This window comes from Argentina anserina, chromosome 7 (assembly GCF_933775445.1).
Source record: "Argentina anserina chromosome 7, drPotAnse1.1, whole genome shotgun sequence".
NCBI classification, from domain to species: domain Eukaryota; kingdom Viridiplantae; phylum Streptophyta; class Magnoliopsida; order Rosales; family Rosaceae; genus Argentina; species Argentina anserina.
In genome coordinates, this window is record NC_065878.1 from 22,894,264 (window position 1) to 22,952,736 (window position 58,473).

A 58,473-nucleotide genomic window follows, 5' to 3' on the forward strand; every position below is an offset into this window, starting at 1 on the left:
TCAAGCATTCTTCATGACCCTACTGCATGCTGCTTTAACATCAACCCATATGAATCTCATGTGGGTAATTAATTAGTATCTCTTTTTTCATACAACCACGAAATAACCCCAATCAAGTTACTAAAAAAAGAAAAAAAAAAGAGTTATCCTAAGCTCACCGCCTCACCCCAAATGCATATATAAAGCGACGCCTTCCTGTATTTGCAAGGCATTAGTAAGTCGATCAGTTAGCTGGCTTCTATACCTTGCTTGCTCATCACCTCAACTCCTCAAGCATCTTCACAAAGGTAGCTTCATGAACACAACTACACAAGTGATCGAAGAGTAGTAATAATAAGCGAAAATGATTTAGTCTAGCTACGACCTTCGTCTTTCACTCTTTTACTTTCAGCATATAGCTTATAAGAATCATCATTAAATAGTTGAAGTTAAAGTCATCCATCATGATTCTAAAGAAAGCAAACCCATATATAACAAACGAGGAGCACAAATTAACAAGCAGATCGATCGCGTACGTACATCTCGTATATATAACTATCAACTGGCACTGGATATTGCTGACACTTACAAATACTATGTATGAGGAAGCTGCAGTTCATTTCATAATGCCTGTTCTTCTTGATTAATTACTCCTCGATCAGATCAGAGGGCTGTAAGCTTTGTAGTCACCGACGTCGTCACGGTCGTGTCTTAGTCGGTTAGTTGCATGCCGTAGCCTTAGCTGTTGCCACCGGCACCTTATCATCGCCGAAACCAAACAAACACACAAAACATGGGATAACGGGAGAATTCTAGAAAAGACGTCATCGCAGTACGTAGTTTGACTTTCTTTTGAATGCATGGTTAATGAAGCAATTAAACAAATAAGCTAGCCTTTTAGTTTTTCTCTGATGTCTTTGTGCAATATATTTTGCAAAATAATATTACGGTTGACCTTGTTTGCTTTACATCATTTCAAATATTGTTTCTCTGTCAAATTAATTTGAAGTTTTGAACCCAATTCCTTAGAGCAAATCACGTTCAGAGATAAGAGAGAGATAAGAGTATGCGAAAGAAAAACCGATTTACTTTATTAATTTTATTGATTATTGGCTTTAATTGAATTGGTCAAATACAGCCCAACTTAATCACGTGGGTAGTGCATGATTAGGTTAATTAGGATGATATATATGTATGTAACCTAATGGTACTAGGATATATATATATATATATATATATATATATATATAGTTATGCTGCTGCAAAACAAAAGAGGCAGAGGGTGAGAATATTCGTAATTAACCTACAGCCGAGTCTTCTTTATTTAGAGAGAAGAGCAGCTATTTGGGGTTTTAGGATTAGAGAGTTTTAGTACAAAGCTATATTGTATTCTGTCCAATTGATCATAATAGAATTTCTCGCTGGCTCCGAAAGTGGACGTAGCTCAATCACATTAATTGAGTGAACCACTATAAATTATGTGTCCTTGTGTTTTCTTTTCTTTATTATTTCATATCAATATTACTGTTTATTTACGCTTCCGCACACCAAATTTCACAAGCCACACAAATAAATGAACACAAAGATGTCCCAAAGATCATCAAATGCATATATCCACTTATCTCAAGAATCAATTAACTACACCAAATGATATTCTAGTTGCATTTGATATCGTGGACTTGTTTACTTGACAAATTAACGACCATGGTGCATTTCATCTCAGCTGATTTCTTCTTCTTAATTAATCATGTTCATCAAGTACACCTTCCCATTTATCTTCGAGTGCGTGCTAAGCGCCACAGACCCTAAACTTATATCACTGGCCAAGTTCGAATTAACGGTAGTCACAGTACCGGACACGATCATCTTCCTGGTCGCTCTAGTCCTTGCTGTTTCCTGAGGAACTACAACATCCCCGACTTGGGTTCCCTGATAAATAAAGCTGATGGAGCTCTGATCATACTTGTACCGCCCAAAATTAGGGTTCTTGACAGAAACTTCAGCAACGAACCACATAGTAAGCGAAGGATTGGCGCCGTTTGAGGTGTTGAGGTCCTCGACCGTGATGGCTTGGATACGAAACTTGGGGCTCTTGACGCGCATGACCGTGAGTGCGACGACGGTTATGACTATGATCTGGAACACAGCGAAAACGGCGATGTAGACAAAACATTTGATGCGCTTCTTTCTACGCAGCTCATGATCGACGTGAGCTCTCGAGGATTCTGCATCGCTTCTGGCCATGGCTTGGCCATTAACATAGGGTGCGAAAGGATAAGCCTCTTAATTCCTCTCTGTCATCTTTGTTCTTGTTACGTTTGTTCTTTATTTATTTTTTTGGAATGGTAGAGTGAGATTTGGGATATGTAGATTGAGGCGAGACATAGCCAATAATATACTGCAAAGTTTGCTGCCGGCGGCATATATCAGTATTCAGTATATGATAAGGTGGTCAAAACTTAGACCTTCCATATTTTAAGAGGCATATAAGTATTTTTTTTTTCTCATATTTTAAGAGGCAAATAAGTGTTGAGCAATCATGTGGACTTAAAATTGGTATTAATTAAGCAAATAATATTTATGTAATTGTCATTCACCTAATTCCTACAATAATCTTTTCTTATATAACTCTGAAAATCAACCATCTAATTAATATTCAAAGTATAAGATAGTAAATTGATAAATTGATGTGACTATAAAAAAGGAAAAAAGAAAATATTAGAACATGGCAACGGGATTGAAAGAAACTACTTTATTTTCTTTTTCTTTTTTGATATTTGACTTCAATTTGAGAGGAGTAAAAAGTTGGATACATGTTAGGTTTTATTTTTACTTCAGTGTGTGCTAGCAAGAATTATCTTGTGTTATTTTTTTAGAGCATCTCCAACAGCTCCTATGAAACTCAACTTATCTCTATTCTAGAGGAAAACACTACATTTTTGCTCAAACAGCTCATGTAAAACATCATTTATTAAAGAGAAAGTGAGAAGAGAGAGAGAATAAAAATCTCTACATTTGTAGAATTCTCAAAACTTGTACAATTAAATGAAAAATCTCTAAACTTTATTAATTACCTTTAAATTCACTTTTTCTACCTAAACAAGAAAAACGTCAATTCACTTTCTTTACTTAAAAATAAAAATGTCAATAACGTCAAAATTATAAATTTTTTACTTGAACAATATATAATATTTCCATATATTCAACAAATTATACAAAAATGCATTTAAGTTTGTTGAATAAAATAGAAGAGTTGCTGGAGTTTGTTGTAATAGCCCTATTTTTCATATACAAATTATTAATTTTTTAGAAATCGATAAGTTTGTAAAATTGATTAAAATGCGTTTGTTTCGCTTTGCGACGTTGTAAATCGAAAACGGAAACGTTATCGGAACTTTTAATTAGAAAAACATTATGTTTCCGCGACGCGAGAATCGACTTTTACTCCGTCGCTCCATCATGAAAGTTGTAGAGCTCGTCGATACGAGTTCGTGGACACTTCACGCGTTCTAATCGGACTTCGTATGTGAAAGTTATTAATAACGGAAGTTAGTTTCCGATTTTGGAAGTGGGTATAAAATGAAAACCCCTTTCTCTCTCCTTTCTCCAGCCTCCCTCTTCTCTCTCTCTCTCTCTCTCTCTCCCCGATTTATCTCTCTCTCTGTCTCTCTCTCTCCCTCAGAAATTCACCGCCACCGATCTCGGTCCCTAGGCCGCCGTGGCTCTCACCGCCGGCCTCTAGAGCATCGTATGGACCTCCGCAGCATACTCCGAAGTCGACACGCCATCCCGCGCCGCCGTGAGTCCTCGCGCTCCAACCTGAGACCTGCGATTCCTCTATCACTGTCGAGCTCCACCTCTGGCGATCTTCCGGTGGTTCTCAAGCCTAAGGGTTTGTGTGTGATTTGGATGGATTTGTGGAGGATTGGAGGAGATCGGAGGAGGATGGAAAGAAGGATAATACTGCCGCCTTAGGCGGCGCGTGTGGGTGCATGAGGAGGGTAGAAGGCGGCAAGAGGCCGTGGAGGAGAAGAGGAGGGAAAATGGAGAGGTTTGGAGGCGGCGGTGGCGTGCTACGCGCCGGTGTTAGAGTCGGCGCGTGGGCCCCACGCGATGTCACTGCAGGCGGTACTTGAGCGCCAGGCGCGGTCGCCAGAGGTGGCGCGTGAATAGTTATTTTGAAACAGTAATTTTGTAAAATTTATTTTTACGTACTGTAAATTTTAAAAAGTGATTTACGTATAATAAATGTGAATTTATTTTATGTACGGTAAATGTAAATGTAAATTACGTACAGTAATTGTAAAAATAATTTTGGAAGAGTAAATCGTAATTATTATTTACTGAAACAGTATTTACGATTAAATAGTACATGGATGTACATGAATACGTAAATGGTATGCATATGTACAGAAATACGTAAACAGTATGTACTCGTACATGAATACGTGATTAATATGTATTTGTACAGTAATATTTGAATAGTACTACGTGAACAGTAAAATCGTAAAAACCAGAAATTGCTGATCAATAAAATATTATTACTGTTTCGGCATTTAAGGTTTTACGTAACGATTCTAAATTCACTTCTTATCTTCTCTAGGTGACCGATACATCAAGTAAATGATTCATTTTCGGAATCATGGAAATTACGCTCAGGATTATAAGGTGAGTAAAATCTCACAGTGACGAATCTGCCCTTGCGGAGATTCAGGAATATGCTAAATTTTAAAGAATGAACTATGATATATATATGATATAGTGGATTGTGTATGTGTATAAATAGTAAAATAAGTACATATATATGGTTTACTATATTATATACTGTCGTAATTTCCGTTGCAAATAAGTTCATTTTGGTGTTGAGATTTATTTATTGAGCATGTTGATTTGATTTGTACAATATCATGGGATGATTGTTGGTACGTGGTTTTAATATTGAGTTTTGTTAAAATATTTTATGTCTTCGGATGTGTGATATGTCTTCAGACGTGTTTTATGTCTTCGGACGTGTGTTATGTCTTCAGACGTGTTTTCTGTCTTCGGACGTGTTGGCATGTCGGAACCTAGCCTTGGTCGGGGGAAAATTACGATACAGTTAGAGCTATAATCTGTCTGCCGGTGTACTGCATAAGAGGTAACAGATGGGTTATCGGCTTATGAGTACCCATATTTTGGATATTGGGTAGCAGGTGGTTGCCCGATGTCGGCGGCGTACTAACATGAAGGGTAACAGAGGTGTACCTGGGTCTCATGAGTACCTGTATTATAAATGCATTTGGGTAAACAGATGGGTTGCCTAATTTCTCATGAGCACATATATTTTTCATATTATTAGACAACCAGATGGGCCGTCTAACTGACTCATGAGTGCATTTATGATTAATGCTTTGTGGATTTTCGTATATATATTTTTATGTGAATTATATTGTTGTTTTACTCATACGAGCTGTAAAGATTACTGTGTTTGTGTTTACAATCCCGATGCACTTATTTGATGGTGTAGGGGATAATTCCGCACGTGTGGATTAGCGGAAAACGACGGACAACTCTGAAGATTTGAAGTTGTTTTATTTTATCTTGTGGTGAGGATTTAAGAGGATTTTTACATTTCCATTTGATATAATGTTGAATTATAAATTTGGTTTGTAATAATCAATTTGACTGAGTTATACTATGAACTCAGTAATGATCCGATGTGCCATTAAAATGATTTCGATTTATTGAGATTGTTTTAGAGTTTTCATGACTTCAGAATTTGAGTTTCATACTCAATATTTTAGGGTCGTGACATTTGTGATATTTTTTTATAGAGATTTTATGATTTCCTCTTTTATAATAGATAATTTATACAAGAGATGTTGGAGATGCTCTTTTACCAGAGATGTTAGGATTGTATTATCATGTTAATTGTAGGGGCTAATTACAATATAATCGTGGTTTTTCGTAGGGGCATAGTGCGTGCATAAACGTTAATTTCAATTAAAGCCTATTAAGTACTCCATTTACGACAATTTCGAACGCGGTAGAGGCCGGCCGGGGATTGGTTTGACATAGTAGCTTGGATCTGTAGCTAATTAATAGGATGGTTAATGTCGTACGATAAACGTAGGAGTGTGGGACTTTGGGGGGTGATATCATTTCACTTGGCACACAAGAAAAGTCATGATTTGAAAGTTTAAGTCCAAATAATTAAATATGTCGCCACATTTGTCAATTTCTTTCTTTTTAATCAATTGTTCAATCTCGTCCTCAAAAAAATCAATTGTTCAATCTTCAGTTCTTCACTTAGGAATTAGACTTCTTCCGGCTTCTGATGTCTTCAGGAGGAGAAGACATGTTCGTCATTTGTATATTTTTTTGCTGACCTGGTACGTGAATAGTTTAACATTTTGGAAATATATTTTCAAATATTTTTGAGAAAATTCATCAATCCACTTACATCGATATCACTACACAGATCGACAAAACGTTTTAGTTCGAACAACTACCATTCAATTTAATTAGCAACCAGAGATCATGCAGCTCTACTTGCTAAAAGCAACTACATATATATTGGTGAGATACATCTAATTATTATTATTTTTTGAAAGGACATCTTATTTTTTATCATCGTAATGATTATCAGAAATAAAAATATATCTATATGAAACCATTACTAGCAGTGACGAAATCCAAAAAATATTTGCCAGCCAATGCAAGAATTACTTGTCACTTAAAAATGTAATTTACTTCAATTCAAAATTGGGGTTTCATATAATACTGCATATCTAAACTAAATTTAACAAATTCGATCAAATTTATCAAACTCATTAAGCATTCATAGTGAGACAACAAGATTACATGATAATCAAACATTCAAATAAGTCATTAACCAACAAATGAATGAATTAGAAAAAAAAAACAAAGATACACTTTGATGAATCAATTTGAATGAAATGTATTGAATCAAATACTTGAATGCATTCAGAACTAAAATAGTTTTCTCTTACTTGTCAGGTCTTTGGGGGAGAAATTAAAGTTGAGAAAGACATTTTGTCTTTTGAAATTTAGTTTTGAGAAGGTGGGGACATTGGTAGAAAAGATAAAAGTCCAAAACTCTTGATGTGTAGTTCATAATGCCTCAACTTGCGTGTGTTTTAGCCTAAATTAAAAATATACAACCGACGTTGTTTTGGCAAAGAAACATAATTAATGAAACAACATCATTTTGGGCAGAACGAAGAGAAAAAAAAACAAGAGAAAGACCTGCCACTGTGCCGTTGTCTTCTATCTCCATTTTCGTCGGATTCTGCCATTTTTATATGGCTTATCTCTAAAAAAAACGTCTTATTCTATGCCTAGATCTTGAACCTCGCCTAGACAGCTACCTAGACTCGCCTACACGTGAATTCGCCACTGATTACAAAGGTTTACGTAGAGAGAAATGCTATTACACCATGCAAATATATTAGGCAAAAAAGTAAACAAATAAATAAATAAAATAAAGGATGGATGTTGAAAGAACTAGATAACAACTTTGAAAGAAGCAAAACCAAGATTTTCAATGTTCCCCACACCAACTTAATTTTCACATTGAAGGTATGACCTTTCCGTACAAAAATGGAAAATATGTTCTTCAACGACATCATCTAAATAATGTCATGAGCAACGAACCTAGATAGGTAGCAAGGTGCTTATCTTTTCAAACCTTCCACCTATCAAGTTTCTTCATCTATGTGAAACTTCCGTCAAATTAAGCTGCTTATCTTAGCTAATTGCTGATGCTTCCTTGAATCAAATCAAATTCTCAACTAGAATTTTTCTTCTCGGTACTTTAATACATTTCGACGCTAATTTTTTTACGGAATGTTCTAGTACCAGTAGTACGTGTATCATTTAATGATTATTTCCAAAGATATTTAGTTGCTTAAAAAGCAAACACGTAACCATCTTTCGTCATCAAAGGAAACTTGTCTAAAATTACCGATAGGTGGTAGAGGTCGAATTATTGATGTAAGATGGATCCAGAAAAAGGGGGGTTTCTAGTTATAATCCAGAAACGATTCGTGTATATATTTCACAAAAACGTGAAATCAAAATAGGTGATAAAGTAGAGACCATTCGTACGAGTCAATGTTCAACTCACAGACACCTTCAGCGTTTGGAAAAGACCAAAGAAAAGTACCCAGAAGAGAAAGGACCTCGCTTAGCCTTGTAGTCTTGTACGTACCGTACATTGGTTTATACTTATACAGTCATATAGGTACAGTATACTATTCAAAATAGGGAGCAGTGATCCTTGTCTATATATACTTGCTTGCTGCCTTGATCGATCCATCACCCATTTCCAATATCACTCATCACAGCACTCGAAAGTTGAAATACCAGAACCCCAAACCACGCACTTCATTTGTTAAAGAAGTTAACTTAGCTAAACCACAATGGCAGCGAATAAGGGATCAACATCGCCCTCTCCGTTGATGCCCTCCGCCCCCAGCTACATGCGGAGTGATCAGGAAGCCGCAGCGTCCGCTCCACCGAGCGCGGCAGAGCTTCGTCACAAGAAGCACATGAGATGCCTTCTCTACGTGACTATCATTTCCATTTTCCAAGTAGTAGTCTTAACAGTCTTTGCACTCACCGTGATGAAAATCAATAGCCCTAAATTCCGGGTCCGGTCGGCGACGATCATTGATATTAAAGTCGGCAACGCCACAAGTCCTACGTTTGATTTGGAAATGGACGTTCACTTTGGAGTGAAGAACACCAACTTCGGCTACTTCAAATATAAAGACGGCTACGTTTTGTTTTCATATGGAGGTGTGAGAATTGGACAGACCAATGTGGAGGAGGAACGTGTTAGGGCAAGATCGACTAGGAAGGTAGACGTATCATCCGTGAGCTTGACCTCGAGTGCCGGCAAACCTAACTCACGGCTGGGCAGTGATATTAGTACCGGGGTTATTCCGATCACGGTATCTTCAAAGTTGGATGGAAAGATTCACCTGATGAAGGTGATCAAGAAGAAGAAGTCTGCTCAGATGAACTGCAATATGGAAGTTGTTCTGGCCACAAAGTCTGTCCAAAATATTGTATGCAAGTGAAGCGAATACCTTTGATTTCAAAATATATGTTTGAATTGTTTTTTGAATCTTTGATTTTTGCGTATGTTAAATACCTTTTTGAGCTATATATTTTCATGAGGAATAACGTGTTGATCGTTATAGATTCTCTGTTTGAGTGTAATACTATATGAAAGTTTCATTTTGCTTGTAATTTTGTTTTAATAAAAATAAGAGATTCACCTTCTTTTTGAAAGGGGTCGGGAGAATATCCCCCAGCACTAAATTATTTAATTAAACGGAACATCAAAGAAATGATTCGGAGGGGACAGAAGGCCAAAACCCCGGGATACAATAGAAGCATAATATAAATCCTCGTATGGAACATTCTGAATAATAACAGGACTCTCATCTAAACAAAATTCATCAACATCAGAAAAATTAGCAAGTTGTGATAACCTGTTAGCCACGCTATTTGCTTCAAGGAAGATATGACTCACTTGAACAGAGGAGAGTGTATCTAAGTACATCTTACAATCCTCCACAAGCCGACCCACATCAGATAAATCACATGTTGTACGCGCAATTGTCGCCGCAAGCAAGGCACAATCGCACTCTATTTCAACATCATCCCAACCATCCTGAATAGCAAGAAGAATACCGGCACACAATGCCTCCGTCTCCATATGTACCGCCGACCCAACATGCTGAAACGGTCAAGCCAGTGCAGCTACACATACACCATTAGCATCACGCACCACTACTCTTATGCCTCCTTTCCATGTATCCTGAAGAAATGAGCCATCAACATTGATCTTCAATCTACCATTCGGGGGTACCTTCCACCCCACCTTCATTCTCTTCTCCTTCTTACGAACCACTGTAGTAACACTCTGAAATTCAATAAGCCATTGAGTTGCCCAATTCACCAAAAACCAAAGATCAAGACCTTTTTGTTGCGACACTAACTCATTACGGGCCTTCCAAATTACCCAAAGTAAGATAAACCAAATATCACATTGAGGTTTGGATAACAGTTCCAACATATCAAAAAACCAACAAGAGAAAAGAGTCACTTGATTCTTACACCCCACCGCCGACAGAGAGCTTATATTCCAAATCGGAGCAATCTTCTTGCAATCTCTAAATAAATGGAGCTCATCCTCTACATTCCTACCGCAGCATACACAAGAAACATCCTTAACAGATTCACCTTCTTAATTAAAAAAAGATTCATTTTCCTTGTAGTTCGGCTTTTGGGCCTGGCGTCGATATTTAATGGGCTCAAAAAAAGGAAATTTGATGTATTGCACGTGTTTGATACATTGAGGCCCAAAAATGATCACCATCAGAAATTCAGAATTGAATTTGAGCAATAATTCAAAATTAGCTAGGGTAGTGTTTTCCTGCAATGTCACGGTGACAAATAAAATTGTGATCATTTACATATGATTCTAAATTGAACATCTAATACCGATAGAATTGAAGTTGGCGAGTGTGTGAGCTTTTAGTCACAAAATGGACTGGCATACATGATCACCGCGTATGCAAATTGACAACATGGAGATCGAATTTAACTTGTTCATCGCATAACTTGGACGATGATTGGGACAGATCCAATGAACTGAACCAATTGATTCAAAGTCCAATTGTAATGTTTCCTCAATATGTTGTTTTCCCCAAACAGAAAACTCATTGGAAAATGACCTCACATGTAATGTACCAAAGACATTAGTTGGTTTCTTAGAGTCCTATAATAATCACCAGAAGACACAATATATAACTTTCAATAGGGGAAGGAAACAGAGCAAATCTATGGGTAATGGGTCCTCGGTTTAACTAAAGGTGTCGGCTCTTTGTGTAGTGTTTCTTGGTGGTGCATTCACTACAACAGAAAGGTTATTTAGCGAGGAATTTATTTTCGAGAAATTAATTTTCCTCATAAAATGTCACATTTTACGATGAATATTTTGTTTCCTCACTAAATATCCACATGTTTTCTACGAGAAACAAACTTCTCTCACAATAAACTACTTTCCACGACAAAAATATTAGTTCCTCACAAAAAATAATCAGTATTTGGTCTCACAAGCTAGGATATTATTAGCGAGAAAAGTGAGATTTTGGTGAGGAACTTTGTAGTCGTAAAATACACATTTAACAAGGAAATTATGATTTTGTCGTTATAGTTTTGGCGGAAAAAATTGGAAAACCTGTGAATTCAATAGCGACAAATATAAGGTTTCCTCGCTAGAAATATTTGTTACGCGAGAAATTAATTCCTCGTCAAAACAACTTATACCGAGGAAATTATTGTTTCCTCACGATAAGTTTGGCGGAAAATTTTGCAAAACCCGCCAAATAAAATAGCGACAAAAATAAGGTTTCCTCGCTAGAAATATGTGTTACGCGAGAAATTCATTCCTCGTCAAAAGAACCTATACAGAGGAAATTATTGTTTCCTCACGATAAGTTTGGCAGAAAATTGTGCGAAACCCACCAAATTTAATAGCGACAAATATAAGATTTCCTCACTAGAAATATATGTTACGCGAGAAATTAATTCCTCGTCAAAAGAACCTATACCGAGGAAATTATTGTTTTCTCACGGTAAGTTCGGTAGAAAATTGTGCAAAACCCGCCAAATTTAATGGCGACAAGTTTTAGGTTTCCTCACTAAAGTTCTGTGTTTTACGAGAAACTATTTTCTCATAATAAGGAGCTATTTGTGAGGAAATAAAAAATTTCGTCGTTATTTTTTTGGCGACAATTTGTTTGGAATCCGCCAAATTCAATGCGAGAAGACCATCGTTTCCTAACAAAACATTCATAGTTTACGAGGAACTACTTCCTTGACCAAAGTTTCATTTCGTGGGTAAATAATGATATCGTTGTTGTTTGTTTGGCGAAAACTCTTACAACACCCTTCAAACTCAATGACGACTAAAATATGTTATTATTGTTAAAGATTAAATTTTCACTGATGAATAGTTTCCTCGCCAATTTGGTCACCGTCAAAGCTTGCCTAGGGAAAGTCACTCATGAAATTGGGGATTTATTAGAGACAATTCATAAGCAACAAAGATGATGAAACCCCGCCATGCCACCATGATCAAAAGCTTGACCAATCCTACAAAAGATATAATCGATTACTAAGAACAACATGAACCAATTCTAATCAATCTTACAAAACTAATACTAATTGCCACAAAAAAAGAATTAAGCCTTACAGAACTAATACTAAATAAATAAATAATTACCACAGAAGTTTGTCATTAAGTCACGAATAAAGATATGATTTTTAACAAAAAAAAACAATTTAGTTATTCTTGGAATTGAGCTATATTATAAATTAATCACTTTCTTCATCACTTTCTTCCTCATAACCATCTTCTGGATCATCATCATCGTCATCATCATCATCTTCTTCTTCTTCTTCTTCAATGTCGTCACTTATGAAGTTCTCACCCCTATCATCATTCATCCATTCATCATTCCCAACATCTAAAGCAATAACTTCTGGCTCAATATCGTGCAAATGTAATTCAGGAGTTTGAAGACCCTCTTCTTGAACGACCCACTGGACATCATTAAACTCATCTTGCTGATACGCATCGGTTGTGACTGGATCAACATCATCCTCATCTATCTCTTCATTAGTATCCTCAACCTCCGGGACATCCCATACATGTCTGAGTTGCACCTTCTGTACAACTTTCCAGTGAGAACCCAATTTATAGTCATCAAGATAAAATACTTGTTGGGCTTCTGTAGCAAGTATGAATGGTTCATCATCATACCACGTTGAGCTTGTATTAATGCTAGTGAGATTATAATCAAAGCGTATCATTCTCCTCCTTTCGTCTCTACTTGATAAATCAGTGTTGAACCATTTACACTTGAATAAGAAGACTTGATTCATATGCAAGTATGTCAACTCCACAACACTTAGTACAATACCATAATAATCATGACTTCCACCAGTGAAAACTCCTGGAACATACACCCCACTATTTTGGGTAATGCGATGATCGTCAAGATCTTTTGTATGAAATCGAACTCCATCAACAATACAACCAGTGTACGTATGAACACGTATATCCGGCTTACAAGCTAGACAATATAGCTTATCAGTTGCATCTACCAATCCATTTTCTCTCATGCTAGTCATCTATGAATTCCAATGAAAATATTTAGTTATTGATACAAATATAATATACTAATTATTAATATTGAGTTGAATAACTTACTCGCTTTTGAAACCAATTTGGAAACTCATTTTCTTGTCTTTTATACAAGTTGGCACTACTTCTTTGCATCAACTCATCCTCATGTTCTCTGCATATGTAAATTAGATAATTAAATACATTAGAACATGCATGTACTAATGATCACCGATGCACAAAAAGTTCTACACTTGCTTTTTCAAACATGCTACAGATTAAATTTGATGAATTTTAATTTGAAAAATATTATTGAACTTAATAAACGCAAATGCAGAAATGGCACTTACTTGAGATAAGGTTGCACCTCATCACAATTATATAGCACATACCAATGAGCTTTATCCACCTCCTTCCGGTCCAGTAATTTATACTTTTTCCCACTAAATGGACGAACTTTTTGAGAGAACACTGATAAACCAACACCTACTTCGTTATGTTCTACATCAACATTGCGTTCTGCTCGATTGAAACGGGTTTCAATCTCACGAAAATACATAGAACAGAACGTAACTGCTTCATTGACAATATATGCTTCTGCAATAGAACCTTCAGGTTTAGCTTTATTTGTAACATATTTTTTATATGTCCCCAGATTTCTCTCAATTGGATACATCCACCGATAGGTAACCGGACCACCAAGTATAGCTTCACGAGGTAAATGAATTGCCAAGTGAACCATTACATCAAAAAAGGCTGGTGGAAAAATCATCTCCAACTTACATAGTATTATAACAATCTCTTTCTCCATTCTTTCTAAGTCTGAAACTCTCAAAGTTTTTGCACATAATTGTTGAAAGAAAATTGCCAGCTCAATAATTGCAGTGCACACATCCTTGTCCAAATACGGTCGAATACCAACAGGGATGAGACGTTGAAGTAAAACATGGCAATCATGACTTTTTAATCCATGTATCTTCCCATCGACAATATTCACATTTCTACAAATATTAGCAGCATACCCATCAGGATATTTCACAGATTTGAGAAACTTACAGAATAATCTTCGATATTCCAATTTGAGCACATATCTTGCATGAGGCTTCTTCAATTTATTCCCTTGAAGTTTGAGATGCAATCCTTTTCTTATTTTCTTATCTGCCAAGTCCAAACGAGCATTTCTGGTGTCTTTTGTTTTCCCTTCGATATCCAACAAAGTTCCAATAAGACTTTCAGTAATATTCTTTTCAGCATGCATCACATCAATACTATTTTTCAACTTGCGGTTGGACCAGTACTCTAACTCATAAAAAATACTTTTTTTTGTCCAATTAAGCTCATGAGACACACGTTTTCGCTTTAAATCAGGATTATCAGGATGCTTACCAGGTTTAGTTTTATGAACAAGATCTAGTTGGGCCAAAATATGTTCTGTAGAAAAAATTCTGGGAGGAGGACGATTTTCTGCTAAACCGTTAAAATCTTTACTCCTTCTCCATTCATGATCATGAGGTAAAAATCGCCGATGACCCATATAACATATTTTTCCTCTCAATCCCTCTGATGTTATATCTTCGTTACAAATAGGACAAGCTTTGTACCCTTTGGTGCTCCACCCAGATAAATTGCCATATGCTGGAAAGTCATTTATAGTCCATAATACGCATGCCCGCAGGTTAAAATTCCTTCCAGCAGAAACATCAAAAGTTTCAACTCCAACCTCCCACAGTTCTTTCAACTCATCTATTAATGGACGGAGATACACATCAATGTCTTTTCCAGGTGCTCGAGGACCTGGTATAAGTAATGACATCATAGTAAACATTCCTTTCATGCATTTCCAGGGGGGCAAATTGTACGGAACTACCATAACCGGCCACATACTATAACTAGTGCTCATGTTTCCAAATGGATTAAAACCGTCTGTAGCAAGACCCAATCTAACATTTCGACAATCTGCAGCAAAGTTAGGATTCTCGTCATCAAAGTTCTTCCATTCTTGGGAATCAGCTGGATGTCGAAGAAACCCCTCTTCATTTTGTCTTTTAACTTTATGCCATTTCATATCAGTCGCCGTATGTCTCGACATAAATAACCTCTGAAGTCTTGGCTTCAATGGAAAATAACGCAAGACTTTATGTGGTACTTTCTTACCTTTTCCATCATTAGACATGTATCTCGGCTCTTTACACTCTGGACATTTATCAAGATTCTCATTCTCTTCCCCCCAAAACAATGCACAATCATTTTTGCATGCATGTATTTTTTCATACCCCAAACCCAATTCTCGCAGCATATTCTTGGCTTCATAATTCGAGGCTGGTATCGAGACACCTTCTGGATGCGAGTCTTTTAAAAGATTAAGCAACATGTCAAAACTTTTATTGCTCCAACGTCCAAGTACCTTGATATGCATTAACTTCAAAATAAAAGATAATGCAGAGAACTTTGTGCAGCCTGGGTACAATTCTCGTTGAGCCTCATTAAACAAATAATCAAACTTGTTAAAAGGAGCATTAATGTAATTACTTGATGTCTCATCCTCCATCTCCATAATTGTAGGCCCTTGAACATCATTTAACATGTCATACACCATAGCATTGTCATCATCCTCCTCGATGTCATCTTCTATTTCCTCATCCATTTCGTCATCTACAACATCAATAAAATCTTCCCCGTGCTCAGTCCATGTAGTATAGTATTGTGCAAACCCATTTACTATTAAATGTTTGCGTATCTCCTGCAAGAAACGAGTTGGTAGTGCGTTTTGACATTTGCAGCAGGGGCAACGCGTCTTATTATCATGATCCAAATGTTTTTCCGCTGCATTCATAAATGTTTTCAGACCCTTGATAAATTCTGGGTGGCGAAACCTGTCTCGTACGAACATCCAACTTCTGTCCATCCTAAAAAGAACTAAATTATTGTTTAGCAATTTATATAAAGTAAATATCATCCAATCACCATCCACGCTAACCTAAGCGCATGTCGGGAATGCATTTAGGGTTCCTTTACAATGTAACATGTATATATACATATATAACAATAATAATAATAATAATAATAATAATAATAATAATAATAATAATAATTAGAAAGAACCTCTCACCTGAACAATTCAAAAATAGATAGATTGGTCTTCCTTTCTCGTGCTCCTCCAAAGTGTGTAAAATTATAATCCACTACTCTGTATGGCATAATAGATAATTATATTTACTTTATAGTATTGTAAAATTGCTTTGATAAAACCGTTTAAATTGATGTGTATAAAAGGGGAACTTTTCTGGAATGAGTACATAGGAATGCAAGATCAATAAAAAAAATTAACTACAGTAAAACTGATGCTCTGCACAGAAAGCAAAATCAAACTAACTAAACTAGCAACTTGGAACTAAAACAAGAGAGACTTGTAACAAAGCCATAATAAACCCAACGCAATTTGAGAATGCAATTTTACCTTGTCGATTAGAACCCAACCAATACTTAATTGAAGGCTTCTTCTGTTTTTTTTTTAAAAGAGAAAAATCAACTCAGAGTTTATCAAGGGGACAAATAATCGAAATCCAAAGTAAGAGGGCAATTGAAATTACCTCAAATCATATAAAGGATGGTGATGCCGAGAGAGTGAGCCTCAAGGATGGCTATGAGATTATAAAGGCAATTTGATCGGAGGACTTACCTAATCATTACACATAGAAGAATGGGGTTAACGCCGGAGAAGATACTATGACTGCTAAACCTCTGTTTTTATTTAGTATTAAAGATATCAATATGATGTTAGCTAATAGTAGTTTCTTGTATTTGATTCTATTTGGGCTGTTTGGCTCCTTCTCGGATTGTCCTAATGCAATTTTGATTACCAAAACAAAATAAGGATGGCTATGAGATACGGTGATGCAAAGATACTATGTTATGCTCCTGTAAAATTACAGTTTACTCCATGTTCACTAACGAAAAACTATATATCTACTATGAGGGTTAAAAAGGGTATTAAAACTAGATAAACAATTACTGTTTAATTAATATAGCTCGATGCTCGATCAAGTGGAAATTTTTAGCTAATATCGAAATCTAGGTGAGGAGTAATCTCCACAAAGATAAGTGATATGGGTGAGGAGCAATCTCTAAACACATTTGTGTGAGAAATACTTCAATACATGATTCGATCAAGTAAGGAGTACTAAACTCATGGTGAGGATCAATCCTCTTAAAGCTAATCTTCATGACAGGTATTGCGAAAGAAATCCGAATGAGTAGAATCTAGGTGAGGAGTGACCTTCTAAAACAAATATGGGTGAGGAGTGGAAATGGATCACCTCAAAGCAAAAATATGCTTCAATAAGTACTTAAAGTTTAAGCATGTTTGTTATTTCCTAGTTCTAAACGGTGCATTGGTTGGTGATCATTAAGAAATCCGTACTATTTAAATAAATGATGACATATTTGACTATTTTATGAGATTCATCTAGGAACATGAATTTTGTGTGTGTCACTCGAATTTATCTCAAATGAAATCCTATATATATATACCGTTTGTGGAGATTGCTTAATTCAAATTATCCTCACTCAAATGGAATCCTATATACCGTTTGATTCAAATTCACTTCGAGGAAATTGCTACTCACTTAGATTCCACATGTCCCTCTTATGAAATACTACTCCTCACACATATTTGCTTTGATGAGATTGCTGCTCACATACATTCTACTCATTATTTAGACTGCTTTTAAAATATCGTTCATTCAGATGTGAGGAGATTGCTCTTAACCATGATTCAGAAATCTTCACTTGGATCAATTAAATACTTTTCACCCAAATTTGTTTCGAGTGATCGCTCCTTACCTAAATTCCACTTGCTCTTATGAAATGTACCTCATCAACATTAATTAGGTTTATGGAGATTACTCCTCACCTAGATTCCACTTGATATAAATTTTGACATGAACATCAAGCTATATAAATTAGAGTCAATGTTGGAATCTAAATTATAAATCTAGCTAAAATTCTTTTTTAACCCTGATAGTGGATCTTGTTTCTTTAGTTAGCAAACACAGACAAAACGCTAATTTCACAGGAAAATAACATAGTGTCATTGGCATGATGTTAATTTTACAAGGCAAACGGATATAGAGAGGGAAAAAAAATAAGGCGCTAACCTTTAGGTTTCAGATAATAAAACCAATAAGACATAATTATAACCTTTATAACCTAACTCTACTTTTTCTTAAATCTAATATCTCACATGTGCCGCCTTTGAATAGTTGCTCTCTCTTGCATCACCGTCTTTGAAGATTTCAACTTTGTAAGTAAAACTAAGTTTTCATCTTTCTTCTTTCTTATGTATATATTACGGATCGATCAATGCCCATCTCTCTTGCTATGCCCTTCGAGTATCTTAAGAAAGTAGATCGATCGATCTCTCATTTAGGTAGAAATCTATCTAAGCCAGAAGAAGATGAACCTGAGGCATGCATAGATTGTAAATTACTTATCGATCGATGCGTCGGAGGCAATAAGTACTTGGTAGGAGTTTGAAGGGAAGGAGAAATCACGTGTTTGATTAAGTTGTCAAATTCAATACATTCCTGGGTACAACCCTATGGAAGAATCTTCATCGTTAATTGCTAGAAGTTTTTTAAGTTGTAATCGTTGAATTAGTTTTTCCTTAGACAACGAGATTATTCACATTGCTTAGCTTTAGGCTTCTTGTTCAGCAAGCAGCCATTTAGGAGTTTTGAACTCTTGTTGTAATTTGTATTTTCACAAGGTAATTTCAGTTTGCTATTTTTGCAGATTTTGTATTTGCTTCTTCTGAAGTAGATCACAAGATGCGCCGTTCTACTACCTCTAATATTCAAAAGCCTACTACTGGTGTGTATTGTATTTTTTTGTTTTGTAAAATTATAATTTATTTGTTTATCAATTTATATTTTAATTTAACATGTATATGTATAAAACCAGGTAATGCAGCAAGTAAACACTTTCGCACAATGGCTACTGATTTGCCATCCCAAAAATCTGTACGTGTTGCATCCGGTTCTACTTTAGGTAAATCTTTGAAATCTATTTGCCACAAAAATATATGTATATATAACGTTAGTTTTCACTTATTAATTTGACTTGTATTTAATAATATAGCAACTGTGTATGTTAATAGGTAATCCGGTGACTAAACGCATGCGTGTTCAACCTACTGATCAACCAAGTCAAAATTCTGTACAAAATGGACTGAATTCTACTGCTAGTATCACTACAGAACGAACTACGACTGGTACCTATTGTTGTAGTCCTTTTTTTAGTAAATATAGTAAAAAGATAACATAATATAATTTTCATTTATATCATTTGTAAAAATAAGTGTGTACCTTAAATCACAAATATAATGACAGGGATTAGAGTAAGTGCACGTCTTCAACATCAAGTTGCTAATAGTCCTCCATTGACAAATACTGAAACTGAAGAGCAAAATGACAATGTGACTGAAGAGCAAAATGACAATGTGATGTCACCTGATAATCAAGACCCTCCTACAGGTATACAATATTATGCATTTTATTATATTTTGTGAATGAGATATATTTATGATATTGCATTAATAAAATTTATGTTAAAGGTCCAAAAAAGGTGCGGGGAAAGACAAGAGGAGTGAATGTAGATAAAGTGTTGTCTCAGTTGAAATCCAAAATACCCGTTACTCTAACTGAACAAAATGGTAGACCTACAGGCCCATACGCTGAGATGTTTGCAAATGAAATTGGTTGCACCATTCGAAACCATGCTCCATTGAATGTGGAAAAATGGAAAGAGATTACTGAATTTGATGTGGATAACTTAATCAAAAGAATACAAGTGAGTGAGGTTGACACCAATTGCTTCGAGTTCATTCTATATATTATATATTTTGTTTGACATGAAATTGTTTTTGCAGAACAAGTTTGACTTTGACATGTCTCTCCCTTGGGTGGAGAGATATGTTATGACAACCTGTAAGACAGTGTTATGTAATTTTCGTTATAAGTTGAAAAAACATTTTGAGAAATATTCAACAATGGAGGAGGCAATTGAAAACAAACACGAAGATGTCAAGACTCAGGAAGAATGGGAGTTTCTTTGTAAGCATTTTTCTAGTGAAAAGTTTTAGGTACAATATTGTTTATTTTTTTTATTAATTTCATTAGAATTATCTTTCTGTCATATGATTTTTCTTTACATTTAAATTTAGAATAATTATTTGACATGCACAATACTTTTAGATTCGTTCGGAAAAGAATGTTATTAATAGGTCAAAGTTGACACATCACCATAAAGCTGGCTCAAAGTCATTCATGTCTCACCAAGAGCAAATTGTAAGATTCTATAAATTATGTTAATAAATTTATCGCTTAAAACATGTGTATATTAAAAGAACTTGTTTGAATGCAATAGGCAGCACAAACTGGAGAGATGCAAGGTGCAATTGATCGCTTTGAAACTGAGTACCGAAGCATTAAAAAAGGTTGGGACTTGGGAGCAAAAGCAAAGTGGGTAAGTAATTTTTTTTAATGATGCTTACATAAAATTATATGTTATTTTTTATTGAGAAATATGTTTTTTATTGAGAAGTTACATATCATCTGTAACTGTCAATATTTTGTATTTCTACTTTTCTAGGATGAAATGATACAGATGCGAAATGAGACGACTCAACCTGATGGAACTCGTACAATGACAGATGATCAAATTTGTGCAAAAGTTCTTGGAACCAAATCAGGCTACATCAAAGGTTGTGGTTTCGGCCCTAGGCCTCCACCATCAGGAATTTCTCATTCATCAATTACTGAAATGTCCAAAAAGAACAAAGACTTAGAAGAACAACTTCAAGAGACCCAACAACTTGTATGAAGTCAACAAGAAAAGATTGATGCACAAACTGAGGTAATCCAAAGATTGGAGGAGCAAGCCAGAAGGTTCGAGGAGTTCATGGCTAACTTTTATAGGCAACATCCTTCTACTTGAGCATATTTATTTGTGAAAATTCTTAGAACACCTTGAACTTGTTATTGGTTTAGGTTATTTTACTACCATTTATCATAAACCAGTATTTTAATTATAATTTATTGTTGAATTTATTATTGGTCTATTTATTTTAATTAGTTTCAAATTATATAAATATAACAATTATTTGAATTTTACCACTTCCACGTAATAATAGTTAATTGTGATGAAATATAATTTTCTCGCAATAGGCTATAAAATGTACAATGAGGATAATAAATTTCATTGATGTATATTACACCACTTGTATTGATAAAAATAAATTTCCTCGTTATAGATTATCAGAGGTACAACGAGAAAAGTGATTTTCATCGTTGTAGATTATACAACTTACAACGACAAATTGTAAATTTCCTTATTATAGGTTATAACATTACGACGAGGAAAGCAAGGTCGTCGTTGTAGGTTTTACAACTTACAACGACAAAAAACCAATTTCCTCGCTAGTATGTAACATGATGAAAGTGAATTTTCTCGTTGTAAATTAGACAACTTACGACGATAAAAGTCAATTTCCTCGCTATACTGAGTATACCCTTCAACAACAAAAGTAAATTTTCTTGCTATAAATCATAAAACATGTATCGACCAATGTAACATTCCTCGTGATTGAGTATTCTTTTGGCGAGGAATATTACCTCTATTGATGAATTTACATTTCCTCGTTATAAATTACTTATGGCATGGAAAGTTTTCCTCCTTGAAATGTACTTATAGCGACGAAAATGTTTTTATTTTATTTTTTATGAAATAATTTTTTTTAATTATTTACGTGTCGTTAGCGAGGAAATAAAAGTTTAGCGGTGAAATTTATTTCATGTAGACATGTATTTTACGACAATTTTACAGTCTGTGAAAAATTTTACCAAGGAAAAAATATAAGAGTAGGCGATGAAACAATTCGTGGCTAAAGCATAACAACGACAAAAAAGGCTTGTCATCGCCAAAATGATTTCACGAAGAAATATTATTTTCCTCGCAGAAACTTTTCTTGACCGCTCTACCGCGAGGAACTGGTGACCAAAATATTTTCCTCATGAAATCACTATGGCGAGGAAATCTCAGTTTTTAGCGACTAATTAACTCCTCACGAAATAGCTTTTTTGTTGTAGTGATTGCATTCATCGTTCAAAGTGCTTTCAATGTGAAAGCTTTGGACCTTGTCTTCTTATTGTTTGATGAACTGATGCAATGAACAGTTAGTTATCGTGGCTCAATTACTCGATGTTGATTTGGGACTTGGAATGATTATTGTACATCTTAAAAGAGCAGTTCATGAGTCCTTCGAATGGTTTAATCCTAGTATCTTAGTTCTCAAAGAAGATGAAAACCCTTGAGCTATCTGAAGAGTCGATGGCACGAGAATTGGAGATTGAGTAGTAGTAGAATATTCGTGTGGCATTCGCGTCGTGTTTGTTTTCGAGTTTTGATTAAGAGGTTATGAATCCTTAATAAAACTTAAGTAATTGCGATATGTTATACATCAATTGTCAAACTTTAAAGTAAATTAGATGTTTTGAGTTCAATGCTCAAACACTTCTCCTTACGTAATACTTTAGTTGACGTACACAGAAAAAAAAAACTTATTATTCAGACTAAGAGTTTTTTTCACCAACAGTCCCTCAACTCTGGTGTACCTACCAATGTGATACCTCAACTCTTAATCGTACCAATGTGATACTCAGACTCTAGTATTGCTATCATTGAAGTACTTCCGTTAGTTTTTTTTAACTTTTCCGTTATCTTGGTGATGTGGCAGTTACGTGAGGCCCACAAAGAGGGTTAAAAGACAAAATTAACCTCATCTGAGAGGAGCAATGTTTTTCCCGCCCTTTACCTTGAGAAAGACACCCAACAATTCCAATTTTGGCGCCAATTTTCCCTCCATACTCCTTAATTTGTGTCTCTTATCTAAACTAAAGAACTACCGCCAACCAGTCGACCACAATCTGATAAAACCTAGATCAATCTCATTTTCTATTTTTACCCTAGCACTTGTTAAACTAACAGAATAAATATAAAAATTTATATGGAACATCTCATTTCCACAATCTCATAAGAATATAAAAACACATAACTTAACGAAATTCAAATACATGTTTAAGTACCATTAGTTGCCACATTTTATGTTGATCTGCCATGATTTTTGCTTGTAAGAACTTTTAAGTACCATTAGTACAATGCTTTATCTGCTGGTATTATTCCCTCTGGCTTAACGAAATTCAACTACATGTACCATTAGTTCTTACAAGTAAAAATCATGGCAGATCAACATAAAAGGTGGTAACTAATGGTACTTAAACATGTATTTGAATTTCGTTAAGTTATGTGTTTTTATTCTTATGAGATTGTGGAAATGAGATGTTCCATATAAATTTCTATATTTATTCTGTTAGTTTAACAAGTGCTAGGGTAAAAATAGAAAATGAGATTGATCTAGGTTTTATCAGATTGTGGTCGACTTGTTGGCGGTAGTTCTTTAGTTTAGATAAGAGACACAAATTAAGGAGTAGGGAGGGAAAATTGGCGCCAAAATTGGAATTGTTGGGTGTCTTTCTCAAGGTAAAGGGCGGGAAAAACATTGCTCCTCTCAGATGAGGTTAATTTTGTCTTTTAACCCTCTTTGTGGGCCTCACGTAACTGCCACGTCACCAAGATAACGGAAAAGTTAAAAAAAACTAACGGAAGTACTTCAATGATAGCAATACTAGAGTCTGGGTATCACATTGGTACGATTAAGAGTTGAGGTATCACATTGGTAAGTACACCAGAGTTGAGGGACTGTTGGTGAAAAAAACTCTCAGACTAATGTTTATTGTGCAACTACATCCTCTATTATCAAAATTCCCATGTTATACTCGTTCATCAAATATGCGTAGAAGCTAGTTGACCTTAGATAATTGCTTCTCTAGTCTCTCTCCCTCTTCTCATGTTCGGCTACTTTAGTAATTTCTTGACATTCTTCCAACATCTACGTGCATGTTAGTGAGTTCAGTACGAAGCAAAAGATCAGTGGAAGACGTTTGGTGAGTTGTCTGTAACTCACCACGAATTTGTTTCGTCCAAAACCGATGACGTGAGAAAGGTAGGGATTGCCGCTTACCAAACTAGGCTTAAAAAACTTGGAATCATTCTAACATTTCTTAGGGTTCATAGCGATGCCTCATAGCGAGGCCAAACTTCACTTCTAGATGAAGCTAGCAATCAAATCAAACCTGTGTATATTGCATCCAACCAGTTCCTTGCATTGAGATGGTGATAGGGCCAAAATAGTATTTTCAATTAACCTTGTAAAAAATTGTCAATCGTAGTATAGAATAAAAGGGGATCGTTCGATACCAGAGACTGAGAGTACTTTCACAATTTACGCTAAACAAAACAAAACAAATAAATGTGAGGGTTTTGATTATCAATGCCAAGGTAGAGAAACAATGTAAATTAATAATATATAATGAATGAGATGAACAAGTTATAAACTACATCATTTCACCATCGTTTATACTCCACTTTTGATCAATCATAAAAAGCACTTAACAATTATGTGACCGACAACAAACAAGAACAACCATAAAACGCATTGAAATTGTTCTTACTACTTCCCTGAAGTTATTTTACGCCGTGAAACACACTTTTCATTATAAGTATTCTCTAACAGGTTTACTAGTTCTGAAACGCAATACTCTAGTAACTCAAGTAGAAAGCATTAAGATTTATTAAAGTTTGTTCGTTGATTGAAGTCTAGGTAGCGTGAAACGCACTCTCTACCCAAATCAATAAGCATCCCTTAATTTACCTCCACAAGTGAGGTAGTCACTACTTGGTCAGAGAAAGAATCACAACTATTAGGTGAAACAATCTTTAACTCTACCTGCGATCACATGTATGTAATCTAAGTTGCGCACCAAAGAAAACAAACATGTCAAAGTTATCAATAGCACAAATTAAGGCATATCAATCACATAAAAATAAGATATCAAACTAAGCAAATATAATTAAGAGTTTTGTATAAACATGGCTATAAGGACATCCCCTAATTAGAAGAATTTAGTTACACAAAAACATAGAGATTATTGTCTCGTAGGGCAGAGAGAGAGAGAGAGAGAGAGAGAGAGAGAGAGAGAGAGAGAGAGAGAGAGAGAGAGAGAGAGAGAGAAGAAAAGGAGGAAGAAGCCCCTATTTATAAAGTTACAAACTTCTTTCTCAAATTTGGGTTGTCTTATTTGTTTCCTTATAAGATTTTTCTTGTTTGGCTCATAAACTGACTCCATAATCTCCAATATATCAAAATGATACTACAAAACTCGTGCATGGGATGCTTGGAGTGGTCCGGGCCTTGAAATATAACTTTCGATCAACAACGTAATTCTCAGCCAGGCAGACATTTTGCTCACTAAATTATGCATCACTTTATGTAGGAAAATGACATTGATGTGATTCTAATGGCTCTGGAAATTAAACTCATAGGGCTTTCCATCAATATATGATTCATATTTTTTTTTCTCCAAGTAGCTTGCCTACTATGGTCTGTTGAGTTGACTGTTCTGCACATACAAATTTCGTGATTTAGCTTTAAATGCATCTTTTCTCAATGATCCTCTTCTTTGCTTTCAAAAATACCTAAAATAATAAAAATAGGTTATAATGATGATGCTTAAGTGAATAATACAGAAAAATGTGAAGAATTAGACGATATATAATCATAGCATAAAATGCTTCTATCAGATGGTGTTCATTGCAAAGTTGAAAACTAAACCCCCCATTTCCAAATGTCTTCAATGTGATATTTTACTTTGTCTTTTTCCAGGTCTGTGGTATGGTTCACCGTGAAGCTTGCAGTGGTGTCTGATATCAGTGATATGGAAAATACAGTAGTTTCTTGGCAGTTCTTTGTCGTCATAATGTAATCATGTAGTGAAAATGCAGTGCACTGCAGAGTGCATGCCTTATGAATCCACTGTTGTTATATTCTGTGATGAAATAATCTTTTAATTGAAGTGGCAAATTGAATCAACTCGTTTCATTCATAACATAAATTAAGATCATTTCATCGTAAAGAGAAACAACGTTAGCGATCTTTACATTTTATGTTCGTATTGGTTAATATTCAAGCAATGACATTGTTTAGCCATGAGATTGTAAAACATGGTATTGACAACACACTACTCTGATGCGAAAATCGGAAAGTTACATTAGGAATGATTCGTCTCGATCATGAGCAACTCCATTAACCCAAGAAAACTTAGAAACTATCATATAACCGGTTTGCATACACAGTATTCGTCACTGTTGCATACATATAAATGGCACTGCTCTTTCCTCTTGTACAAATTTTCATCTTTTAGCAGAACTGCAGGTAATACTTTGTATTTATTTATGACTCAAAGCAATGAATGAACTCCAGTTTCTGGGTTCTCTCATAGGCAATTGGGGTAAATTTAAACTGAGCTGCATGTATTAATGTGAATATGTATGGTTAGGTCAGGGTAACCAAATCCAGGGAGAAACTGCAAATTTGAATGACTTTATGGCAGTTTCACAGCTGCAACAAGCAGTCAAAATTGAATTGAATCTCTGCAGACCAACGATGGGATGGGTTGGTAAGAGAGCATCTAACTATTTCAATGCTTTTTCACTTTGGAACCAAGAAATACAACATATAGCAAAAAGTAAATTAAAAATGCAATTTCAAAAGCACTTTCAGAAAAGCATCAGTTCTGCTGTCCAGAATCAAATAAGTGAATAACCAATGGATGGAAATCAATCTTCAATGAGATTGAAGTTTCAATGTTGGTTCTCTTTCCAGTTTTCTCCTGGATAATTAAAGATGCAAAACTCTGATGAGTCTAATCATAATCTCTGAACTAATGCAGAGAAAATAATGTCACATTTCTCTCTCTGATTGATTTGCAAAGATTTGCGTCTCTCATATAGTCATATATTCATTCATTCAAAAGCAACATAAAAGCAACACAATCTGATTGATACACAAACTAGAAATCAGAGTATGTTCAAGATTTCATAATGACCCGTCACTTTTCAGACAACAACTAGTGAAGAACCCTAATGGTATTCACCGGTCATCAATTAGCCAAAACCCTAAAATCGCAAACGGCAGACCCCTATGCTTCAATCCTAAAACCCCAAAATTACTTTAATGTTCCTTTGCTTTTACATCATAGTACGAAAGAAACAGAGTACCCTAGCTCTGTTTCTACCCGCGTTGAATACAAATAAACAAAGCTTGATCAAATATCAAAAGCATGCTAGCTCTTCCCCTATGGAGCTTCTCGCAGACCTCTCATGGGATTCGACAGCAAATCGGGATAACATAGACGATTCTGCAAATGATATTAAATATATAAGAGACTTTTTCTTACTACAATTGTACAATTTTGTTCAAAATTTGTAAACAAGGATAGTGATTTTACCACTAGAATATGAGTTCATGGACGAACTAGTCCAACTTGTTGATCTTGATAGGCAAGAGGAATCTGAAATGGAATTCAGAAACTTAAGTTAGTTCTTCAGCTCGATTCATAAGTATTTTTAAGATTATAAATCAACATGAAAATTCAAAGTACAAAGAAAAAAATTGAATTTTCAGTACCTATAGAATTGAATGATCTCTTGCAATGTAGAATGGCGCTCTGAATCCCATCTGCTTGAAGCAACAGCGAGTCATCTCTCCGGTTAACTGGCGGAGCCACCGCCATAGCTGCCGTGGCCGACTTGCTCTTCCCAAGATGCTTACAAACAACTCGAATTCCGGCCGGAATGTTCCCCTGCTTCTCCTTCCTCGGCGAGTACATAGACACCGCCGGTGATGAAGTCGGCGATGCCATCGGCAAGTCGCCGGTAACCTTCACTTTGTCACCGTACCTCTTGGAAACTTTCAGGTACAGAGGCTTGATTAGCTTCAGGTACTTCTTTATCACATCCTTGGAAAACCGCTCTGTTTTCGAATCATCAGAGCGCTCATTCTGCAATTTGCTTCTAGTTTCCCTCGAACTGTTTTCTCTGGTCAGCTTAGCAGGGCTCGAAATTCCATTTCCTTTCACTTCTGGCCTCTTCTGCTTCTGGGTCTCCTTCAAAATGCAGGACTCTGTTTCCCCTGTTTTCTCTGCCTTTTTGGCTGTAGCTGATTTGGGTTTTTTGAAGATGGAAACCCCAAACTTTGGACCTGATTTGAGTAGAGCAATGGGAATGGGTTCAATGGGGAGAACTTTCCTTTTGGAAATTGGATCAGTAGGAGAAGAAACATAAAGGGTTGGTTCTGTTTTGGCTTCTTTTGAGTAAAGCTTGGAACTTTCCTGATGGGTTCTGGTGTTTGATTCTATACTAATCTCCAAATCAAAGAAGGAGTCTTCTTCTTCCTCCTCTTCCACCTCAAACTCATTGTCAGTTTCCACCAAAGGACTGGGGATTGCAATGGGAGAAGGGTTGGGTTTCCAGAACTTCAGAAAGTACAGAGTCTCCATTGTTACAGAGAGAAACAGAGGGCTAAAGATTGGAGCTTTGTGTTTGGAAAGTGAAGAGTTTTGTGTTGGGGTTTTTATACCAGAAGACTGATTGGGTAGCGTGAAGAAATGAGTGAAATAATAAATTAACAGAGACAGAGCGTGGTGATTAAAACAAATAAAAATTACACTTCGTTTTATGTGTGAGAGACTCTGAGACTATGAGTCAGGAAACAGAGCTTTTCTTTTTGCTTTTTTCTGGGTTTCTTTTTCTCTGGTTTTTTTTTTGGTTTTATTTGACTGGGATGATTATTACGTGTGGTTTTGGAACTGTAGGCATGTGGAAGAAGAGAGAGTGAATTTGGTTCAGAGGTTCAGAGGCTTACGAATGCAGATTTGAGGTTTCTCAAGACTTTTGGTCTTTGTTGGGTTTTCTGATGGTTTGCCGATGGAGGCTTTCAATTCTTTGGCCCCCCACGCGCGGCCCCCCTTGTTTCCCATCGTCACGACTCACGACTTTGAAGGGTTCAAAGGGGATGGTTTGAATATGGGGGGGATATATGGGGTTAGGACTCCGGACTCCGGAGTCCCTCCAATAGTTGAAACGGTGGCAATTTTGTAACTACACAAACTTGACAAGAAAAGTTAAGGAGGATTGGAAATTTGGATTTAGACTTTTTTTGTTTAGTGCATTGTGTCTTACTCTGATGAGTAAGAGTGAGGTTCTTTTCTTCGAAATAACACAATTCCAGATATCTCATGTTTTAGTTATTCCCGATCAATTGGGTGTCGAGAGTCGTCGGGTCACGGATCAATTAGTTATGACATCAAATTTATAGTCTAGACTCATGTCCCAACTCGTCTGAGAGTTAAATTTGCTTATAACTTTTACTAATGAGTTTCCAAAGTAACTAATCAGTGGCGGATCTAGGATCTGAAACTTGTTTAGGGTACAAACTACTAGTATAAATTTACTGTAAAATAACACTTAATTATATAAATCATAGCCTCCAACGAGTCCATTGTTTTGCAACGAAATCAAAACTTCCAGTTAGGTTTTTTTACAGCATTTACATCATTAGCAATAAACTACATAAAGATGATACTAAATTACTATTAGACATGAATTTGCCTGAAAAGTTTACAGTACATACCCTTTTAAATATATAATAAATGACAATATTAGAAGTGCATGCAAACAGAGTACATACCCTTTTAAATATATAATAAATGACAATATTAGAAGTGCATGCAAACAGAGGACCAAGGTTGAATCAGATGGAAGAAAATGCACATACATGGAGATGATATGTGCCATCAATAGGTAAAGGGATGCATAGACATAATTCCACAATTAGGAAAGGGTGAGGCATTTGACTATAAAACACATTTCAGAATTATATCTAGCATTAGTTGCTGACTTGCTGCCTAAATCCAACTAGAGAGTGACTCAATTGCTAGAGAATAAGGAAGAAAACAAAATAAGTGAGAAAGAAAACAAAGAAGAAAGTAAAAAATGAAGAGAAAATTGAAGAAAGCAGGTTTCGAACCATAGTCACAAGGCTATAAAACATGAGACCAAACCAATTGGACTAACACATATACAAAATCAACTAGCACGTCAAAACATATTAGTAGTAAAGAAAATTTCGTCTAGGCTTGAGCCCATAGAGCCTACCATGTGTAACCTCCACTGGTTAGTATGTAAGAACTAATAGATTACGTAATGATCATTAGTTGTTGTGTTTCATCGCTTCATGTTCATTTGAAGTATTTTGGCTTCACATCGTGCATGATTTTTGAAACATATGATCAATACCATCGAGTGATCAGATTATTGATCGGGTTAGTTGTGTTGGTGTTTTCGACTCAACCAGTTATCCTATCAAACATGTTATACGGGCATATATACGACAAGGTACACGAAAATTTCGTACTATAATTTAGGGTAACATAAAACAAATACAACACAAAATACCATCCCTAAATTGAAAAATTGTAGGTAAAAGGGGCTAAACTAAAGTAGCTAGAGTGGATCTTTAACTTCATCTTTATTTCTTGTTAAAGTCTAAAATTTCCATGAAAGCAAGACATTTGTTTTCAAAGTTAACACATTGACCGGACAAAGTGAGAAACGAGCTTTATATCTTTACAACATTCTCCGGCCATGGCCATGAGAGATTGTTAGACCTTTTGGGAAGAGAGCGTGATAGTGAACGAGGAACAACCGAACAAGTAATGAGTTAGAAAAGAGAAAACCTACCTGCAGGATGGCAAAGAGAAACTTCCAAACAGAATAGAGGAAGAAAATAAAAATGGAAAGAGTAAAAGGCCAAAAAGAAAAACCTCTCTAGGGTTATGTTACACATGAGTGAAAGAGAGAGAGGCTTTAACTTTTGGGAGAAGAGAGCCTTTAAAATTGATCTACAAAATCAGAGAATTGGCTTCTTTAACAAGGCAAAGCCAAGGCCATTGGTGCAGATGGGGGCACGCTTCCTTCAGTTTAGGGACCCCTCTATTGCCCTTAAGAGGTTTTCCGAGTTCTTTATTTTTAGGTGCAGAAGAACAAGGAATCGGGTTCTTTGCGATAAATATTTGCCGGAAAAGTTTTGACTTGTAAACTCGGGTTTGTGTTTTTGTGGCCTCAGGCTCCTTCTTTTTAATGAGATATCAAGCTGTGTTCTGCAGAAAAATACAACAGAGAAAGCTCCTTCATCTCACTCACTTTCCCTTTTACCGAGTCTGTCTAAAACCTTCCAAGGGAATGCAGATATTGTAACGATTCTCACTTCCTCTAGTTTGTTGAAGCATTTTCGAAATGTGATTAAAAAGTAACAGAGTAAGCATTTGAGACAGATTAAGATAAAGTGTTTGACAAATTGTCTCAAGAGATATATCAAAACAAGAGCAATAAACAATATTATCCACAAGACAAAAGAATTTATAAATCTCGGATTATTTACTAACTCTTGAACTAGATTCACTAAGTGAAATTTTGCTCTAGGTTTTATGCCAATGTTGATTTCTCAAACCAGTCAACTAAATTAGCACTTTCTGTTTAATATTGACCAAAACGAACAATTGAGTTTCAAACGTATTCAGATTCTAGTCTTTGGTGTGATAATTGCCAACCCGGTATAAATTATTCCGTGCTCAAGAACAAAAAAAATAATCAACGTCTCTACTTCATGGAACGCACGACAATGCTATCCTCAAGCTGACTTTTCCAGTGTTTTTTTCTCTTTTCTTTGCCAACTTTGTTTGGCTTGCTCTTTACAAAGACTTAAGCTGACTCTACTAGTCCATTATACTAATCATATACCATATACTATGATCAAATCATAGCATATTTGCATATAGAATGGAATAATAGTCCTACACTCAAACAACAACATATATATTTGTCCTTAACCTGCAGTAAGATTCTACAGCCCATATTACCTTGATCACTTTTTATCTTTTACTGTAATTTTCTGTTTGATTTTTTAGTTTCAAAGTAGGAATGAATGATGACCCTTCCACCAGCATCATAGTTTTTTCGTTTTTTCTTGTTGTCATCTCAGGTAGAGGATCAAATCTGTCCCCATCTAAATCCACTCAAGTGTCTAGCATAACTTTCTTTCTTTTTGTGCTTGTTTATGGTTTTGGTCCTAGCTTTAAATTTTTTCACAAACAGGCTGGTCAAATTAGTCCTTGAAGAAATGTCATCGGTGGGATCTTCATGTTTAACGTATAACATTGCTGAAGCTTCTATGAAACTACTGATCTAACTTATTCTGTTTAGTTTGAAGTCGGATATCTTAGACTTTGGCCTCTCTTTCTTCATGCATTTCGCCATCCATAACCTTATATATGGACTGTAACGACCCTAAAATTTCGAGCTTAAAAACTCAAAATTTCAAAGTCAAAAAAACACCAAAATAATCCCAACGAATCGAAATCGTTTTAAATGCACAGCGGATCATTACTGAGTTTACAATATAACTCAGACAACCAATTATTACAAACCAAATTTATAATTCAACATTTCATAAAATGGAAATGTAATAATCCTCACAATCTCTCACAAAACTCACAAATAAAACCTCACAAGTTCTCACACACAAATCCGCACTAGAAATCTCACCACAAGCAGGATAATGAACAACTTCGAGTCTCCAGAGTCGTCTCTCAATCTCCACTAATCGACACATGCGGAATTATCCCATACACCATCGAATTGGTGCACCGGGATTGTAAACACAAACCCGGTAAGCTTATAGCTCGTATGAGTAAAATGAAAATATAACTCGCATATCAATATATACGAAAATCCACAAATCAACAAATATAAATGCACTCATGAGTCAATGGACGGCCCATCTGGTTGTCCCAAAAATATATGAAATGAAGTGCTCATGAGAAATTAGGCAACCCTTCTGGTTACCCAAATACATTTATAATACGGGTACTAATGAACGCTGGTACACATCTGTTACCCCTCACGTAGTACACCGCCGATATTGGGCAACCACCTGCTACCCAACGTCCAAAATATGAGTACTCATGAGCCGATAACCACCTGTTACCTGACTTACCTCACATGCAGTACTCCGGCAGACAGACTAGAGCTCTAACTGTATCGTAACTTTCGCCCGGCCAAAGACTAGGTTCCGACTTGCCAAACACGTACAATAATCACACCTCATATTGTACAAAATCAAGTCCAAAGACAAATCAACATTTTAACAATCTCCATGTTAAAATCACGTACAATAATCACACCTCATATTGTACTAATCAAAATCACATGCTCGATATATAAATCTCGTCATCAAAATGACATCATCACGATAAAATCAGAACAGTATATTATATAGCAAACTATATATATATGTACCTATTTACCATTTTATACAATATATATATAATCCGTTATATCATATACATGTCATATTTCATAAACACGTCCGAAGACAAAACGTTTAACAATACCATGTTAAAACCACGTACAATAATCACACCTCATATTGTACAATTTAAATCACTTGCTCAATATATAATTCTCGTCATTGAAATGACCAATTCATAATGAATTCATCACAGTATATAATTTAGCGAACTATATATATATGTACTTATTACAATTTATACAGTATATATGCAATCCACTATATCGTATACATATCGTAATTCAATATTAAAAACTCTTGCAAAATCTTGAATCTCCGCAAGGGTAGATTCGTAATTATATGAGATTTTACTCACCTTATCAACTCGAGCGTAATTTCACAATTTCCGAAGATAATTCATTTCCTTGATTTATCGATCACCTTGAAAAGATAAGAAAAGAATTTAGAAATGTTTCGTAAACCTTTAAATGCCGAAACTGTAATAATCTGTTACTGTTTAGAAATTTTAGTTTTACGAAGTTATTGTTCACTGAGTACTATTCACTATATACTATTCACGTATTTACTATTCATGTTTTAATGTACAAATACGCATCCATTACGTATTCATGTACGAGTACATACTGTTTACGTATTTCTATACGTATAAATACTATTTAAATATACATATTGTCTCAGTAAATAATAATTACTGAATTACCTTTCCAAAATTACTTTTTACATTTACTAAATGTAATTTACATTTACCGTATGTAAAATAAAAATTACATTTACCGTACGTAAATCACCTTTTTACATTCACCGTCGTAAAAATAAATTTTACCATTTATTGTTTGAAATTACTGTGCACGCGCCGCCGCACGTGGCACGCGCCACCTCCGGCAGGCCGCGCGTATCACGCCACCGCCGCCCCATTTCTCTTCCTTTCTCCTCCCTCTTCTCTTCCACGGCCTGACGCCGCCTCCTACTCCCTCCACGCACCCACACGCGCCGCCTAAGGCGGCGGTAATCCCTCCTCCTCCGATCTACTCCAATCTTCTACAAATCCATCCAAAAACACAACAACAACATCACAACAACTCGATTCAATCAACCCTTACCTTATTTGAGCCGTGGGGAGCACCGGAGAGGCGCCGGAGTGGCTAGGTAGCGGCGGAGGAAATCTGCAGAAGATTGGCGACGTCCTAGTGACTCCACGACGACGGGGCACATGCTGGCGAGCTAGAGGGTGGCTGTGGGAGTGCTTGCGACGACGTTGAGCTGGGCGGTGCATGTCACGGCGGCCTGGAGAGCGGCGGATCGACGAGGAGGATTTTCGGAGGGAGAGAGAAGGAAAATCGGGGAGAGAGAGCTGAGGGAGGCGGGTGAGAGGTGAGAGAGTGTGGTTTCCATAAATAGAAACCCTAATCACAAAAATGCCCTTTTAATACTCGTTTCCAAAATCGGAAACTAACTTCCGACGTTAATAACTTTCACGTACGACCTCCGATTTGAACGCGTGAAGCGTCCACGAACTCGTATCGACGAGCTCTACAACTTTTGTGAAGAAAGTTTTCGCAACCGAGCGACGGAATAAAAGTCGATATATTCGTTCGGAAACGTAACGTTTTTCTAATTAAACGTTCCGAGAACGTTTCTGTTTCCGTTTCGTAAAGTCGCAAACAATCAAATTCATTTTAATTGAATTTCACAACTTTATAGAATTCAAATCAAACTAAATATTGTTTTGAAAAATAGGGTTATTACATGGACCTTTGATGAAGATTATTTTCTACTCACAAGTTCATATATTGCTCTCAGCCTCTCATACCATTCTGTTATTAGGGTTCGTCGTAAGAAAATGATTTGAAGTATAAATTAGGGTTTTTGGAGATGAGTTTTTGTACAACAAATTCTTAGCAGGTCGGTTTTGAAGTAATGGTTATTAGAGAAATAAAAGGTTTATCTTAGCTGAACTCTACATAATAATGATCTGCCAAACTTTCACCAATGAACCTGAATTTACATTTCACCTTCTAGGAAAATGCATGCTGGCAGATGTAATAAGGTTTGGTGGTCTCAAATGAATTGCCTAACATAGTAACAATCATCTGCAGCAACACTCCACTTCAAGTTATGTTGAAATCCGCAAGTATTAGTTGACCTTGTTCTGATCAATGGGTATGAAAGATCTATATCGGCTTTGAGTGACTGTAGCATCTGGGATTGAGAAATTTGCAGTGATCATTAAACATGAGCTAATTCAGCTGGCCTGATATAGCCCTTAATTTCCTAAATTGGGATCAAGTACATGGTGCTCTATATTTTCATAATTCCCAGTCTAGCCCATTAGCTAGTCTGCTTGATCTCATTGGTGCTTCAGGCCCAGTATTAGAAATTGGCGCCAAGGATGGCGCGTCACAATGTCACCGATTTTCACTATGCAGTACATTTTTCAATATATACCTGCCATTTTAGGCAATATTGGTAGCATTGGGGCTGGTATGATGTATTAGGAAAGCCTACGAAGGTAAAACAAGTTGGTGCGTCTCGTTACATAATGTTGTTATTGAAATCTGTATATATTTGGCCATATCTTTATTTTGGTAGCTCGGGCGTTCAATTTTTAAGAGTAAATTTAATGGAGTAAAAAAAGAACATGAGTTAGAAAAAATGGTTGTTCTACACCCACATCTATCTACATATGTAGAGCTGTTGTGTCTCAAGCTTAATATTTCATATCCAACAAGAATGAATTATATCGATAAAATTAACTGAACGTAAATTTTAGTTTAAACATGAATCACTGCATAAATGTAATATAATTTTGGTTATATTCAAATTGACTTAATTTTTCAGAAATGATTCCCAATTAAATGTCTTGTTGTAGGTTACATTTCTCAATTTAATTTCCACATAAAATCAAAATAATTGCAAAAAATAAAAAAATAAAAACAAATTGAGAAAAAAAGAGAATTGAAAATAGGTCACAGCCTCACGCCGTAACCCGAGACATTCCCGCGCACACGTAGTCTCTTTTCTCGCGCCCTACCCTTGGTTTCTGTTACTCTTTTCCGAATTCGTTCTCATCCGACCCTCAGCTTCGGACTCCGAGCCTCTCGCTTTAAGCCTCCCACCCCCCAAAATACAAATCCACATTCTCTCTCTCTCTCTCTCAAACTGTTCGATCTTTAGCGCAAAGAAGCCATGGCCGAGCCAGAAGAGATTCCAGGCGAGACGATCATGGAGAAGATCTACTCCCACCACCGCTCCTCGTCCTCGTCGTCTTCCGGCGACGACAAGCACACTAAGAAAGTGGATGCCGTCATGGCAGCCGTGGAGGACGATGCCGTCAAGCACAAGGCGGAGGAACACCACAAGCCGGCGGCGCACGATTCCGTCAAGTCCAACAAATTCAGAATCTTCGGCCGCGAAAAGTCCGTTCACAATGTCCTCGGCGGTGGCAAACGTACTCTCTCTCTCTCTCTTAAATCTTTCTTTCGTTGTGATTCTTTATCTGCATTGTTGAAATGTTTTGAGGTATTGTTGTTTGGTTGATCGGAAAATATCGGCGATCATCGGAAACCTAGAATCTGTAAATTTTGTTTTGGCGATTTGAAAACAAGAATGTGGCTTAGAATTTTGAGACTAATTCGTATGAGAAAGATTGTAGATTGTTTGATCTTTGTTATATTCGCGTCGTTTCAATTGTCATGTTGTTGATCATGAAGGAGGTGTTGTGTGGAACATTTTGGATAGTTTCAGTGAATTGATCATCATTTTTAGGCTATTATGGTGAAGGATTGGATTAGATTGGTGCTTTCTATTCTCTGGTTCGTCTGCACATTGTGTTTTATTATGTACCAGCATGTATGAATTGATTGCTTGATTTTCAAGGTTTCGGTAGACAAATGTAGGCTGGTTTGTTTTTATTACGGACAGGTTCTTATGTTCTCGATGAATTGAATTCGAATGTACATTGTATGGTGTTTGTGTTGATAATATGTGTAAGGGTTTGTGTGTTATGTGGACAATGCAATGTGCATGCTTGTTTTCAGTTTTCTCAATTCTCGACTGTGCCTGAGAAAATTCTATCGAGTATGATGTAATGTCAATCTTCAATTGCAGCCGCTGATGTCCTCCTATGGAGGGACAAGAAAGAATCTGCAAGTGTTCTTGGTGGAGCGACTGTACTGTGGATTTTCTTTGAGTGTCTTGAATACCATTTGATCACACTGGTCTGCCATATTTTGATACTTTTTCTGGCTGTCTTCTTCCTGTGGTCCAATGCATCCTCTTTTATCAACAAGTAAGTCCTTTGATCCGCTTGCTACGGTTCATGGTGTTTAATCTTTGGTGTAATATCATACAGCCCTGACTTCATTGTTGCTGAATCAGGGCTCCACCAGAAATCCCAAAAGTTCAAATCCCGGAAAAGTGTATCCTTGATCTTGCCTCTGCACTGAGGACTGAACTGAACAAAGGGTTCCATGTTATGCGGGAAATTGCATCTGGGAGAGACTTGAAGACATTCCTCAGTGTAAGTTGATTGTTCTTTCATTGTCGGGTGGTATAAGTAGCCGGTTTTTGGGATTATATAATAATTAGCTGCTCCTCTGTTATCAGGTTATTGCTGTCTTGTGGATTGTTTCAGTGATTGGCAAATGGTTCAACTTCCTGACCTTGTTCTACTTAAGTAAGAATTGCCATTTATGTTCAATTTCCTTTTAAAGTTCTTGTGCATTTCAATATAACAAACTTCCAATTCCGTTATTGACATCATGTTCGAATTTGAATGGACAGTCTTCGTCATGCTGCACACCATGCCCATGGTCTATGAGAAGCATGATGCCCAGATTGATGCTGTTGCTGAAAAGGCATGGATCGAGTTTAAGAAGCAGTATGCAGTGTTCGATGAAAAGGTTTTGAGTAAGATACCCAAGGGCCCGGTGAAAGAGAAGAAGAAGGATTAGAGTCACACCATGCTGGAGTTAATTTTGTTTACTAGGTTTTACATCAAGTAACTGTGGTTTTTGTCCAGTCTTGATTCATCATCCGCTAGATTACCTCTTTCTGCGTTTCATTTTAGAACCTGGTTTAATGAGCGCACAGTTTAATGAATATAAGAGTTTTAGATCTATAAATGTTTGATGCCTTTGAACTTTTTGCCTATCACAGTAATACATTGTATCTATTTTTTATATCTAGAAAGTTGCACTTACCTTTGATTTCAATTCCCTTCTCTTTTGGCCAGGCAACTATAACTACCATTCATTATCCTTCCAATTTTGCAATTTTCTTGCGGAAGTATAAAGATAAACTGACTAATGCAACATACTGATTAGCATCAAAACATGAAGAAAAAAAATCACCAGAAATGATTGGAGCACAACAATTGATTTTGATCTAAAGGATAATGAAACATATATCCTGAATATTATTACTAATGGTACATCCTATAAGGATTGTTTAATTACAGGGAAGACTACGCCCGGATGCAAACTAAATGGCATCAAGTCTTGGCCTCAATGTTCCATCTTTGTTCCATAATAATGGCGTAGAGCGTCTCTATAAGTTAACAGGTAATACATTATACATCCAGGCATTGGTATTAATCGAAAGGCTTATCTTCAATTCTGTTCAAGCGTCTTCGATAGGCCCATAACCTGGAGAAGGGCCCTGCTTCTGAATCACTGTCGCTATCACTCTCTGAAGAAGATTTCATTAATACATAACCTTCCAACAAGTAGTTAACCACCTGAAAATGATGAATGTAGTAGACATAAAATGTCTGGTTCAAGATATCAGAACGAAAGAACTAGAAATATGGACAAGTTGATCCTAATAGTGGGTCTTCCTGGAACAAAAAGAGGGCGCTATCCTTTATGTCATGCCAGGAAATAGATCAATTACATCATTTCATAATTTAATTTCATGGAGCCATTATGTGCCTAGAAGAGTAACACATCCGGCATTCACACAACCCCATTCAAGAATTATTATTGGAAAACCAGAATGTACAGAGTAAGATTAAAAAAAAAAAACCTGACTAGGTAACACAGGGTCAATTTTCTGAACTTCAGGATTTAGTCCAAATGTTCATTGAAACATTTCATGTTGTTGAGCCAAACAATTATCTTGCAGTATCTACAGTATCCCCTACTCGATATCAATTTCTTTGATGAAGTATTCCCTGAAATCCAAGCAGATTTATTATGGTAAGCATTGAGTGGGTATATTAAAAAGCTTAAACCAAGGCAACGAAGTATAACAGGCTAAAGCTACTTGACAACAAACATTTATGCATATATCTACTGATTCACCTTTATATGCTCTTTTGAACGCTTTTCTCCAAAACAGCGCATAACTTTCATCTTCAACCTGTTCACTGGTATGCTGTTCCTTGATATTCAAGTCATTGTAAGACACGTAGCATATTGCCTCTGCCACAGCCGGTTATCACTTGCTGCAAAATTCCATGGCCTACACTAAAACAATCAAGACATATTAGAGGTGAATGCAGATCAATTGGATCTTCATGATACCAAGTAACTACTGAGTAGAAAGAATTACCAGCAGACTAGTCCAACAGAAGCTAAAGATTGAAAATCCAGGAAACTGAATACATGAACAATAACATCTTGTGGCAGATAGGCAACTGCATGAGTAGAAAGAACAGGTTAAAACACATCTAGCACACTTCACATCATTTCTGACTATTGGACATAAGAAAATTGTAAGGTACAGACTACGATAATGTCACCATTCTCCTCTTGGCGGGCTTTAGCGCGCCTCTTGTGAGCAACCATTGCAATCTTATATTCTGTAATAGCCAAGTTCTTCTTTTGCTTCGGCAGACTGGCCTCAACACTCTGAAGGAGGAGATGAGCTGCCGAGACAGCACCGCGTGTCTTCATTCTAGTACAATAGCAATCACAAAATTCATGTCAATTTCTCAATATATTCTAGCACCGACACATGTAATTCAAGCTAATTGAAGCATTTCATTCAACTAAGATTAGCATTGAGAAAATGTAGCTCAAGCTAAACATCATTGTCATTGCAACTCAAACTAAATGATGTTACTTTGTCATCAATGGGTTGTCTAATATCCCAATTCATATATTTTCAATATCCAAAAAGTTATCAGAGGAATCAAAACAAACAAAGCCTCAGTACTTCATCAAAATATGGGATGTAAAGATTCAAGTTTGAATACAAAATTTAGAAAATTAGAAGCAACCAAGATATAGAATCATAAAAATATGAAATGGGGTCGATTAGATAACCAATAACAAGCACGAGATGAAGAAACATACTTAGGGAGGAGGCGAAAGGCGGTGAGGGTGTCTTGGAAGATAAGAGATTGGAGATTCTTGGGAACTTTTCTAAAAGCGCCTCTGAGAATTAAGCTGAGCTCTTTGCAGACTAAAGGGTATCTATGAATGGATCCTCCTAAGGACTCTTTCAGCTCAAGCGTCTGGTATCTCTCCAATGTTTTCGACATTTCTTTCGAGTTCCTTCTGTTGATTTCAATGCTCAAAGCGCAGAGACGGAATGAAGATTCCTGGAACATAGATGATTGTGATGGTGGGCCGCTTTTAGACATGAGCCTATCTTAAGAGCCCAAATACTTGTGATGGTGTCGACTCATGTTTCCAATTCTTTTGCAATTATAACCACACTCTTAACCATCATTATCATTCTCACTAGAGAACACGTACAACAATCGGATTTCGACTTTCGACCATCATCATCCATACTATAATATATTTCGATTTCTGACACTGATCTTCAAAAAAAATAAAAAAATTGGGTAATTGACTAATTGCCTAATTGGTGAGGACGAGAGTATAACGGAAAAATAGTTTTTTTTTTAATTTATATTATTATTTAAATAATTAGCTGGGTACATTTAGCAACGGCCTATTAAAATTTTTTATGGCTAGAAATTCTTAGAGATTTACAGAGAGGGAAATTAATGGGGTGTTTGGTAAACTGCTTTTGAACGGGATGTGAGATCATAAACTGATTTTAGAGTGTTTTGGTAAACTTGATGTTAAAATTCGGGGTTGATAGAGGAGGCATAGGCTGGAACTATGAGAGAGAAGGGCTTCAAAAAGCTGGATATAAATAGAATTCGAGGCCTCAGCTAGTTGAGAGGGAAGAGGAAGAGCTCATGGGGAAGGGAAGAGCTTGAGATCTTTGTCGATGGAGAAGGGCAATAGAGAAAGATCGATGAGACAGATCGTGAAGGATCATGGCATGGGACAATGTAGGTTATTTCTCAAAATTTCATTCAACTCTCCACGTTTGGGTTTTGATTCCCCCACAAAACCTGAAATCAAGAGCTTCGAATTATAGCTCCCTCATTTCGCAGGTTGAGATAAGTAATTCAGTTGGGAAGATGCTTTTGGATAGATTACCAAACAACTCCAAGCAAACAATTCCAAAAATCGATTTTGAGCTTCGAAGCAGGTTTAAAAGCGATCCTAAGCTAGGCCGAAAAACCCTATCATTTAATACAAATGCGAATTACAAGAAACAACACCATCAACAAAATTAACATCCTGAAACACATGTATAAAATAATAAAATCAAAGTTAAGTTAGACTATCTATTTATTTTTCGTCTTTGTTTAGTAATTTTTTAAACATTTGTATCAAAATTATTTTCAATACCCATTGTAGAAAGTAAACAAGAGCTACTGAGCACCATATGTTGTCAACTTGTCATTCTCTAGTGTGACAAAATTGCATAACCTCATGGAGAAGTTTCCTGATGGTTTTATTGATTTCCTTTTTTTTTTTTAAGCCTCTATTTTACCTATAGAGCACAAAGGCTCCACAGTCCCACACTCACACTCCCTTTCATAAATTCCCAAATGAGAACCACCAAAATGGTTTCCCTAGGGTTTGAGATTGAGCTCCACCAACCCCAAACCCAGCCTTCCATTGAAGACCTCCACTCCTTGTAATCCCTCTCTACCAATCAAACCCACCTCCACAAGACCCAGAACTCAGTTCTGGAACAACTCAGCAACAAACTCAAACCCTCACTCAACCTCAACTTCCCTGTCTTCCACGGCGGCAGAGACAACGCCCTCGACTGGGTCTCCCTCGCCGTTCGCTACTTCAAGTACCTCGCGACTCCCGAGGCCGACAAGGTCGAGGTCGCGTCCCTTCATCTGATGGGCACCGCGACCCCTTGGATGGACTGGTACGAGTCCAAACACGGATTGGGGTCATGGGAGCATTTCGAGTGTGCGTTCCTCAACTCATTTGGTCCTCCTGATATGGGGTACCTGGACTACAACGGCTCTTTGACTGAAGAGGATATGATAAGCCAGTTTTTGGAGGGGTTGAAGGATCAAAGGGTTCGTGATCTGGTGGAGTCACTTGAACCAGAGTCGCTTTACGATGCTATGCAGATGGCTCGGGTTGCGAAATCTGGTGGGCCTTTGTTGTTTATGCAGCTCTAGGTCTGTGGTTTGAGTGGCAAGTAACTTTGAGCTTTAGGGGTTTAAGGTTTAGGGTTTTTGAGGTAGGCAAGTTTAAGCTTTAGGGTTTAAGGTTTATTGCCATTGGATGCTGTAGTTGTAAAGTTCTAATGACTGAAGCGGTTTGAATCTAGTTGCATGTTTTAGACCTTGAAAGTTGAAATTTCATGAGTTTGGGCATTTTGTGTGATATTTTCTGGTGTTTCTGCAGACTGATATAGCTTTGATTCTGATGGTAGAAAGAAAGCAAATTCTACAAGACTAATATGTATACATATATTTTACATTACAATACTGTACCAGGAAGAATTACACAAGATTGAACAATGTATGAAATGCTAACTGTAACTTGAATACTGAATATCAGATGCAGGTTCATCTACCCATTTTCTTAAACCCCATATCATCTCCAAATACCACAAATCTAATTGAAATCCTAAGAAACTAGTGGTAATGTCTTTGTAAAACAGCCTAATAAATACCAAGAACCCTCACTTCCACTTGGTGTACAGATGCCAAACCAATACAGTTGTAAGCTACATTCTACACTCATTGTATACTTTCATTGGGTTGTAAGGTTTCCTTCATCTGAGGATCTCAGCTAGAGCCTCTACTTCCCCAACATCCGTATGTGCCATGAAATGTTCCTGTTACTTGAAATGCGCGTTCCAGCTTCCTAGAACCGTCTGCATTATCTGATTCTCATGGAATATGGCCACTCTGTATCTTAGTTCTCCCCGGGGAACATATTTAGAGGAAGTAAGTCAGTTGTTCCTTCTTTCTTGAGCCACCTTCTCCATACAAATCATTCCACTGTTTCAGCTCACTCATTACTGATCCCTCCGCAGCGAAACTTGCAGCAACCTGCATTACCCCATTATGCATGTAAACATGTAATGTAAACAAAAGTATGAAAGTAACTACAGTTGGCAAAATGTAGGAAACCAATTTGAACTTACCTGATTCTTGGCTTGCTTCATATCTTCCATGATTAATGACCTCAGAGTAATTACGTGCTCCTCTTTCTTCTCTTCTTTAGAGTCTGAAGCATCTTCTGCGCTCTTGGCTGCTTCGGCTTTCTTCTTCTTTTCCTACAATTCAAAGTTTTCAATAAACATTCAGCATTATACTGTAAATGGAAGGGAATTTGAAATTATAAGACAAACAAGGAAAGAGACTCACCTGATCCTTCAATCTTTCCTGTTGTATGAGCTCCCTTACAGGTCTGTAAGCTGCTGTCACACATAAGTTCTGTTTTTCCAATAGTTCATTAGTTTCGCAGCTCATTATATTCATGATGTATCAATAAATTATGATGTCGTTAGAAGAACAAACCTTAAGATCACTTCCACTATATCCTTCTGTCATGGTTGCCAGCTCTTTAAAGTCCAAATTTTCGACCTTTTCTTTTGCAAGAAGAGTTTTCAAGATTTTTTCCCTATTCTCAACAGAGGGAAGGCCAACCATTACCCTGTTGAAGACAATAAAAGGATTCAAGTTAGCACCATAAATCTATTAGCTTCAAGTTCAGCCACAAAAAGAAGCATGGGAATTTGGACTTCAACATGAATTTATATCTACCTGCGCTCAAAACGCCTAATGATTGCTTCATCAAGATCAAATGGTCTGTTAGTTGCAGCAAGAACAAGAATACGCTCTCCAGACTTTGTCAAGAGTCCATCCCAGTGTGTCATGAACTCATTTTTAATCTTCCTCATTGCCTCATGCTCCCCAACTCTAGTTCTCTGCCCAAGCATGCTGTCAACCTCATCGACAAAGATAATAGTTGGTGAGACCTTTGCTGCAAGTGTGAAGAGAGCTCTAACATTCTTCTCATCTTCTCCAAACCATTTTGAAGTGATTGTTGACATTGAGACATTGATGAAACTTGCTCCTGCTTCACTCGCGATGGCCTTTGCAAGCATTGTTTTACCAGTACCAGGAGGGCCAAAAAGCAATATGCCTCTGCAGGGCTTGAGGAGCCCTCCTTTGAAAAGGTCTGGTCTTCGAAGAGGGAGCATGACTAACTCCTGAAGTGATTCTTTAATCTCATCCAATGCACCGATATCTGCAAAGGACACTCCAATCTCATTTGCAGGAATAACCTCTGGCCTTATGCGCTTCTCAAATTCATTGTCTGGAGGAACTTCCTGCACCAACACCATGAAACTTCAGTGAGACAAAGAAATTATGAAGGAAACATGTATTGTCAACCATGTGCATGTTATTGTTGTACTGAAGGATTTGAACTTACAACTTTTGGCGGAGGTGGATTCTCACTTTCCTTCTTTGCTGCGGTTCCAGATTTCTCTGCTTCATTTTTGGCGTCAGATTTCTCCCCTGTTTCAGACTTTGATTCTGTCTTTGCACTGACCTCTTCCTCCTCAGTATCCTGAATAATTGACAAGAAATTGATGGTCACAAGATTTCAAGTTGAGATGAAAAATATCAAGAGGTGAAATAAAGATAGAATATGGACCTTGTTGGAATCAGCATGCGTCTCCAGTTTAAGAGAGTCTTTGCCGCCACATTTTCCCTCCTGGAATATACTCAGGCCATGGGACAAACTGTTTCACATGACAACCAGCGATTAGATTTAACTGTTCATCTGCAGCAGGATATAAATAAGAAAACTATCCTTTTGAGAAACCATGCAGACAAAAGGTTGGTATGTACCTAGTTGATGATATAACAAGCTTTCCATTACGATACTCAGGATCTTTGTTTTGCATCAAATGATGTGATATTGCTGAAACCACAATTTCTTCTATATAATTACTAAGAACCATTGTGTCTGCATGGCAGATTGAACCAAGATCATCACATTCAAGATCATTTGCTGCAAGTACCTCAGCTATGTGGTTTTTATTATCTTGAAACTGGATCCTCTTCATGTCCTCTTCCAGTTGGGCCTTCCAGCTGACAAGCTTATTCTCATCATCAGGGGGGCTGATCTCAATATTGTATGTGAACAATGCAGCAAGCCTCTCATCTACTTCTTTGCAATCATCTTCGGCATCTAACATTCGGGAACCGAGTATCAACACTGATCCTGAGAGTTTGTTCAACATTTTGCTGAACAAATTGTATAACCGTCTTGATTGGAGAAATAGCTTCTCAACATCCCTGAGGTACAGAATGATTGAACCACTTTCTGATAGGGAAGATAAAACCTGCATGGAAAATATTTTTCTGCATTTAGTACTATATGCCTATACCAGTACCATATTTAGATATTTGGAAGTTTTAGAACTATCCAGTGATTCTCCCTCCAGTCTACAATCTATACTGACTGGAGGTTTTCATTAACTAAGGAAACACTTGTATTCATAAATGGAGCACATTTATTGAACATTAAAAAGTTAAAAACATATGTTTCATGACACTACCTTGTAAAGTGATTGTAGAAAAAGTCTCTCGTCAAAACACCAGCTGCTCATTCGCTTGAGAGGAGCTGGAAAAGCAAGAAATGAAAAATAAGGATCTTTTTTTAAGCACTTTCCCAAGTAGCTATATAGAAGAGCTAGAAACTTAAAACAGATTGTAGTTTGTATGAAAAAACCTGTATTTGCGGACGCACTTTTGGAACTGATGCTACTGATATCAGATATTGAAGAGGCATTTCTTTTAAGTGTCTTATGGTGACTTGGTCCTTCATTACTCCTGCAGTTATAATAAGTAGTGACAGAAACAATACATTACATGGACCCATTGTGGCACATCTACCTTAAGAATTAAAAGGAACCATCACAATAAATATACCTTGATATGAGATCTGCAGCACTGCTTTGCCGAAATAAGGTGCCTGCAAGATAATAATAATAATAATAAGTTACCATAAGAACTTTAGAGTAATAGTGTAGACATCACAAATTGTCACTCGGCTGAGGATATGAACATGAGATTAGACTCGCGAATAGGAGCATTGCTTCCTTTCGTACCTTTGGTCTCTCCTTTTGAAGGGAGCATCGAGAAGGATCCAAACAATCCAGACATCCGTTCCAATGTTGCCTCTGAGATGGACCTCTTATGAAACTACAATAAGGAGAAAATGAATTAGGGAGAACTCTAACTGAGCTAACAAGTAGCAAACAGAATCGCATGAAGAGCAGAATGCTTACTGATTCTTTTTTGGTACACCCATATTTACTCTGCATCTGTAAAATACAAAAAATGGCATATAAGTATAACTCTATGATGATCCAAATCAGCCAATTGGAGAGTGAAGCAGCAAATAATTACCTTGATTGAAAAGTCAGTAACATCCAACAACAGCAATTTCGATTTAAAGAAATGAGCTAAAGCCTTGGCGAGCATTTGATGATAAAGTTCTGTCAGTTAAACATGCGGTTAGATTGGCATTGGAAATAAACGAGGCATAAGAATGTCGGTGCAAATTTCATTTCCAAATAGCATACCAGCAGGTCCTGATAGCAAAATAGCTCTGCTTGCAGGTGAAAGGTTCCGGGTATGTTTGGATAAGTCAGAATGTTTCAGATGAACATATGCAGCACTAGTTAATAGCATTCGAGTTCTTTCCCTGTCATTGCCATCATAAAACCAACAATTGTAAAATAAGCAGAAAATTTTGCATCGGCACAAGCTCATGATTCAGAATTATACAACTAGGAAGATATTGAAGTACTTTGGACTTTCAAAGATGGTCCATCTTGGACGTCCAAAATCCACATGGACACATAGTCAAGGGTGTATGCCATGAAAATCAGAAATAGATGGTTCCCATGAACTGAGGTTTTTGGAGCAAAATGATATGCATCCCATTTGCACAAAGTTTAAGATTATTTCAGCAGAACTAGAATGCAGAAGAAGATGCAAAGAGTGAGACTCACAAGCTTCTATCATTTACAGTTGCTGTCATACATAACAATGCCTTCTCCAAAGAATAAGTGTAGGGGGTAAGTTCAGCAGTAGATCAGACCACTTCACAGGACAATACTCGCGATGATACTCAATGGAGAACTATGTCTAACATGAAATGACAAAGCAGATAAGCATATTTGGATGGAGCTGAATGAAGACTAGACTTGAAAACAGTCATAGCTGTTATGTTGCGCCGGAATGGTATTTATTATCGATCTCCTGCAATTCTTTAGAGGATGACAAAAGGGATTGCAGCACAAAATGTACAAATAGGATCTATGTCATTTTAGGCTTCAAATTTTGTTCTTCTAGATATTATTTGATGGGTTGCTCCGGAAAACAAGGATTCAAAAGCATTTAACAAATCCAGAGCAGAAGGTTCAACTTCATATAGCCATAAGCAATAAGATTAAGAGAATCCATTTAACAAAAGATTCATGCCAACAAAAACTTTTAAACCAGAAAGTAAACAAAAAGATGAGAAGTTGTCCAGAGGATCGTAAGTATATGCTATATCATTTGCTCAGTGATTACATTCTTACAAAATTGGTCAAAACTCCTGAACTAATTAGATACAAAACAAACCCATCTTTCTTACTTCCATTCTCTTTTACATAAATCATTGACATAAAAAACAAAACAACAAACAAATTTTGAGAAATTACCTGAGATAATAAGGAAACTCCTCAAATGTAACCTTGCTGTCTCTCATATCCACCACCTGCCTCATCAGCTCGTGCTCAATTTGCTCCGCCGTGACCTCATCGGACGAGCAATTTCCGCTCACCCATTTACTCACTGCACCCTGGCCGGAACTTAACCCCAAACCCACTCCAACTCCAACCCCAACACTCAAAGCAGACAACAAAATGTGCTTCTGCTCCATCACCTATCTTAATGAACAACCTAACAAGCCAATCTCCAAAGCACCCACCTTTCTCAACCAAGCTCTGTACTTTACAACCTCAGAAACCAAACAAGGATCCAAAGTTCCAAACCCAGTTCCTGTTCCAAACCCAGTTCCTGTTTCAACCAAATGGGTTTGGTGGGATTTGATGTTGCACAATGAGGAAATAATAAAGCTTTTAGTTTTTGGGAAAATTGTTTATGAGAAAGCTTAATGGTGGTGTTGGTGTTGGCCCTCTTCTTCTTTCCCCCCGTGTGCTATTTATAGCATGCCATAATACTAATGGACGTTAAATGCTCCCCAAGAGAAGAAAACTGCACACGAAAAATTCTAATATATATTAATGTATGTTATACATCTCACATCCGATTGTCGGTATTATTTTGTAAGTGGGGTCAGAAAAATAATATATGTTATCAACCGTTAAATGTAAAATATATAACATACATTGATATATAGTAGATTAATCCGAAAACGACTTCATGATTTTTTTTTTCTCACCTCTAGTAGCTGTGAATTTGACTCACACCTCAAATCCGGGGGGCTTTGCTTTTCCCTCTTCTTTTCTCTTCTCCTTTACAAAAAATAATTCACACACTACTGTGCATAAGTCAGGCTACTTGATTAACAAGGAAATGTCATACAACTAAGGATTAAGCAAGAAATACAATTAACCATTCATATTAATTTACTACTACTACGTATATGGGGTGTATGAGGTCGGATCAATTAATTGAGACTTGAGAGCTCTGTTTTGTCTCTGAGATAATAATTGAAGCAATACATAGCTCTGAGTTGTATTTTGGTAGGATCCAACAAACAAATTTAGAAGCATGTTCTTCCTAATTTCTATTGGCCATATACAACTATACCTACTATGGTGGGCTCATGCTCAAAGTTTTAACTGTCATTGTCCATTTGAACCACACATGAAGTAGCATTGCTTACCTTGTTTCCAACCAAATGTAGGAAATTTTATGATTAGGATGCTTAGCCTAAGGTTATCTTCTAACTAGTTGAAATGATATTTGAATTTATGACCTCAACGTTGTTAGCTAATTTACTTAACCACGAAGGCATGACTCACCGACATGAAATTAGTTTTTGACAAAGAGAATTATTTAGAGTTTATGCATGAAAAAGTTTTTTTTTTAATTCGATTAACTTTTGTTGCATGGTTGAATTATATATATTTACCTTTCGGTCCTCACTTTAGAAAGCACATGACTCAAAAAGGTATTATGCACATTTGTTGCTTCTTTTGATGGAATTTCCCATTCCAATTCCTTTCTACAAATATTAAGCTGTCACTAATGAAAGTGATACAAGACTAAATAGAGGCGGCTGCACCCTAAATTTGTAACATTACAAGTTGTTATCTTGCACTACACGGATCTCTGTCATCACCTAATTATGCTACAAGGTGTAATTAGATCAAGAACGTGTATAACCTTTCACGTTTTGTAGATTAGGAGACTAAAAGTTAATTTTTGTTAATCACTCTTAGGAGTCTCAGCTAGTTCATAATCACTACGAACAAATTGACACTGTGTAACACAGAGTTCAGCTATAATTGATTTAGCTATTACTATGAACAACTTGAATCGAGTTTGGAATCTATGTATGATCTTTCTTACATGGTTGACTGATCTCAATTAGTATGAACAAATTGACTCTAGGATAGTTCATTTTAGTAACTCAATTTATGACATTCTAATTAGTCTCACAAAAGCATGCACAGGAGGTACCTTTGCGATCAATATAACCCTCTATTACACTATCCAACAACCCCAAAATAGGTCAATTTAAGCAATTCCTTATCTTGCACGTAAAGTCACACAATTTGACAAAATTTCACCAAGACCGTCTTTTGGAGAGGGTTTGATTTGATTTTGATTCTCTTTAATATAATGAGAAATGGGATTCGATCTCTCCCCCTACTTTCCTTGTTGCACATTACACTACTTTATGTTCTTGTTTCTTGCGCGATGGGTCACTGGGGATCCAATTATGTATGTATTGCAGTACTCATCACTACTGTTGCTGCATTATATGATTTATATGTCACGTACAGCTTGAAATGAAGGGTTTTGACGTTTTGTGTGGTGTGGTGTGGTGTGGAAGACTCGAAGGCAAAGGCATAGGCTGGCAAAGGCAAACAATAATAAAAGTGGTGCGTGGCTTTTAGGGTTATCAACACAGTTGTCGATCGTGAAAAAGAGGGTTTATGGTCGATGGCGGAAGAAAGCGAGAAATGTGAGCAGTTAGAGCTCTTATCAACTCGATTATCTAATTCGTAATAATAAGAGCAATGCATATCTTTCAATTCGATCTCTGGTCCCAGTGAATGGTTTTAACAAATGAACTGAAAAATGGAGTCAGAGATTCCCAGCAGCTCCGAGCATCTTCCCCTGTCTTTTCTTCTGGTCTTTTTACAGATCAGCAGCACATGCCAGGGCTCCTGCATACACAAAGCCTATGAATCTATGATCATATAGAACGCCAAAAATCTTGTGCATATAATTGGTGGATTACACGACATTGCCACTTTGCAAGCTTTTCTTTTTCTGGACTTTTGTAATTCAAGTACTCACTTAGTCACACTCACACCCCGGCCCACAGTTCCACATTACACAAAAGCTTCTTTTAGCTTAATACTTTAGGTTAAGAAATAATTGGAAGGGCTAAATATAAATTCTTTCATCATATGTATATAGATCAAGGTCATCGAGGAAGAAGATACAGAATACGATATATAATTATACGGTAGTGAGGTAGTCCTGGTCTAGGTCAACAAATATTCTTTCATGCTTTACTGTAATGAATCATTTGGTTTTGCTTGATTATTTTCTTAATTCTCCATGTTTTTTAGCTTCATTTTGTACTTGCTATCCTTTTCTTGACTATGTATAAAACCATCTTTGAATAAATTGCTTCAACACAGTTCTGTCTCTCAATGATTCTATCATAATCATTTGAATTGCAACTTGCATGCATACATTATTCAGCTATATATTGACAAGTAAATCAATGCCTGCCGTAAATATAGATCATTAGTTTTTGTATTAATTTAAATTAGTAAAAGTGTTTAGTGAATCAGTTTATTTATAAATCTATTACTTTCTAATACATGTTATAATTAAATTATAAAAACTATAAAATGAAATTTTTAAAAACAAGACAAAAAAACAATTGTAAATTTGAAAATACCAATTGAGTCCTAACAACACTCTTTAAAACAAATTTTACAAAAACACTTAGCAAATTAAGTTCACATATGATTATTCAAAACACACAACATAAACAGTTTATTTCACAATCATTTTCTGACCATATTTATAATAGTTATTGTACCTGATATACCGATATGTTACGAATGGATCGATATGACTATTGTCCTGCCTATATATTTTTTTCAATCGACATGCATTTATATGTATTTGAAAAGATGTTGTAACTGACAAATTAATCACACTATATTTCCCTTAAGCATTCCAATTTCCAAGTACTCCATCTCCGAATCCCACTGTTCTTCTTTCTTCATATTTTGCTGGTTTTTGCTTATTGTCGATCGTCTATTTTCTAATTAACCACCAACTAAAATTAGTTCTAAATCAATGAATTACAAAAATTTCAGCCCCTTGTGAAGGGGGCCTTTTTTTGGATTAAACAATGTATACTTTCCATTTACAGAGTCTGAATGGAACTTTTATAGACGTGGACATGAACCGGATCTTTCTGCAACATCAGCCAGAGGGTTTGCAGATCGACCTTTCACCAATAATGAACCCATTCGATTATCTACAATGCCATGCCGGTTAAACAGAAAAACTAGAAAATTATCATCAATGATATACTAAATAGTAGCAAAGATGATAAGGACTAAATATAACTTTTTCCTGAGGATGAAGTTTGCCTTTAGTTATGGGATCCTTGGTTATGCGGGTCATTAACTCAAAATATGGTTAATTGGTTTAATGTACAAGAAAACAAAGCTAGAGACAATTATTGGCAGTTTGGCCAATGTTTTTGAATTCTTTGTATTGGAGTGTTGGTGATGGTAAGAGGATATCTTTTTAGCAAGATAATTGGTTGTGTCAGTCTCTTGCTACTAGTGTTGGAGTAAGTGGCTATATTCCACTTCATGCTAAGGTGAATGATGTTATTGTTGATTCTCATTGGGTTCTCCCAGTAAATTTTATTTCTTCATTCCCTCAAGCAGCAGAAAAAAATTGAGCGCATTGCTCTGCCTGATGCATACACATCTGACTCTCTTTTATGGCCGCACTCCTCGTCAAGAATTCTGACAGCAACAGAAGCTTTTGTTCTTCTCAAATCATGGTGAGCATAAAAATTGGGATAAAGTGACCTGGAGTAAAGCAATTCAACCCCGCAAAACTCTTGTTGTTTGGAAGGCTCTTCATGGGCGTTTACTAACTGATGATGCTTTACAATGACGAGGTTTTTCACTTCCATCTCGTTGCTCTTTTTGTGGAAATCATGCAGAATCGGGTACACATCTTCTTTTGCATTATTATGAAATTATGGCTTTATGAAAATGGACTTGCCTTCTATTTTCTCATTCATTTTCGCCTTGGGGTACACTTGATGAAGTGTTTAATGGTGTTGGTGTTTCAGCGCTCCCAAAACCTAAACGTCAACTTCGATTTCTAGTCTCCTGTAATTTAATTTGGTTTATTTGGATCACTAGGAATCTGGTGTGTTTCGAATGTAAGATTTTTAATATGTTGGAAGCCCAACGTCATCTTTTAAAATTGTTCAGAGAGTTTGCTTTACATTCTTTTCATTATTACAATAAGCATCACGAGATGTCTATTTTCTCTATTCTTGGTATCTCACAACTGTCTGCCAATGCTACCAGCTTCATCCCGTCATTTGATTAAAGGTTTATTGGCTGAGGGTTTGCTATTTGCTAAGGTTTTTATATTTATGGTTTTGCATGTGTAGGTGTACACATGCCGGATTGAGCTTTTGTTTATCCTCTTTGTTGAAATTTATCAGACATAGGAGGTCAGGTTTTTTGCCCACCTCCTTTGTTAAATAAATAAATTAATTAAAAAAAAGTTGTATAGAGTCACTGGCTCTTGTCCTGGAAAAAAAAAGAGACGGTTATTGAGATTGGATACGTTCGATCGTTGACCAGAATAAAGATAAGTTCCATCGGACTCATTAAATTAGGTTTTATAATCAACAATATCATACACTTCGATATTAGATCTGCAGGACTAGTTGATTTGGCTGATAACGATGTCTAGAGTAATACATGTAGACTCACACATTTGCTTTAATTTCGAACCAATTGCATAATTATTTAATTTGATTCACATTGTTTGATATTTTAAAATGCGCAATTTTCAGACAATTTAATAGGTACATTAGAGAATAATTTTCAAAAAATTAAGACGAAAAACTATAAACTAGTCGTAAACTCAAAAGATGCTAGAGAGTTGAAACTTGAATGAATTGTCTTTATTTAGAAATACCATTAAAACTAAACGTTATTAGTTGTGTTGTTATGCATGTGAGTGGAGAAGGCACAAACTAAACCAACCTAATAATCAATAATACTTACTTAACAAAAGGAAATGCATAATCCAGATCAACCACACTATATATCGATGTTAATTAGTTTGGCCAGGTTGGCCCAGCCGGGAAATGCCGACTGGCTTTTGTTGTTGCTTTGTGCATGGTGGTGAGTGAGTGACACATCCATAGAAAGAACGAAAGCAGCTGCCCTAGATGACCTACTTAGGTCTTAAAAGCGAGCAAACAAGAATATGACAGATTGACAACTAATCTTTTATAAATCAAAGCCAATGCTACGTCTCATTCCATCAACTAGCTAGTTTCATGTCTCTTTGCATATAATGGTAGTTCTTGTGCATCTGCAAAACCGCCCCCCCCCCCCAGATTGAAATGTGCCATGTTTCTTAAAGAGCCATGGTCGTCCTGTCCTAGCTCGCGTGCTTACTGTGCATGATATATGCGTTCCAAAATTCAAAACACAGTCCCTACCCACCATCACCATCTATTCTACATTGAACTCCCAGGAAAAGTTAGAAGTTGCTTATGAGTGTAGTGTGTTTGCTATTTTCATGTCAAGTTGCAATGGTAGCTTTCAAAGCGTAGAAGAGCTTCTTATAATATCAGTTAGCTTTCACACTGCTTCGTTTTCCCCACTGAGATTTTATGCTGGCCTTTACTAATTTAAATTTTTGTTTCCTTGATCATACATTCGTACCGTCATTGTACTTTTTGGATATTAAAATTTACTACCGTATTAATCAAATCGAGGTGAATCGTTCCAGAAGATTTGGCGAAGTTTATGATTGTAGCTACGCAACTCAATCGTCTCCGATCCCTCAAATATCATGAGAATATTTACAATCAAGTAATTCGATGATATATTGCTTCATTACTCATTTTATTAAGAGTTTTAACGGTTGTTAACGCATTTGAAATTAAGCAAGGTCGACTTGGACTTGATGAAATAATTAGGAATCGTTCATAGAGTATAAGCTAATTAGCTCAATAAGCGGTTTAGCGGAAAAAAGCTAATAGTTAAGTAAGCAGTGTGCTTTCCGCCAACTTGCCTAGTCCAACAATCTTTAAATTAGGTCATACATGATAATTACTTTAGCATTCGTGGTGGTGATACAAGATCATGTCACAATCTCGCACCAAAGAGAAGTGTCGATATGACAAAAGAAAATTGTTGTTGCAAATCAAGCTGATAATACTTTACAGTTGATACACATGTATATGCATATACATATATATGTACGTATGACTTAGTGCTTGACATATTAGCGAGCTTGATATCAGAGATTGTGTCATACGTTCCATCGGTCTATCTTTAGGTCCGAAGTCCAAACTAGGGGAAAAGAAAGAGCGTCTACTCCTTACTCCTTAGTGGGAAATAATGATTATTTTGAGGAATATGTGACTAATTAACTTGTTGCGGGTCGCGACTCGCAACTCCCATGTACAAGTTAGAAGATTCGAAAAAGGGGGAAAATTTCGAATCTATAATTGCATGATACATATCTCATTGTTTACAACTTAAAATATATGGGCAGTGGATGTTAGGAGGCGAACGCGGGCTCTCAAAGGTGGCGAATCCTGTGAACCATATATCTATTGTTGGCAACTTTGTTGGTGCATTGCTGGGTGCATCAATGGCACTAAGAGAAGGACCAATATTCATTTTTGCTGTCGGGTTGGCTCACTACTCGGTCTTATTTGTAACTCTCTACCAGAAACTAACAACAAATGAGTCGGTAATCCCAAAGGAACTCCATCCTGTGTTCTTTCTGTTCGTAGCAGCACCTAGCGTTGCTTCAATGGCTTGGGCAAAAATCCAAGGCACTTTTGATCATGGCTCAAGGATTTGTTACTTCATCGCTATGTTCCTCTATCTCTCATCGGCAAGTATACATTATTAATCAGCTACAGTAATTATATATGTTGCACTACGTACTTTGCAAGATAAGATTTTCAGATGATCGAATACTTTGTCGATACTAGTATCCGTAACTCTCTCTCTCTCTCTCTCTGCTCGCATGTACAGGTAGTCGGAGTCAATTTTTTCCGAGGATTCAATTAAGATATATATTCAATTTGATTTACTTCTTGAGTTCTACATACTGATAATGAGTTTCCATAATTAGATTGTACATAATTAACTTCTAACATCGACTCAAATAGGTTCTCATTGGCATGGTGGGCATACACTTTCCCGATGACCGGTGCTGCCATTGCAACTATCAGGTATTCGAATGAAGTGATGAACGTAGCAACTCAAGCGTTGGCTGTCATACTGTCTCTTATTGCCACACTAACAGTCCTTGGTCTCTTCGTGGTAACCATTTTGCATGCCTTTGTGCTCCGAGACCTCTTCCCCAATGACATTGCAATTGCCATTAGTGACACAAACCCAAGTAAACTGCACAAAAAATGGCACCATCTCAAGCAGGACAGCTCTTCATGTCCCAAAGACATTGAGAATTCCTTAAAGTGAGACAACTAGCTCAGAGAGAAAGGATTTGGAATTTGTAGATTCGCGATCAAAACTACCAGTCTCTGGCATTATTGATTTCATACCATCCTCACTCATCATACTACGGTTGAATTAATGTGCTTATGTGCCTATCTGTCAATTAAAATCAGCGATATCAATCCAACGATTACATTTGTTCATGGCTCCTAGACTCCTAGTCCCACCTTCAATTTCTGAGCTTAGATGAGCCTATTTGGAATATTATTACGTTATTTCAACGATGTACTAAACCATAAAAAATCTAATTCAGAAAGCATAAGACGTTTTAGTCTATTATAAGACAAAATACCTTTGCTAACCTCATGTTCTCAGTGTACGAGCTCATCTCCTCGGACTTAGCAGATTCGCTGGCGCCTTTCGCTGTCCGCCCGATCAATCTATCATTATGTTCGGCGATTTTTTTTTTGAATAAACGTGTTCGGCGATTTTTTATGCAAAGAAGTTATTTCGTCTGAAGATTCTTTTTTTGAATAAAAGTGTTCGTCTTTCACGAGATGTTTATTTTCTCTATTTTGAGTATCTCACAACTGTATGCCAATGTTACCAGTTTCATCCCGTCATTTGATTAAAAGTTTCTTAGCTGAGAATTTGCTATTTACTATGGGTTTTTATATCTATGGTTTTGCATGGTAGGTGTACACATGCCGGATTGAGCTTTTGTTTTCCTCTTTGTTGGAGTTTATCAGACATATGAGGTCAGGTTTTTTGTCCCTCTCTCCTTTGTTAAATAAATAAAAAAAAGTTTCACAAAAAAAAAAGATTAGGAAAAGAAACCTACCGTAGTTGTTAGTTGTTACAGGGGCCCAAAAAGAAGAAGGGCCTTCTTTACGGTAATTCTCTCGTTTTCGTCATAATACGGTCAGTCTAATCTTTCAACCATAATAAATTCCCGTCAATGTCACTTCGATGGTCTCGTCATCATCAGCAGAAATCGTAGACAACATCGAAGAGCTCCTCACACAGATTCTCTTGCGCTTGCCAACCAAAACCATACAAGAACAAGATTAGTGTTTCACTTAATCACTTAATAATGCTATACAAGATCAAATTGCCTATATAAGCTAACTAAAGTACATTGTCGGCAAATATTTTTCCTTGATTTCCTCCATGAATCACGCCCGTGATTTACGGAGTTAATCACGCTAACACTTCCCCTCAAGTTGGCGCATATACATCAACCATGCCCAACTTGCTAAGTGAATCATAAAAGACCTTCTTAGACACTCATTTTGTCAGCGTATCGGCAAGTTGCTCTTCTGTAGGAACAAAAGGAAAACTAATGATCTTTGCGTCTAGCTTCTCTTTTATAAAGTAACGATCAACCTCCACATGTTTTGTACGATCATGTTGCACAAGATTTTGTAAAATATCAATAGCTGCATTGTTGTCACAGTACAGCTGCATAGCACACTCAGATCGAGCTACCATTTTTTGTTTCTTACTCTTTCATGTAACAAGATTACCCCAACAAAAGTAAAGTACCTTGATGTGGATCTCTGATCTGTAATATTTCCAGCCTAATCTGCATCTGTGAAGCCACAAACCTCAAGGATATTAT

At 36.5% G+C, this 58,473-nt stretch overlaps 7 protein-coding genes across 8 annotated transcripts; 3 read left to right on the forward strand and 4 right to left on the reverse strand.

The window, feature by feature from the left end:
- Positions 1-1,716: 1,716 nt before the first annotated feature.
- LOC126803332 (late embryogenesis abundant protein At1g64065-like) lies at positions 1,717-2,223 on the reverse strand. The gene has a single exon (XM_050531132.1). The coding sequence runs from the start codon at positions 2,221-2,223 to the stop codon at positions 1,717-1,719; it is 507 nt and encodes a 168-aa protein (XP_050387089.1).
- Positions 2,224-8,330: 6,107 nt separating this feature from the next.
- Positions 8,331-9,066, forward strand: LOC126803189 (late embryogenesis abundant protein At1g64065-like). The gene has a single exon (XM_050530955.1). It carries the CDS (start codon positions 8,403-8,405, stop codon positions 9,063-9,065), a length of 663 nt encoding a protein of 220 aa, XP_050386912.1. The 5' UTR covers positions 8,331-8,402; the 3' UTR covers position 9,066.
- An 18,091-nt stretch (positions 9,067-27,157) lies between these two features.
- Positions 27,158-28,915, reverse strand: LOC126802749 (membrane-associated kinase regulator 5). Its single transcript, XM_050530431.1, has 3 exons — positions 27,828-28,915; positions 27,649-27,711; positions 27,158-27,558 (listed from the first exon to the last, which is right to left on the reverse strand). The coding sequence occupies exons 1-3, from the start codon at positions 28,696-28,698 to the stop codon at positions 27,473-27,475; spliced, it is 1,020 nt and encodes a 339-aa protein (XP_050386388.1). The 5' UTR covers positions 28,699-28,915; the 3' UTR covers positions 27,158-27,472.
- A 7,840-nt stretch (positions 28,916-36,755) lies between these two features.
- On the forward strand, positions 36,756-38,769 carry LOC126802532 (reticulon-like protein B5). Its single transcript, XM_050530174.1, has 5 exons — positions 36,756-37,017; positions 37,677-37,857; positions 37,947-38,088; positions 38,175-38,244; positions 38,352-38,769. The coding sequence occupies exons 1-5, from the start codon at positions 36,756-36,758 to the stop codon at positions 38,519-38,521; spliced, it is 825 nt and encodes a 274-aa protein (XP_050386131.1). The 3' UTR covers positions 38,522-38,769.
- Positions 38,770-39,017: 248 nt separating this feature from the next.
- On the reverse strand, positions 39,018-41,060 carry LOC126802996 (F-box protein At5g52880). Its single transcript, XM_050530719.1, is given in 8 exon segments — positions 39,018-39,306; positions 39,594-39,643; positions 39,646-39,741; positions 39,872-39,976; positions 39,979-40,031; positions 40,122-40,206; positions 40,312-40,466; positions 40,868-41,060. Coding segments are annotated over 8 exon segments (879 nt in total). The 5' UTR covers positions 41,056-41,060; the 3' UTR covers positions 39,018-39,159.
- Positions 41,061-43,359: 2,299 nt separating this feature from the next.
- Positions 43,360-48,936, reverse strand: LOC126801516 (uncharacterized). Of its 2 annotated transcripts, XM_050528891.1 has the most exons (17): positions 48,594-48,730; positions 47,898-48,033; positions 47,466-47,587; positions 47,290-47,378; positions 47,169-47,204; positions 46,989-47,082; positions 46,810-46,852; positions 46,610-46,710; positions 46,437-46,501; positions 45,724-46,220; positions 45,527-45,614; positions 45,302-45,439; positions 44,629-45,197; positions 44,383-44,518; positions 44,230-44,298; positions 44,007-44,138; positions 43,360-43,911 (listed from the first exon to the last, which is right to left on the reverse strand). In XM_050528891.1, the coding sequence occupies exons 2-17, from the start codon at positions 47,924-47,926 to the stop codon at positions 43,798-43,800; spliced, it is 2,322 nt and encodes a 773-aa protein (XP_050384848.1). In that variant the 5' UTR covers positions 47,927-48,033; positions 48,594-48,730; the 3' UTR covers positions 43,360-43,797. The 2 variants fall into 2 exon arrangements, with proteins under 2 accessions (XP_050384848.1, XP_050384847.1); XM_050528890.1 differs by lacking the exon at positions 47,898-48,033 and having other exon boundaries at positions 48,594-48,936.
- Positions 48,937-55,917: 6,981 nt separating this feature from the next.
- Positions 55,918-56,964, forward strand: LOC126803851 (S-type anion channel SLAH3-like; the record flags this gene model as incomplete). The annotated part of the gene is made up of 3 exons (XM_050531574.1): positions 55,918-56,300; positions 56,384-56,458; positions 56,564-56,964. Coding segments are annotated over 3 exons (771 nt in total), but the record flags the coding sequence as incomplete, so codon positions are not given.
- Positions 56,965-58,473: the final 1,509 nt, after the last annotated feature.

Bases quoted from the DNA above. Each gene is read 5' to 3' on its own strand.
- LOC126801516 (XM_050528890.1), bottom strand. From the start codon at position 48,814: ATGGAGCAGAAGCACATTTTGTTGTCTGCTTTGAGTGTTGGGGTTGGA. The intron at 47,379-47,465 runs GTATGCTATTTG...TTTAACTGACAG, and splicing joins TTTGCTATCAGGACCTGCTG to AACTTTATCATCAAATGCTC. The intron at 46,221-46,436 runs GTAGTGTCATGA...TTTTCCATGCAG, and splicing joins TTCTACAATCACTTTACAAG to GTTTTATCTTCCCTATCAGA.
- LOC126802532 (XM_050530174.1), top strand. From the start codon at position 36,756: ATGGCCGAGCCAGAAGAGATTCCAGGCGAGACGATCATGGAGAAGATC. The intron at 37,858-37,946 runs GTAAGTCCTTTG...TTGCTGAATCAG, and splicing joins GCATCCTCTTTTATCAACAA to GGCTCCACCAGAAATCCCAA. The intron at 38,089-38,174 runs GTAAGTTGATTG...CTCTGTTATCAG, and splicing joins ACTTGAAGACATTCCTCAGT to GTTATTGCTGTCTTGTGGAT.
- LOC126802749 (XM_050530431.1), bottom strand. From the start codon at position 28,698: ATGGAGACTCTGTACTTTCTGAAGTTCTGGAAACCCAACCCTTCTCCC. The intron at 27,712-27,827 runs GTACTGAAAATT...ATTCCATTTCAG, and splicing joins GAGATCATTCAATTCTATAG to ATTCCTCTTGCCTATCAAGA. The intron at 27,559-27,648 runs GTAAAATCACTA...TATCATTTGCAG, and splicing joins CATGAACTCATATTCTAGTG to AATCGTCTATGTTATCCCGA.
- LOC126803189 (XM_050530955.1), top strand. From the start codon at position 8,403: ATGGCAGCGAATAAGGGATCAACATCGCCCTCTCCGTTGATGCCCTCC.
- LOC126803332 (XM_050531132.1), bottom strand. From the start codon at position 2,223: ATGGCCAGAAGCGATGCAGAATCCTCGAGAGCTCACGTCGATCATGAG.